The sequence below is a fragment of the Haliotis asinina genome, chromosome 7, assembly GCF_037392515.1.
Source record: "Haliotis asinina isolate JCU_RB_2024 chromosome 7, JCU_Hal_asi_v2, whole genome shotgun sequence".
Lineage (NCBI taxonomy): Eukaryota > Metazoa > Mollusca > Gastropoda > Lepetellida > Haliotidae > Haliotis > Haliotis asinina.
Window position 1 is genome coordinate 7444575 of NC_090286.1, and position 72089 is coordinate 7516663.

The 72089-nt window shown below is 40.8% G+C and overlaps 1 protein-coding gene across 1 annotated transcript; it reads right to left on the bottom strand.

The window, feature by feature from the left end:
* Positions 1 to 1097: 1097 nt before the first annotated feature.
* Positions 1098 to 19738, bottom strand: LOC137290453 (uncharacterized). The gene is made up of 14 exons (XM_067821392.1): positions 19433 to 19738; positions 17223 to 17415; positions 15882 to 15955; positions 14261 to 14350; positions 13258 to 13467; positions 12654 to 12769; positions 12287 to 12407; positions 10925 to 11150; positions 9402 to 9466; positions 8962 to 9096; positions 6187 to 6432; positions 4917 to 5023; positions 4349 to 4487; positions 1098 to 3430 (listed from the first exon to the last, which is right to left on the bottom strand). Exons 1-14 carry the CDS (start codon positions 19503 to 19505, stop codon positions 3282 to 3284), a joined length of 1944 nt encoding a protein of 647 aa, XP_067677493.1. The 5' UTR covers positions 19506 to 19738; the 3' UTR covers positions 1098 to 3281.
* Positions 19739 to 72089: the final 52351 nt, after the last annotated feature.

Genomic DNA, 72089 nt, shown 5'->3' on the forward strand with positions numbered 1-72089 from the left:
TGAACACAGACATATCTCAACTATGAACAGTTGCGCGCCACATACTCGGAAAGTAAGGTATTACGGCAATATTACGACGGACACCGGAAATCGGTGGTGTGTTTTAACGTGGCCTGAAAGAATATTGCGCTTCTATTACAAGAAGTTGCTTGCAGGTGTGCGTGCGTAGCGAGTCAGCGCTGATGCGGGTTTTATATACAGCGCTAGTTACCCCATTCTCATCCCACAGAGTTTACTCCTGTCATATATTCTGATATGACAGGAGTAACCTCTGTGGGAAGAGAATGTAGTTACCCAGCCAGCCGTTGTTCAAGCTTATATGCCCCACCCGACAACCCATTCCGCGTCGACAAGTCCTTGCCTAATTAAAGTTGATCGCCAGACTCTTGGTCTGATATGTCCCGGGATCGACCCACCGACCTGTCATACTCCTGGCAACCACTGCATCTCAGCACCACGCAGGCGGTCGGTACTGCCTGGATCCCATTTCAAAGATTTGAGACGGATTTGAAATTTTGCGACAAAGAGGGCAAGGATTTAAACTGCTCCTCGGTTCCGTGGTTCTCAGATTTCTTAATTCGTTAGCTCCAAATTATCGCAGTAGGCACAACCTTCAGCAACAGCTAAAACCCACGAAAATATCCGGTTTTCAGCAACAGTGTCGAAGCTGCACCGGGAACTAGGCTTGGGTTTCGGTAGCATGTCCACATTATGGCACATATTCTCCGACAAGTGAAGTTGACTGGAGGAAGGGAGATAACCCTCGTATACCCTGGTATATCGTGAAAGCACATTCGTAACTACTCGTGTCATTCCGGCAAGCTTTCATTCCTTTGTCTTCTTCTTCTTCTGTCATGTTGACAGGTGAGTAGTTATGCACGTATAAATGCCATTCACACCATCATTGCATTCAGAATTGGGGGAAAGGAACGTGAATGGAAATGGTAAAAATGTCAAATACACAATAGTATTAAAATAAGCTCACCTCTAATTATTAGAATCAATACAGATAGAACTATGGTAGAATCAAGTGATGCTCAAATGTTTTTCTGTAGATGATAAAATTGTTAAATAAATAAATCACAAAACCAACGAAACATTTCTTTGATTTACATTTTATTACAAATAACTGATTAACTGGCATATATAAAATGTTATTATAGAAAAATACTTCTAAAACAGATCAACATTATCATGATTCCCAGCAGTCCCTTGATACAGTTCTTATGCAGAAAAAGAATATGACTTTAAATAACACTGACATTAAAAGAGCAGAGGCCTATACCTCCTTTCGTATACACAAATATCCTGTCAGCAGCATAAAAAAAACAAGTTTTTTTCAAATCTAAGGACTGATATGGAACTGATTAGCTGAAAAATATTATATATTTCAATTTCCAACATCCCCCAAAATTCTGATTTTTTTTTTTTGCAGAAACACTGGGTAATTTTTTTCTACTTTTCAGTGAAGTGACTGATATCAAACAAGCCAAAGGTACAACACCCTTGGGTGGTACAGCAACAGTACAGACATGTACAAACATTTCAACACATTCGCACAAGCAATCGCAAAATATACTAAAACATCCTTATGCCAGAACATCCATGCCACTATCAATCATTGAAAGAGTCAAATACATGCTATTTGTCCATTACAAAGCCTACAGTACCTGCAAATCTGATGAATGCAGAATTATTACTTGATACACACCAAAGAAAAAATGACTTATTAAATAAATACATTCCTTCTTTGTCTGTTGGATTTGTTTTTTGTTTTCTTGCGATCCGTTGTAAAGGTTTATATGAGTGAGTTTAGTTTATGTTGTTCTAAGCAACATTCAAGCAATATCATGACAGAGGGCTTATATGAGTGTCACAAAATGTCTGATAATGTCAAACATCAATGGTTGTGCTATGATTTCTTACTAAAACAAATTTTAAGTAGGTACAAAATATTGAAAAACACAAAGGAATTGACTAAAAAGTAAAATCATTATGACAAGATTGCTGAATATTTCTGCCAAACCATTGCTATGCCTCAATGACCAATAAGTGTTTTAAAGTAAAAGCTAAGCAATTATCTATGAATTTACAGTTCAGAGAGATCTCATTAAATAAAATCTCCAAACACTTGAGGAATGTTCACTGCTTTCACAGAATATTGTCATCTGGTATCACAATCACTGAAAAAATATTGCAATTATTGCAAAGTAATATTAAAAAGATCATTACTGTAACATTACAATCATTGTATAAAAACATTTTTCAGGAAATGTAATAAACTGGTATAAAAATCAATGTTTTCTGTATTTGATCCATGAAACAATACCATATGTACAATATTTACATGTATTTACAGTTTGAATCAAGAGTATGGCAGACTTGGCCTGAGCTGATTGTTTCCATATGATATATGTACAAATGAACAAGCTACATCATCTGACTTTAACACAAACATAATCAAAACTTTATTGATTGCGATACTCATCAGAACATACCAATCTCTTCCTAAAGTGAACAAATTCTTGAAAATACTTTTGTCAGCAAGACCACAGCCTTGCAGCTTAATGAGCCAAAAATGAACTGACAACACAAAAAGTATACCCAGTATTGAAGGCATTTCTTGGTAATTCAGACTAATTTTTAGAGTATTAGCACTTGTCAAAGATAACAGAAATCATACACTTTCAAGGTTTTGGCTGATTTCATTTGACCTGGGTTGAATCGATCGTCAAAAACATTTTTAAACATTGAATTTATTCCGCAAGGCATCTTGTTACCAAGGTTACTGCATCCCATTCTTATATTTGTCCACACATCATCCAGACTTTATTACATCAACATCTAACAGTCTGTTCCTTTCAGGTGCATGCACCAAACTAAGACACTTTGATATTTTGCAACAGCGCACCATTGTGAAAATACCTCCTTTTATTCAGAAAACCTTTGAAACTTCCTTAAAGATGCTATAGCTCTGTCACTAACTTTAATGTCTGCCATCAACAAGAATATGCCTCTGAGATATCTAAAACAGATACATATGGATGACAACTATTCTTGAGAAAGCTTTTAAGAATACTCAAGACGTATTCTGTTAAAGATTTGTGCCAACATCAAGTAAAGCTTATTAGATCACCCAAATTACATCATTTTGGTACAGGAAGTACACAGCTGCTGTAAACAATGTCTTTTAGTGACATATGAAAGTGAATGACAATTCCTGGACAGAGAGTAATTGCATAGTAATTGTCTGAAAGGACGGAACTGATGCAATCTGATTGCTATGTCCTCTGTAGCAAGGTGAAAGTCAGGGCAGAAATGAAGAGCGAGAATTGAAGTGATGGATAGGTGGCGCTGCTCAACACATATATGACCGTCGGCTTCCTGTAAGGGTCGATGCCAGGGTCAAACCTCTGTGGGCAGTCATCATCTGGGAATAAAAAACGACAGTCGTTGTATTAAATCTAGTGGTTTTGGCTTTTTTATTGTTTAATGCTGCACTTCGTAATATTCCACCTATCTGACATCCGTTTATCTTGCTTTTCTTATTTGACGAAGGTCTGTAAATAATGAAATCTGTCCAGTAATACCAGTGATTGACACCATCGGCACCCATCTAAGCAATTATGATGACAAACATCAAGCACTGGCCTGAGATTTTTGAAGCTCTCTTATCGCAAAGACAGTCGTATGTGCCATACATAAACATTATCATGCGACTATCTTAGGGCTAAGAGAGCTTCGAAAATCTAGACCCTGACTACCTGATCCAGTTTTGTCTCACACAACATGCATAGGTTACTGATGATGAATTTTCACCCTGAACTTTAATGGTCAAAATATGAAATTCACTGTTTCCATTGAATTACAAAGCTTTGATTGATGGATGTTGCATAGAAAAGACAGGCAGTAACATTTATCAGGCTAGAGGAACTGAGTGAGTGAGTTTGGTTTTACGAATCGGCAATATCATGGCATGGGACACCAGAAATGGACTTCACACATTGTACCAAATGGGGAAACAAACCCAGGTTTTCAGCGTGACGGCTTAACCTCATGACTACCCTATTGTCCTTTCTATTGGGTTGCAGAGAATATAAGCTTCCTATACAAACATATACATTACACCATTCTCAAAGCTGACTGGTCATTTGAAGCGATGAGTGTCACATAACCTAATCAAGAAATCTATTGTTTATCCTACCCCAGACTAGAAAGACTAAAGAGCTTTAGTATTAATCTAACCAATGAGTATTAATGTCACTTATCATTGACTTCCAGTTAAAAGGACTAATGACTATTGGGGACTTTGTATCAGTGAGTCACAAAGTGCTATCGCACTACTCACAGAGTCTCTCATTTTCAAATAGCTCCAGACTGAGGCCAGTCCCCTCCAGTTGGTAGCTGTTGGATCTCTGGTCTCTCGGACATCGGGCAGTCTGGGCTCGGGACATCACAATATCTGTCCACCTTAGTCTCTCATATACCTGAAGAGTCAATAAGTTCAGTATAACACATGAAATATGACTCATTTATTGTAGATTTGAACTAACGTAATTCAACCCCAGTCTAAGTAAACTTAGGCCCACTATTATTTGCTACACTGCTTAACTGAGTCTGCCAAACCCTAGTAGATGGTCACTGATGTAGGGCTGGCTGCTTGTTCCCTAGTCATAACAGTTTGCACATGTTAAAGTTCAAGAGCAGAATGGTTAGTTATCATGACTATCATTCACTAGAGAGGTTCAACAAGTTCTATTTCATTTGCAAAGAAACAAATTTATGATCCAATGAAAGTACCACATGAACACATGGTATCATGTGACCCTAACCCTAACCTAACCCTGAGTAGACTGAGCCTGGACACACAGAAATGACACTACACTACACAGAAGTTCATGATGGAGTTTTCTTACCCAGCAACGGAACTCTGAAATGGCATCCTCCTCGTCGTAGGTGATGAGGTAAGACTTCATGTCTTCCATCCAGAAACCCACACAGGTCAGGATGTGGTCAGGCTCATCTGCACAACACAGGAAGCATGCACAACATCAGTTCAACCTGCACAACATCAGTTCAACCTGCACAACATCAGCTGAAACTGTATTACATCAGCTCAACCTTCTTAACATCAGCTCAATCCTAACAACATCACCTCAACCATCACAACATCACCTCAACCATCACAACATCAGCATGAAGCTATACAATACCAAGGGAAGTGTGTCTAGAAGTGAGACACTATGAGGCAATACTGCTCTCTGCAAGTTTCCAGCTATAGCGTGTTTGGCATGGCACTGGCCAGTTCATACAGGTGTGAACAGTATTTTAGTTACCGAGGCATGTCATCTTGTGAGGTGAAAACAGATGGATGACTAACTGCAGTGGATATAACTCCCGCCTGCCTGACTGTCCGGAACGGTGTGTTTTCATCTTGGATGGTCAAATTTCAGGAGTAGCCCTTCCGGTATTTATATTAACCCCTAACAACTCTAAAGGACGTTATTGTGTTTCAGCAGCATCCAACTACATATGATGATGTCCTGTTCCTGCTGCTGAGACAAATGACATTACCATGCTGACTTCGACTATAATTCATTTTTCTCTGACCTTGACTGTGATTCAAAAAGTGCAACAGATTTTCTAGTTTCTAAACCTGGCCATGTATGTTAGCCTTCACGTTACAATACATGAAGTAAAGTATTCAGCAACATGATTAGCTTGTTGTTGTTTATTGCTGAAAACCAGAGAGGTATGTTTGTGTCCGGCTGTCTGGCTTGGAATTTTGAGAGTTTTCAACACTGCTAACTGATGCAGACTATCCACAACTTAGTGTAAATTACAGAAGTCTAGACACATCTGAAAAGCAAATCGAATATTTGCACCAATGATCATAGGATTCTGCCCCACCAAAGCAAACAACCCTGTGCAATAAAATGCAATCATAAGACAACTTGCCCTCCAATGCTGACAGAGGGACTTACAAGCTCACTGTTCTCCTTAAGGATGTTCCCCACTCACAAATTGATTCAACAAATGCAGGAACTTCATGAGAGCTCAACTACCTTATGACAGATGGACTTAACATGCTAACTGTATTCTACACAAGCCATTCCCTCAATGACAGAGTGCAGAATATCCCCAAAAGCTCATCCATCCAATGACACAGCAGATTAACAAGCTCACCGTATTCTCCAATTGGTCGGCCTCGGTAGTCCACTGACTCGCAATACTCCGCATCCACCTCAATCTTGGACTTGTCCTGACTGCAGGACTTGAACTCAGACACGGTGATTCTACAATCGACCTGGACACGGGGTCGGTCCGTCACACCACGGATCCTGGTGGCATACTTTTCCATCCAGTGCATGGCACTCTGGACGAACCGATAGCGTCCAGCAATTGGACAGGCAACAGGGGAGGGTGGGTTCACTGAAACATTACCATCAAGTCAGCTGCTAAGCTATGAAAGTGACAATTGACAAAAGAGTGGAATCTGTCTAAACCGGTACTCAATGGGACTGGAGAAACTGTCGTTTATACAACATGCCATATTACAGAGCTGATGATAAATGTACAATCCATGGACAGGACTGAGATTTATGCCAGTGTTTACAAGTTGCCGGATTGGGCAGATGCTGGTTTTGACAATGTCTACTGCATTTTCATCTCCATTAATCAGTCGTTATTTAATCTACCGTTTAATCTTTCTTCCCTGTAGCAGAGCACTAGAAGCATGTTAGGAGCATGCACTCAGCAATATTCAAGCTGTATGTCTGGACAAGACAATCCAGTAATCAACAGCATGAAGTATGATAGGAACTAAAACGTTATTTCACGTATGATAGGTTTCTTTGTTAAATGATTCACTAGAATACTCCAGCTATATGGTGGCAATTCAGTGATTGGCATCATGAGTGGGTGAGTGAGTGAGTGCATGGAGTGGAGTGGATTGGAGTGGAGTGGAGTGGAGTGGAGCTGAGCTTTACGCCGCACTCGGCAATATTCCAGCTATATGGCGGCGGTCCGTGATAATCGAGTCTGGACCAGACAATCCAGTGATCAACAGCATGAACATCGATCTGCGCAATCAGGAACCGATGATATGTGTCAACCAAGTCAGCGAGCCTGACCACTCGATCCCATTAGTTTCGGTGTAGGTTCTGACACTGTTATCAAGCAAAATAGAATCTACACCGAAACGTCCCTCTTTTAGCAATAAAGAAGTTGTCATCCATATATTGTCATCCTTCCTTACTACTCCACCTTCTAAATGCCTCTAAAAGAAGTTGTTAAGGATTGAACATTTTTTATTAAGATCTTGTTGCTTCTGTATTTGGTTATATTTCCTTTAAAAGCACCTGTATATTCAACTGAACTTACTAATAACAGTTCTCTATGATTAAATGTGTGACAAATTTTCATTTAAATGTAATTTTGTGTTAATGACAAATGTGTAGATAAAAATGAGTTCTCTGTTCATAATTGCTGAGACTAAATTTAACTGTAACTCTCATTCCACACTTTTCAGTCGTTCGTACTTTGTATACACTATAATACAGCTACTGTAAGATGTGTGACAACACTGTATGTTACTCGCTGCATGGAATCCAGTGCTACGACTGCCTTGGGAGACATATCAATTTCTTCCTTGATCATGTTGATGAACATTGCTGATTCATAATGAGCATTTGGGCATTTTTATCTGCATAGAATAATGGTGGGTCATCTGTATTCCCATAAAAACCTTTTTAATAATATTTGCAGGACGTCTTTTGTTGCCATAGAAATTTGACAATTATACAGTCGAACCCCATTTACCCAGACCCCACATATCCGGAAACCACGCCTTCCGCACAATTTTTATATGAAACGAAACTTACGTTCATTAATTGTACTCGCTTAACCGGACCCCGCACTTCCGGACCCGGACGGCGAATTTTCAAACCATTCCCATACATTTCCATTGAAAAATGATCCAGTTATCTGGACGGAGATATCTGTGCAACTTGCATGTGTGTGTCACGTCAATACCATTTACCGCACAACTATGTGATTTCGTAATCTATCAGAAGGCATTTGGTGTGAATTGATTAATTAGCCATCAAAACACTAGTGGTGAGTGTCACTCGGGTTGTTCATTAGGATTTGGCACGTGTGAGAACATCTCATCAGTAAAGAAAACACATGTTAAGTAGGATTAAGGGAAACTATACAGTAATTGTACTGTATATAACTTTGTGTCATCGATTTATGTTTTTCATCTACCTTACCATCTGAAGCTCCACACGCTACACGATTGCGTCTGAGACAACTTGACAAATGGTAACCCACGTTCCGCCTTCCATCTATTATCGCTACACTTATATGTTATGATTGATTCGCTGTTGTTACTACTGACTGTTGATTTATTGATATACGTACGTGAATATTTTTTGCTTTCACTTAATTTTTATGTTTTGGATGTTTGATCCAGTTAACCGGACATCTCGCTATCTGGACAATTTTCGAGTGAAACCAAAACGTCCGGGTAAACGGGGTTCGACTGTACATCAATCCTAAAAAGCAGTCCTGATCACCAGGTGACCTATGTATGTGCCTAGTTTCATAAAGATATATTGTATGGTTTACACTGTAAATGTGCACAATCACACTTCCAGGAAAGTTGTTGCCATCAAAACTTAAAATTATAAACATTCCAAACTATGAAAGAGCACCACTTTACTATTAGACCTAGCTATGAGCAAACGGTGGTGAAAAAATATGGTCTTCAAAATGTGTTGAAATGTCTTGCCCAGAACAAACTGGAAAGACAATAGGGTATAACCACTGACATTACCTCTCTGAGTATGGGTCAAATCTGTTGATGTAAAGACATAACATGAAGCACCTAGAACATGGACAGTAAACAAGTTATTTTAATCAAATTTGTGAAAGAAAGTCAGTGATGATGTTACTCACAGATGAGAACCTCATACTTCCAGTCTGTGTCATCTCGGTTGAAGGTGAAGGACATCCAACTACATGCCTCTCGGAACTTCTGTTCCAAGTAGTTGGGATTTGCCATCTCATCTTTTGTTAACCGGGACGGTTTTCCTGTTTAAGTGGAGGGTGAGTGAGTTTACTTTTACATGGCTTTTAACAATATTCCAGCAATATCACATCGAAGAACACCAGAAATCGGCTTCACACATTGAACATCAATCAGAACAACATGATAACATTTGGAAAAATTTCCCTGCCAAAGGTGTCTGGTTTTACATTTTCTAAACAGACATCAGGATACTGTTTTAACAATAATTGTGCTGATCTGGGGCAAATAAGCATGTTACTATGGTAACTGACATGCACCACAACTGTGTATGCTCATTTCCCACGACTCGCGCATAAGCATGACTTACCCACACGGTAGCGCACGATTCCGTGGTGACGAGGGAGAATGTCGTAACAAACGAAGTCCACCTCACTGAAGGCAAAAGATACAGATGTCAAACAAGCGTTGAATGTGTCTTTTTGAAGCTTTGAAGATACATGGTACACTGCTCAGCTGTGAAAGGTGGGTGTTACTATTAGGACTCGCAGAGGTTCAAAACTTGTCTTGCCCAAAAATGAAAACTGATTTGTCCTGGGCATCAGGCGATGTGATTTTCGAACCCAGAAACCAGAAATTTGGTGAGTGAGAAAATTCAACAGAAATCTAACACTGATCATATTGTACACAGCTTTGTAACCCTATGGTCATAGTGAATGAGTGAGTTAAGTTTTACACCACACTCTGCAACATTCCAGCTATATTGGACCAGACAATCCAGTGATCAACAGTATAAGCATCAATATGCAATATTGGGAACAGATGATATGTGTCAACCAAGTCAGTGATGCTGACCAGCCAATCCTGCCTGTGATTATACTGCACTTTAATTCTGTAGTTCTGTACACAACCCCACAGTTATTCTATACGCAACTCCATGTGCTTACTGTACATATCTCCATAACCCCCTGGTTATACTGCACAAAACCAGTGTAAGACATAAGGCCCGTCTTGACGGCACAAGATATGCTGGATCTCAAACAGACCATCTAAATTTACAGCAAGCCAGTCCAGGTCTGGTAAAAAATGAGGATGGTCAATATCTGAGTACATTCACAACATCTTGGTGCCTGGTCTGGTTAAATCCATTTCGGGCTGGTAACATTTTGACAGCCCTGATGTCTGGCTGAGTTTGGGGATTATTTCGCAGGTACACTGATATAACTCATGTGGTTGGACTGCATGTAACTCCATGGTTGACCATTCATAATAATAATAATCCCCTTATATAGCGCCAGTCCAGGATATCTTGCTCAATGTGCTAAGAAAGAGGAATGTTTGGGCAAATGTTTATCCGAAGAAGTGAGTCTTAAGAGATGTCCAGCGAGAAGAGTAGGTAAGAGAAGTACGAAGAAGTTGCCAATAACTACACAGTTTGTCTTTAGGCACAGTGAATGTCTGTTGAGATACTGAGCAGAGCAATCGGGGGGAATGTAGGGCTGGAGGGGTCTCAGAGATAAGGTGGAGCAATGTGAGAATGACACTGATAAGCTAGACAGCAAAGTTTAATACTGATCTTCTGTTGAACAGGAAGCCAGTGAAGTTCTTTGAAAATTGGTACTGATTTTCGAGAGAGTGAAACAAGTCTGGCTGCTTTGTCCTGGATTGACTGCAATCTTTTGATGACATTTTTTTTTAGAACCAGCTAGGAGGCTTAACTCCTCAATAAAAGTTTATTCAATTCTTATACTAGCTGAATTAGAAAACATTAATCAGCAAAGGTGTCACTGGTTTAACAGCTGACCATCTCCAACGGTGATGATCAGCACGATAAATATGATGTCATGTTCTAAACACTGATTTAACCAACATTGATATTTTTAATGAACTCACCATTTCCCGACAATGACCTTGGTCATGAGGAAGCGGGTTCCAAGCGTCTGTTGGCATGACAGATAAGTCTCCTCAAACTCAAACTCATTCTTTCGGGTCATATAGTAAATGTGGGTGTCGTTGACGGTGACATCAGAGCGGAACTGAAGTCCCTGTGTAAACCACAGACCTGAGATGTTTCTGGGAAGGTTGCACTGTGACGTCATGTACTGCGTCTGAGGCGGGACTGGAATAAAGGGACGTCATATGACACAGGTTAAAAGTGAGTGAGTGAGTAAGTGAGTGAGTGAGTGAGTATAGTTTTACGCCACACTCAGCAACATTCCAGCTATATATGACGTCTGTAAACAAATGAGTCTGAACCAGATCGGTGATCAGATGAGTGAGTGAGTGAGTGAGTGAGTGAGTGAGTGAGTGTTTGGTTGGTTGGTTGATTGATTGGTTGATTGATTGGTTGGTTGGTTGATTGATTGAATCATTGGTTGATTGAATCATTGGTTGATTGGTTGATTGGTTGATTGATTGATTGATTGATTGATTGATTGATTGATTGATTGATTGATTTCTACATTGCACTCAGCAATATTCCAGCCATATGGCGAAGGTCTGAAAATAATGAAGTCTGGACCTGACATTTTATTGATGAACAGCATAAGTGGAACATGTGTCAACTAGGTCAGTGAGTCTGGCCATCCGATTCTGTTAGTCCCCTCTTTTGACAAGCATGGGTTACTGAAGATCAACCCAGAGTTGATGAGTCAGTAAAGTACTGTAAACAATGGTACAAAAATGGTTATCGCCTTGTATTTTCTCATCTAAACTCTCAAATTCATCAGTCGGCTTTTGAGCCAAACGGACTATACACCCGTATACAGTGTGCACTAGATTATTGTGTTATATAGAGCCTGCGCATCTCATACACAAAATAATTGATATACTACATATTTTCGAGACCTTAATAATGCAGACTGATTTCAAGTTATGATTAAAAATAATAATCTATCCTACTGTTCAATTCTGACATGGGTGCAAGGCTAATTGCATAATTAAAGCCTGCTTCTTATTAGTGTTGTTTGGACTTACTAAAAAATAAGAAAGTGGTAGTTTTTCCCATTTTCCCCTCTGTAAACAATGTTGCTGGATCGGTCATATCACTAAAGTTTGAAATCTCAACTAGGTTGCTGTTACCTTAGTTGATATTTTATATCAGCCTTCTGATGAGAGTTGAGATGAGAAAATACAAGGCGATAACCATTTTTGTAGCGTTGTGTACAGTTCTTTAGGTGTCTAACAGAACTGGGAGAATACATGTCTAATACTACTGGTACTGTAGGACACTGATATTCTAAGAAATTCACTCACTTCTCCTGAGCACCAGTCTCACAGGGCCGTCGTAGATGCTGTTGAGCTTGCTGCAGTCAGCAAAACGGGACATGACCCATCTAATGGTATTGTCGGCGGACTTCTGGTTCTTCAAGGTCATCTGAAGGAGACAGAAATGTCATGATTTTTCTGATACTATACTGAGATGACACTATGCCTCATCATCCTTCTTTTGACATAGGACAGTACATTACCAGTCCAAAGTGGTGGCATTGATAACATAAATCGCAAATGTTTACATTTTGGAAACGTTTTTGTCAACCGACGCGGATTTGGGGCTGAACATCCATCTCAGATAATATGTAGATAAATCCCTGTGTTCAAGACAGGTTTGTAAGTTTCTCACCAAGCACTTAAACCTTTCTCTTCGATCCTTCTCAACTGTGTCAGCAATGGCGGCGAAGGTGTAGCCAGTGTTGCCAATCATGGCGAACCAGCTCCCCATACATTGGTACCGGACAGCTGCAACCAATAGGTCACATTCATCAATGCACCCATAGACAATAATCTTGGAGACTGAATTGGTCATAAAGCTGTTTCTACACAAAAACATGACACACAAACAAAATTCTGTCAGTTCTAACAGCCAATGAAGTCGTTACAGGCAATCAGCAACTATCCCCGTCCTCCCAAACAAAAACCCAACAAAAAAGCATAACAAACAAAAAACAACACAACCCCCCCCCCCCCACCCCCTCAAAAGCAAAGAACTCCTCCTCCTCCCCCCCCATCCCTATCCCCTTCCCCAAACAAACAGACTGAATTCAGAGACTCTATTTTTTCCCCCTCTAATGTCTTCAACATAGCTTTTAGAGAGATTAAGACTGACATGTTTTTCCTTGGTTGGGTATATGAGTCCTCGACATAGAACTCAAGACAATCTATCCTTATCTCCACTATCAATAAAATATTACATGCAGAATCAAACAAACGAAAAATGAATGACTCACTCTGTGAGAAGGATGTGGACACCTCTCTACACTTGTCATAATACATGAGGAACACCTCATTGTCTACGTAGGAGGAGCCAGGGTCCTGACAGGCTTGGATGGTGCTGCCGGGTGTGTCACAGATACCGCCACCGCCCCAGTTGACTTCGTATGTGAACTGGAACACACCCTCCCACGTGTCGATACAGTTGACGGTTTGAATAGTCATTCCTGCAGACAAAAAGATATTGCTACAGACAATCTGGCTGTGTGTCCATGTCATTATCCGGTGGGAGAAGGTCATCAAGGGGGATAACCTGGCAGAGTCTGGATTGTGATCGAGGAAGAGATTGGGGGTGAAATTAGGAAACTGTAACTAAAGATTATTGATATGAAAATTGTGTTATCAAATATATTGAAAAGGAACTACTGTGACGGAATTATTTCAAAATTTTCTCTGGAAATACAAATTTAGGTCTTTAATCATGAGCTGCTCCAAAAATATGCTCTGGATGAGTTTTGTAAGCAACCCACTCTCCAGTCATTCTTCCAGAGTTTTAGTCCAATCTGTCTTAAAGTTTCTCCAGTGGGTATCAATAACCAAACAATATTTATTTAACAATGATCGATCTCTATAATTCATATAAATAGCGAGCCTCAGCTAAAATCTGTCACATTCATTTCAATGGTCTGAATGAGTGAATATGGTCAACTCCACTTTTAGTGATATTCCAGTGATACAATGGCGGGGGAGAACAGAAATGGTGATCACATGCTGTACCCTTGAGAGGAATCAAACCCAGGCATCACGAGCGGACGCTATGTGGCGGTGGTTCGTAAATAATCGAGTCAATACCAGGCAATCCAATAATCAACAACATGAGCATGATCTGCACAACTGGGATACAATGTCATATGTCAACCAAGTCAGCAAGACTGACCACCAGATATGGTTAGTACCGTCTTACGACAAGGATGGGTTACGGAAGATAAATTCGGATCTTCACAGGTCAGAAATACTCACTGAACATAGTGATTACTTGGTCCACAGCAGGGAGTCTTTTTATGCCAGTGCACATGTTCTCAAAACCATTGTCACTTGTGAAACAATCACCTGCAAGTAAGAAGTCGTATCATTCTAGTATCATTGCTGTTGTTTCATAGCTGCATTATTCAAATTCAATGCTGTATCATTGCATAATGGCCTTACTATCACTTAGCTCATTATTGTACTACTGTTGTATGATTATTGTTGTACTGACATTGTATTACTGTTGGATCATTGTTAAATCTATGTTGTATCAAAGTGTTATTGTGGTTGTATCACTGCTGCACTGATGTTTGTCATTGTTGTATTGCTGTTATATTATTGTTGCATTGCTGTTATATTATTGTTGTATTGCTGTTGTACTATTACTATGTCATTGTTGTATTGGTGTTGTATCATTGTTGCATTGCTATCATATTGTTCTATTGCTGTTGTATGATTGTTCTAGTGCTGTTGTATGATTGTTGTATTGGTGTTGTATCATTGTTGTATTGCTATATATTACTGTTCTATTACTGTTGTAATATTGTTGTATCATTTTTATATTGCTTTTGCATCATTCTTCCCGAATTACATAATTGGGGGCAAATAACTGGTCTCAAATAAATAAACAAATGAAATAAAAAATAATTTTCAATTACAATCCATGTATGATCTGAGTGAGTGATTGGCTTTGTTGTGTACTACCCTGGGGAGTAGTGCTCATAATTTCCATATCAGAGATGCCAACCCCAAAGTGTTGCAAATAGTAGTTTTAATATTCAAAATTAGTAGTTTGGCCTTAAAATTAGTAGTCAACTAAATAAACAAAATAATGAGGGATTCAGAGAAAAAAATTAATGATATTATGGTCAGGTGGTTAAATTATTTCCGCCGAACTAAACTTGTCAAATCGCAAAGGTATTGAAATCAGCTTCGCTAAAATTAAGTTTGTTACTTCCAGTCATTCCAGTTCAAACACGTCACTACATTTGATGAATGGAAGGCACATGAAGTCCGAAAATGTGTTCCATCGTTGAAAATATATGTTTTTGTCTATATATCCGAAATTTGATGCATTTTATTCAAATTTCATAGGATTTCTAGTGGAATCATATTGGCGTAGTTGGACGTTCAAATTTGTAGTGACTACGATGAAATTGTAGAGATTGGCATCTCTGCAATATGGACATCTTCGTTTACATTTTACAAGAATACAACTACCAGCTTGAACCGAAGCCCAAAATAACATAATTTAGTTCATAAAACTAATGCATATATAGGCTTTCAACATTAAGATTCACAGTCTCAACCTGTCTTGTAATACTACAATAAACCATGGCAAATGAGAGAGCTCTTGTGTCTTCTGTTTGGGTAGAGATGGTTTTGTTGTGTTTTTTTTGGTTTTTTTCATTCTCTTATTCATCTTTTCGTCAGGTTTTATTTAAAAGCAATACACAGTTGACACAGTTTGTACCATTCTGGAAATACTGCAGGTTCAAAGACATACTGTGAAGGCTATTGAAAGTTGAATCCAACATTACATGTCAAAGTAAAAACAGTTGCAACATTAAGTCAGATTCAAAAATATTAAACAGTGCAACTAATCAGTACTTACTCTGCCTGTACTGAAGGATATTCTTTGTTCTGTATAATATATCCACACAGACCAGACATAAGTTGTTCTGATTACTGAAATACAAATAAACCATATTAATTCAGTTAATAATGATTGGTTACTAGCATTGGTGGTTTGATTAACTGAGATAACCATGGCTGCAAAGATTAACCAAAACATTAAACGACCATGAAATCAATTAAAATCAAGCACAAACCATTTTGGAACACTTGTTTGCGTTAACATTAATAATGAAAATAGTTTTCACAAGGTTGTTTTTTTCTGTGTCACAAAATTTACATAAGCACTAAAAGCTCATTAAGTCATGACTGAATTTATCTTGAAGACTCCAGGAAATATATGTTCCTTATATACTAGTTATCCTTTAGAAACGCAAAATGTTCAAATGAATTCTGTGCAATTTGAAATACACGCCCCACCTCCGAGATGTGTAACTATTAAAGAACTACATGTTTTTCGTTTATACTTTGTGCATTAACAAACAAATCTGATACATGATGCTAACCAATCACTACTAATCATTTTTTATTCCTTTTGATCAGCTGTAATAAAACAATCATCTCTTGTGAGATTTTAACCAATTCCTAACAATAGTTACCAGGCCTACAAATTGAGCGAGTGAATTTAGTTTTAGAAATTACATCACTTTTAGCCATATTCAAGCACTATCACGACAGGGGACACCAGAAATGGACTTCACACACGGTACCCATGTTGGGAATTGAACCTGGGGCTTCAGTGTGACGTGCAAATGCTTCTAACCACTAGTCTACATGGGGATTGATTTTTTTTCATGTTACAGAAAGGGGCAAATGGTGATGAATGATGACAGTATCAATCTCTGCGAAGTTACACTTTGTATTACAGTATGCTTCAGATCATGAACCAACTAATTGATCAAAAGGTATTAATTCTAAACCAGAAAAAAGTAAGGTTTTATGTCAGACTTAGCAGTATTCATGCAATATCACTACAGTGAGTGAATTTAGTTTTACACTGCACTCAGCAATATTCCAGCTATATGGCGGCAGTCTGTAAGTAATCGAGTCTGGACCAGACAATCCAGTGATCAACAGCATGAGCATCAATCCACGTAATTGGGAACCGATGACATGTGTCAACCAAGTCAGCGAGCCTGACCATCCGATCCAGTTAGTGGCCTCTTACGACTCTAATACGAGATAGTCGCCTTTTATGGCAAACATGGGTTGCTGATGGCCTAGTCTACCCAAGACCTTCACTGGTTCATCACGACAGAGGGACAACCGATGAAAAGAAGAGAGTATAAGAATGAGCATGCCTGTGGTAGTGACCACATACTTGGTGTTTGGGCGCCTCAGGAGCATGGTGGCGTTGGTGCCTTCGAGTTTGAAGGTGTTGTTGTGGATGTAGAGATCCATGCAGGTCATCTCTCCCCACTTTTGTTCATTGACCACAGTCGTGATATCACGTCCAGCTTCCATGGAGTACCAGTCCCCCTTGAAATCGGATGGGATGACACATTGTGTAGACACTGAAACAGAAACAACATTGACTTGTCAGCAGGTTTGGTCCACAGTTAAACGTGAGTGAGTGAGTGAGTGAGTGAATGAAGTTTAGTTTTACGCTGCACTCAGCAATATTCCAGCTGTATGGCGACAGTCTGTAAATAATCGAGCCTGGAGCAGACAATCCAGTGATCAACAACATGTGCATCGAATTGTGCAACTGGGAACCGATGACATGTGTCAACCAAGTCAGCAAGTCTGACCACCCAATCCTGTTAGTTGCCTCCTACGACAAGTATAGTCGTCTTTTATGGCAAACATGGGTTGCTGAAGGCCTGCTCTACCCAAGGACCGAGTGAGTGAACGAGTGAGAAACTCTTCTTGGCCCAGGGTAAATATGCCTAATCAAGACATTTGACAGATAAGTATCAGACATTTGTGATTGTTCTGTTGGAGATAGAGTATTCAACAAAATAAAATTCATGGGATATTAATACAAATACTGTCATAACTATTGATATAGCACATCCCGATTGTTGACTTATCCAGATCTTCACAGATTAGTTCTGTATTTAGAGATTTCTGAGCTAACCCTTGTATTTCAATTCTGAAATCCCTAAGTATCAATAGTAAACAGTTTGTCTTTTTCAAGGAAGCAAGACTACAAAGACAGATGAAAACAGGAGAGCATTGTATCTTTATGGGGCAAACCTTAGCATAATAATCAACATACAGTCAAGTCTCGTAAATCCAACCTATGTTTATCCGACAACTGGTTTTATCCAACAATTGGTTTTATCCAACACTCTTGTTGGTAACAAATTGAGGAACATAACTTAGTCTCGATTTTTAAGTCCGACATCCTTCTTAATCCAACAACTGGAAAGACTTCCACATGTGCTCCCCCTTATTCTTAATGCTAGGCAAATCATATCATCTGAATATATATTCCTCATCTGGTAAGGATTACTTTTCACATTTTTCTTTACTCATATCTGAACATACTAAAAGACATATCCAACTTTGAAAAAATGCCACTCAAAGGAATATTTTTTTATCGTTAAAATTGAAGGTGGATACGGGTAGAAGTCTTTCCAATTGTCGGATTAAAGAAGACTCAACATGCTGATGATGTGAGTTTATTGAGACTTGACTGTAACAGGTTTTTCATTTCCATGAAAATGTGGCACCAGCCAATCAGTAGCAAAGTAAATAATGAAGTGCTGATCGTTAGCAAAACGAGCAATTATCATTTGTGATTGTGCTAATGGTCCTCTCAACAACTAGTAATAAATGTTATCTAATTAGATTAAACGATAGTCTTGCTAAGCACCATTCTGACAATGAAAGATTGATGTTCAACTTCCTATGTGGTGCTTATTGAAACTGATAGAAACAGAGTGTACAAACTCCCTTCTTTAAGTAATAGGGAGTCATGTTAAGTTAACAGACGGATGTGTCTTTCAAGACAAATGACTCATGAAAGGAGAAATATAGCATCAATATTGGGTGAGGTTCGTGACTTTAGTTTTATATAAATACTGTTACTGTGACATGTGTAAATATCCAGGACCTTGTAGCTTTAGCTTTATCAGTATAACTATAAGGTTGAAAAGAATCTGCACAATCTCACGAATCTGTCTGATGGATTAAGTAGTTCCTTAGGGACCTTGATCCAACAACTAACGGGCGTTTCTCAGGACTCGAAAATGGAGGGTAAACCATATTTCAAACGGTCCCCTCAGCCACGACGTTTTGTCTCGTCGAAACTGACACAATGATCAAATCTGGGAATACGATCAGACAAAACTGGGGCCCAAAACAGACAAGTACTGACTTACGTTTTGCGGCGCTACCTTCGCTAGCGACTTTTCTGGCCGTAAAGATTTTGAGAAAGCAAAACATTTCAGAGAACCAAACCAGAATCAGGAAATGCCTGCACACACGAAATACCTGATAGAATTCAAAACATCAAACGCGATAATATTTAATTCTTATAAAGGTAATAAGTGGTTAACAAAAAGTACCCAAAAGTAAATTTACCTGATTGTATGCAGAACAAGCCAATTAGCACGACTATAAAACAAGAAGTGTCCGACCACTTCGACAGCGCCATTTTGGTCCCTTAATAAAATGGCTGCTGAATGAGGTCAGGTGAAAACGAGGCAGGTGTGTCACAGGTAAATTGTCACCTGTAATCAATCAAGGTTTTCATTGCATAAGAGAATGCTTCGGTTACTTTGATAAATGTGTAAATGTATATTTATATAATAATAAGTATTATTTGCTGATATATTTGAGAATGACAGAGCAACTTGACGTGCATTCCTTGGAGGTGACTCATTTTACGACACAGGGGAGGTAATCAAGGTGAGTCAACCATGAACTGTTTCCATTCACTAACAGGTAAACTCGCTTCGCTCGCATATAAGAAGACTTGTCATATTGCCTATGCTGCGCAACGCCTTTTGCGCTACAGTTTGCCTGTGGTTCACTCTACGAGCACCCATGAGCACCTAACCATTTGGAATCACAACGCGCGTACTTTGACAGTTCGATGCTGACATATAACGACCTCACTTTACAGAATTTCTGTTATAGTGGTAAAGAATATATAATAAAGTCCATATCGTTATTACAAATCATAAACAAGAATAAGTAAACATGTTTAAAGGGCATTCTAGAAGTTGCTGAGTCAAAAATGAAACATACAACTTTATGGATTAAAGTAGTTGTAATCCATTATGTAATAAGTAAACAAAGCAAATCTACATCCTCGATATCTCCAGGGTCTACGTTCCGAAAAGTCTCCACTATAGTGGAGACTTTTCGGAACGTATACCCTATATCCACTATAGTGGAGACTTTTCGGAACGTATACCCTGGAGATATCGAGGATGCACGGGCGAATGCTGAAGGAATATTATGTTGGTCAATATCATAGTGTATTTGTTATTTGATTGTGATTGAAAACAACAACAGGTTTGCATCAGTACTTGTCCAGTGATTCACATGTATACTTCACCAAATGATCGTGCAGCGTGTGGTCCTTCAGTAAATAGCTCTTTATAATCGTCATGCTGGTGTTGGGCGAGAAGAGTTGCTTCCCTTTGACCAGCGACAGCAAACCCAGCACTGCTTCTCAAGACCCCTGTTTTCACACATACGGAAATGTTCTCAGTTCAATACCCTAAATTTTAGTAAATACAGTTCCTGAAAATGTTTTCAGATGATTAGTCAATGCGCACAAGCATGTCAATTTCTTTAATAACACTTTTGTAAACAGTTTTCAAAACTGAAATTTTACCGAACATTTAGCCATTTAGGGACCGTTCTTGATTAATGGCGCGTGGAGTGATGATTATTTATGTGGAGAGGCATGTGCAATGTGAGTGACACCCATGTAATACAAACGACTACTCGTGCAATCCAGATAGTGTCTCGCCCATGTAATACAAACGACTACTCGTGCAATCCAGATAGTGTGTCGCCCATGTAATACAAACGACTACTCGTGCAATCCAGATAGTGTCTCGCCCCGAAATACAGATAACATTATATATCAACAACACGACAGGCTTTCTAATCGGGAAATACAAATCACCAAGTCTCTGTAAAGTGGAGCCATTTATTAATATTTCTGTCGCACGTAAACTGTATCCGCGAGGTGGGATTTGTATTTAAAAATATGTTTGCTGTTAAATATCCACCCAGAGGCATGGCAAACAAAGTTAAATGGCACACCTTCATGCTTATCTGACTATCCACAGATGTTCATGGATTGATTAATTTTTGTTACAAAACACTTGTCGCCAGACGGGGTACCTATCTGTACAATGTAACCCACGATAGAGAATCCTGAAAACGCTGTTGAAATAGCATTTATAAATATTCTATAATGTTTTTCTCTCAAGAGAAAAAGAATGGCGTTTAAATATAATTGTTTAGCCTGGATTACCATTTTTACATTGTCTCAGGTACATGTGTAATATACGTTTCTGTTGAATTAAGAATATCTAGAACATGCAAATACCTTGTTAAAATTCTTCAAATGATGTGAAATAGCTGAAGAAGTAAATTAGGAGCATGTGTTAAAGCTAAACAGCCGATTACTCGAGATTCCTTTGCAATAGAAGCACAGTGAGAGTTATATCGTTTAGCTCTTTTGAGGTTGTAATCTACGTGACTTACATATATCAATATACAAACTTAAATGCAGGAAATAACCGACAAAAGCGAGGCAAGTGCGTCAAGACGATGCGACAGATTGGAGTTATATGTCACAGATGATACACAGAGGCAGTCTGTGATACTCAATACACGTAAATGTAATCTCTGTGGTGTAATATACATTATCTATCAATAATATAATACCTACTATACAAAATCCAGCTAATGCTAAATCAATGCATTTGCTAGGTTATGTTTCTAAGTCGTCTTGACCTTGGTGACGTAATTACTCTAAAGCAAACACTCTTATCATTATCAGTCACCGTCTAATAATGCTATGTCTCATTACTTTTCCATGACATATATTTGTACTGTTTCATCAATACACAGTGTTCATTGTTTTGTAATAATTTATGACAATAGGTATATCGTACGCTACACAGTAACCAGACAATGAGAGGAACATAGATTACCAAAAATGTTGTTTCCCGAAGTTCTGTTTTCTCATCTGGCGCTATTCCCGAGCAAGAATATTAGTGTTCTGTCAACAGTGGATGATGTTATGTAAAAGGCAAAATTTTATTCCAAATTTGTTCATGTTACATTATAATGATTGAAACAAAACGGTGAGGTAGATAACATACGGTGGTAACGTAGATTTTGGGGTAGGGTTTGTTGGGGGTTGGAAGGGCCGTTTGCCTTCATTCTCTAGACAATTGTACATTTGATGAGGCGTTTTGCGAGTTTAAATAACAGAATTACTCTTCAGCAACCATAGTTGTCTAAGGAGGCAACAAACAGATTAGGGTGGTCAGGCTTACTGACATGTTCTAGTGTGTTATCGTATCCTGGGTGCGTCGATCAGTGATCATGCTGTTGATCACCGGAACGTATGGTCCAGATTCTTCTATTTATAGACCACATATAGCTGGAATATTGTCGAGAGCAGCATGAAACAACAACAACAACAACAACAACAACAACAACAACAACAACAACAACAAAAATAAATAAAAAATAAAATAAAGAATGAAAAAAACCGTTTCTCTCGGTAAAATCAACACTTGTAACGAATGTTTCAACCTGCAGAATGTGTCACGGAGAGACTCGTCTCATTAAACGTAAATCATAAATCATAAAAAAGGACAAAGGAGACAGCAGAACAAAAGAAAAAAATGCGAAAAATAGAATGAAATAAAAGCACAAGAAAAAACACCGAAAAAACGAAACAAAGCCAAAAAACGCAATTTGTGCGCATCATCCTAATTGAAAGACATCGTGATTATGCTTTTTATGAGAGGATATTGTTTCTGATCCATGTGATACCTTTCATAATGCGGTTATAAACGTCCATCACTGCACGTGCATGCACATGCACAAACATGCATCGGGGTATTTACCCGGCCAACCTGACCAGATGCTACTTTTCTCGGACATATTTAATGGCTTTGATTAAAACACAACAACGTCATATTCGATTACCAAGCTACACGAACTTGGTAATTGGTAATTAGAGTAATGCGACAACCTCTAATTACCAGCTGTTAGCTGACTGATGATACAGAAAAACGCACGTCCTCAGTGTTCTATGATATGGGGAGCTTTCATGGAATCTTTACGTTATCCAATTCTGTGAAAGATTCATCGTCATGCATTTTCATGTGGTTCGTCATAAACAGAAGCCTGTATGGATTCGTATACATCCAGTATGATTTTATTGCTTTGCGTTTAGGTATATTGCGATCCTGGATCATAAAACAGGATAAAGATGAATATGTCATTATGAAAAATGATAAGAAAATCATGAAATACAAACCAATGGACGAAATACCGTGTCCCTATTATGCTTGGGGTAGTAAAAGAAAACTGAAAAAAGTTAATATGAGCATATATAGTTTATTGGTTCTAACTTATGATTGCAGTTTCCATGACGACCTCTGCCCCCACGGCTGAGGAATCAAACTGTCAATATACAGATGCTATTTGGGGTAAAGGTATCTCCCAGCGTTGAAGCCCAAGGGAGACAATCTACATAGTTTCAAGAATATGGCCTTTTGACAAATGCGGTCTTCATTGCCACCGTTAATAAATATTATCAGAGCTTCATATCTATGACATAAAGAGCATGGGAGGTGGCGATCGGGACAAATGATGCTGTATTTATCACTCACCAGCATCCATAGCCAATCTCAGAGTAATTTTGGGCTGTTAGGAATTCTGTCAGAAAAATAGTTACAACAGCGGAGAGCGGGGACAGCGTGAGTTTTTCAGAATAAAATTCGCGTTTGTTTTCTGTGACTTTTGTTTTATTTATTTTCGGATTGGGAAGTATAATGTACTTCAAGATCAACCTAAAAGAAATATTATAACATCAAACACGGTTCATTCATTAATTTCGTCATCTGGTTGGGGAGAGGATTGGTGGTAGATTATTGAGCGTTCGCTATTCATGTCGAGGTCCCTGGTTCGATTCCTCACTTGGGCACAATATGTGAAGCCCATTTCTGATGTCCCCCGATGTTGCTGGAATATGGATAAAAGCGAAGTAAAACTAAACTCACGCTGGTCAGCGCTAGCATGTAGTGAGCAATATGTAGTGAGCAGCCACGAGACCTATCCTTCTGTAAACGGTTCGTGAACGAAACGTGGACAAAAGCGGTTGTCTTAGGGGAGATAACTCTCTTCGTTGACGGATTACCACTACCGAGTGCCGAGGGAGCGAGCACAGGTATCTACACATCCTGACTGACAAAACATTTACCTCAGCCGTATTGCGCACACTCTCAATTTGAGCGCACAGAAAATGAATACAACGCATAAAATGTCTCGATCATTTACAAACAATGATGAAAATATAATAAATAGAATATTGCACCACTCGTGAACATATCAGCTTTGTCAGATCACTCGATGGAATATACATGTTATCTGACAACATCAACAAAATATCCTCTATATATGTAGAGTGCCAGTAATTCTCAAAGCACTAGAAGCTGTGCTTAATATGTATCCATCAGTTAGATAGTTTGATATCACGTTACAATATCTCGTTTCTCATTTCGTAACGTTAGCACTGACTGACTGATATGATCACGTCGAGTTAAATTCAAATTTCAGCAATTCAGACAAGTGGTCTGTGTAGTCAATTTCACTTTTGACCTGGAAGCAGATTTTCGAAGCTCTCTTGGCACCAAGAGTCGTAAGTTACTGTTAATGTATGTCACTAGGTCCTGGTGCGCAAGATTGGCTTTAAATGAGCAGAGACTAAACTGTCACAACCCACTCTGGGGCAGTACTAACACTAATACTAAAGGCAAAAGTGAGTATGGTTTCATGCCGCTTTTAGAAATATTCAGCAAAATCACGATGGGGGTCATCAGAAATCGGCTTCACAGTTTGTAGCTATGTGGAGATTAAAACCGAGTCTTCAGGTTGACGAGCGAACGCTTTAACCACTAGGCTACTCAATAGTCCCTTATGATTAAAGGTAAGATGTATACCACTTTGCAGCGGTTGTTTAACAACATATAGGGATACGGAGAGCGCGTGCTTTGTTAGACATTACCCTGTTTCTCCAAAATAGATAGGTCCAGACTAGGGTCATGTGGTGTAAGGCGTATGTAGGTCGGTGTTGATACGTTTAAACAAGCTAATTGTTGTTTCAGCCTACAGCAGATGGCGTTAATTGTAAGGAAAAATGACGCTTGCTTCTAAAATGACTTGACACGTGCCACAATGCGTATATGGATGGCCAGTAGCTTGTGAAACTGATGGTGACATTGGCTGTAAATTGGCTGTGACGAATATACAATAACAGGCACGTACGTAACTGACCTACTGTCAAGACAAAGTTCCCTAATGTAACCCTCACTGCCACGACCCTGTGCTGTCAAGATAACATTCCCTATTTTAACACGGTCATGATCCTATACTGTCACGGTCATGATCCTATACTGTCACGGTCATGATCCTATACTGTCACGGTCATGATCCTATACCGTCACGCCCATGATCCTATATTGTCACGGTCATGATCCTATACTGTTACTGTCATGATCCTATACCGTTACGGTCATGATGTCATGCTGTCAAGAGAAAGTTGCCTTTTATTTATCATTATGAGATATGTATACAGCACACATATCCACAGAATTAGTGCTTGCTCAAGGCACAGGTATTTTTGTCTCTCGGCCATTGTATGTCAGTCTCAACGGCACATCGTATTATCAATATCAACTCCGCTGGGAGTATACAACTCTTGCTCCATGTTCTTATATAGTCATGTCAATATTCCCTATTCTAAGCGTCACGGTCATGTTCTTATACAGCATATGCAATGTTTCCTATTGTAAACTCCAAGACCATGGCCCTATACTCTCAAGGCAAAGTTCCCTATTCTAGTTGTCACGGCCATGACCCTATAGTGTCAGGATAACGCTCCTTATTCTAAGCGTCACGGTCATGTTCTTATACAGCAAATGCAATGTTCCTTATTCTGAAGTTCAAGGCCATGATCCTATGTTGTCACGTCAATGTTCGTACTGCTGCTACTACTCGCCACAGCCAAATTCCCTTCACTAATTCTTGCGACCTGTCACAATAATACTCCCTATGCAGGGGAACACGACAAATTCGCTTCTCTAACACACGCATCATTGTTTGCATGATTTTAGAAGCGGACAAGTTGATTGACCTTTCACTCCATCAGTTGTCAAACACTCAGTCCGAGAGGAGAGAGTTACGCAGTGCACGAGTCCCGCAAGATTGTTCCAACAAGTACCGTATGCCACCAAACACGCCCTTGATGGGGAGGTGTGTTGATAACGGTTTGTTTCCTAGTACACACTTATCCCACAAAGAACAGAACTTGTTCCAGATTCTAACGACGCTCATTACAACAGATTGCTCGTGTCTATCTGGGATTGCAGTGGTTGTGGGAAGCACACCAATGTGTACTAATTGCTTGTTCAGTCGCTGAGTAGAAAAGGCTACGAGAAATTCAGATATTTTCGTCAATTATGAGCTAGAATCGCAATTCACGGTTTAAAGGTATTGATTTGACCTCTGCAAGCGAGGACATATACAAATTGTTATGTGTTGGAAGTAGCTGAAAGAGATGCCCAGGCATTTTTTTCATGCTGCTTAGAATCTCATTTAACAACTTAGAAACTTAATTACGATATTTTTTTCAAAAAGGCCTGTCTTCTTGTCTTCACTGATAGTCAACAGTCATTTGCGTAAAGGATTCGATTTTCAAGACCGACAGCAATACGTATATAAATTCGTTAACACTGTCACCCCCAACACTGGGGTAGGTCCAACTCCGAATGCTCACGGGGGACAGTTCCTGCAATTACTAGGATTATTTGCATAAAGGTATTAGCATCAAGTTCAAAGATAAAATCACCACGTTTTTTGTGCGTGTAAAAAACGAAAGTGGCGAATAGAGAACATCAGTTTTTTCTAGTTTATATCTGGAATATATACATGCTGGTGCAACTGTTTGTTAACTGTTGATCATTGTCAGTTGTTGAGTTCAAGATTTACGAACTTGACTTTTTATAGAACGTTCAGTATTCATCCACAGGCTTACTAAGAAAAGCAGATCTGGTTTAATTTGACTGTCGTTTGTATTATATTAGTACATCAATCCTACCTCCTGTCAATATATACATATGTGTACAGCGTTTTCTGCAGGTCCTTATGACCGACAGCTTTTGAACCCAAATAACTGACGTCTTCCTGTCTGAAAAGTCTGTTTGAGGCCTTTCAGAAGAATTGGATCTTGACATGGATGTAGATTTTGTTGGAAATGGAGACTAGTCAGTCACTAGAGTTAATCAAAATCTTTAAATGTGTTGCTTATTGTCACGCGCTTTGGTTGCTGGGAATTAATGATATTATAGCTTAAGTATAGGACGTACACATTCTTATCAGTACCCACAACTTTTTATGGTTCAGGGTCCTTAGGACCTTCAGCTTTTCAGACTTTATGAGTATGGAATTATATGTATCTTGTATGAATTATGTATATCATGTTATTATATCTATTGTTATAGGGTGTCGGTTACCAATTTCACACAATACTCAGAAATAAACAACCTCACTGACCCTGTTGTATGTGTTTATATATGATTGGACGGCAGTATGTAAATAATCAAGTCTGTGACAGACAATCCAGTGACTGATACCACAGAGTATTGATCTACGCCTTGGGAAAAGATTACATACATCAAACGACTTCAGCGAAGCCGACCAAGTGAACTTGTTAACCATAGGATTCTGGCTTGCCAAAGGGACGCAACTCTGAGAAGCAAAGTACACAGGGCAAATCGAACCTAAAGGGGCTGTGTGGGCAGTGTGGTAGCTTAATGGTTAAAGCGCCTGGTTCGAGTCCCCGTGTGTGAAGCCCATTTCAGGTGTCCCCTGTCGTGATATTGCAATATTGCTAAATGCGGCGTAAACGCTCTCAATAAAGGGGTTGTGGAAAGGCTCTGGACCATTTTCCAAGTGTACAAACAGCGTTCCTCTGTCAACAGTTGTCCAGATCTAACTGTTGTCAACCAGGCTATTCGTTCTTCACGAAGCATTAGCTGTTAGCCTTCCCAGATTAAACTGTATAACAAGGGAAGTCTCACTGTAGAACTAAGCACCTGTCTGATGAGACATTGAACAAAGGCCTTCAACGGAAGATTCAAAGATTGGCTTTTTCAACTGGCAGTTCCATTGAGTAGGAATTGATTATGTGCCATTCAAACAAACCTTCTTTCTCGTGTGATTCTCTGAAAGGTGTTTTTGGCTATATCCCCCATGGTGGCTAATTGTGTGCTAGACGATTCTTTGTATACACACAACTTCTTGCAACTTCCTGTTTTGCCGTCATTACAGCGTTACACCTCTTTGATGTGTCGCGCACGCAGTCATCAAGCGGACAGGGATAGCGCCGAGATAAGAAGCAGCCCTACAAACATTCTATTGATTGTCCTCGCGCGTTTCCGTCAAATAACTAATTACTAATCCCCTCGTCCCCCTTTGGAGGACTTATTAAACTATAATGATTCTCTACTAATAATATTTGTCTTATCTCTGGAGACATTTGTACTGAGGTATTCATGTGGAAAGGCAATATATTGATGAATGTTTGACAGATTCAGCGTTCTCAACGATACTGTGACTGTCGGAACAGCCTAGAGACTTATATTGTATGGAGAAGCTTTTCGACCGAGAAGAATACTGCTTGTTATTCACACAAAAGCCTACATGTTAAACTAACGATTATTAGAAATGAAACTTGTCGAAACAGTCTAGGACATATATAATCAGTTCTGGGCCTAAGGCAAACATTACTATTATCTTATCATTGGTGGACATTTGTAAATATTTGATGGCTTCTCCCAGCATGGCCATTAAATGGAGATATTAAACAATTGTTAATGTCAACGTTGATTTGAAGTGTGGGTGAAAGTCGCTTGGCTAGTTATCAGATTAGCGGGCGCCTATTTCCTGCTGGTTCTGAACGCTGCTTGGCACGACCGGGCGATGTCGGAGGGCAAACAGCCTTCCTTTGGTGCCAGGGGCGTAACAGACATAGCCTCAAACAGTTTACAAACAGACTTGATAGAGTAAGAAGTCCCTGTCCAAACACGACTAGAATATCGAACACAGCTATTGTACCACGCTCCCTGTCTCACGCCTATCCAAATGGTGTCCATTAAGTGTTTGAAGCAAAATAAATTGTGAACAAAACTGGTCATGGCGGAAAGAAAGAGGAGCATGAGGCTCAGCTGCCTGTGGCCTCTTGCGTCTGGCAAAAGACAGGGCAAATATTTGCCCAACAGAGGCTAGTTTTGGGCAGCCAAATTACTTGTTTCATAGTAGTCTTCATGACAATGGAAGGCACCAACTGCTGTCATCGTAATAACCAGGATCTGATTAAGTCTAGATGTGTCTGCTGAGTCATTCATGGAGAGGAAGGATCGTGGTTTTGTGGATGATGGATGGAGACTTCTGTTCATGTGTACCCACCAGCTAATCAGGTGAGCCACCTCTACAACGAGGCTTTCAAGTGGCAGGGCATTCCGCCACATCAGCGATCTCCCCTACAATCTCTCTACCCTCCTGCACAACCTGTAGGAATTGTGCTACATCAATAATGGACGGCCTGCCAGCCTTGACTACATATTGATAGCTCTCATCCAAACCAGCCGAGGCAGATTTATGGTCGGCGGGAAGGCCTCGATGATGGATCATACCACAAACTGCTTCAAGACTGTATTGGAGGCAAACGAGAAGCTTATCAGGGCAGGGGCTTCCGCTATGTACAGATCATTTACTCCTTGTGTAGTTTGGTCATTGGGCGGACATGTCAGAGGTTGACGATGCGTCTGTATTTATCACATATATGTCAATTCAGGGGATTTTAACATCGATCCGCCATTGACGCCTTGCACCGCCGTCGTTGCTGCTACGGCACCGGAAGTGAGCATGGAAAAACCTTTTCTTACCACTATCGGGTTCTGGCACCAACGAACTCTCGGATGTGCTGTGTGTCAATAATAATGTCTGCCTTATCTTCTAATAAAGGATTTTTTTAGCTTACGATGATGCATGATCGCTCAATGCAGATGGTAATGAGAGGTGTCAGGCACGCTAGTTCAATGACTTGACGTTCGTATAACCTGATATGCTGGCAGAATTTCAGCACATTCTCCATTTGAACAGATGATCACCAACCCAGGTGATCCCCAATGCACACATGTTCTGTAATTGAGGAGTGATTACCTATTGTAATGTAATGGATGGGTATAGTGGGGTGTTCTGGAGTGACGAGGGGTGATGAGGGGTGACGAGCGGTGACGTGGGGTGAAAGTATCCGTCTGGGAATTTTGGTTCCAGAAGGGAGTTTTGTTTGGTCACTGTTTGAAAATGATCAATTTTTATTTTTCCTCTCAGCTTTATATTTTTACCTAATAGTTGTAAATGTTTGAGCAAGTAGGAACAAAATTAGGATTCGACGATTAATATTTTGTCTCTGTTCTTCTGAATTAGTTCAAGAAAGTATCGTATTGGTATCACAGCGGGCGAGTGATTTAGTATGTGTGTGATTGAATGAGTGAGTGAGTGAATGAGTGAGAGAGTGAATGAGTGAGTGAAGTAGTAAACATGTTTTGTCCTGGAGGAAATGAACCGGGTCTTCTCCATAACGAGCGAGCGCTTCACCCACTAAGCTGCACAAGGCCCATGGAATTACATGGTGTGTTCATCGGGAAGGTCTTAAAATGCGGTTTATCAATTCGAACTATATCGTGGTTCTCATCCCTTTGTCACGGAGAGGGCCCCGAAAAAACAATGACCTGTATAATTAACAATGACATTTTGCAAATGCACGTGCAGCTCGTGACCTTATAGCGATCGGACAAAAGCATTAGCACACCTTTCACTCTGTGTTTAATGATGGCACAGTTCAGTTTACACATTATTGGTGATAGCCGCAACTGCAAATATTCCTTGGTGTTCGCCTGTTCACGTTGGGGGATTGTTGATAGCTGGATGCAGCCACAATTCAGTCTGATGAAGCTCCAGCACGCCCTTCAGTGCCATACCCCGAATGTGCATACATCTATGTATTTGAGCTTAACTGTGATTGAACAATTCAACAGTCCGCGAAAAAAGACACTAATTTTTTTCGACTCGTGTACATTTTGCGTGTCAGGTGCGTGGAGTGTGGACTGTTGAATGTGTCTTGAGAGTGCCTGTGCCTCCGCGCCGCTAATAAGGAGATTGACGGCAACGCGCTGCTCTAATGGGGGCAGTAATGGGTTTGCTTACATACGTCGCGTGGTGGCGCTGAGGGACAGAGAGGCCAATACTGGGGGTGAGGAGAGATGCAGGGTGAGGAGAGGTGTGAAGAGGGATAGTTAGGGAAGGAGGAACAGAGATTGATTTGATACTGGATGAGGGAAAATTGTTTTGCTGGCAGGTGTTACGAGTCGACCATTGAGATGGTGGTCGAACTTTGTTGGCGGATTGTGTGTGTGTGTGTGTGTGTGTGTGTGTGTGTGTGTGTGTGTGTGTGTGTGTGTGTGTGTGAGGGAGAGAAAGAGAGAGAGATGTGTGTGTGAGGTGTGTGGGTTGTACATGGTGTGAATGAGGTGTGTGAGGTGTGTATGGTGTGTAGTGAATGGATTGTGTATGGCGTGAGTGAGGTGTGTGGATAGTGTATGGTATGAGTGAGGTGTATAGGTTGTGTACGGTGTGTAGTGTGTGTGGTGTGTGGATTGTGTATGGTGTGAGTGAGGTGTATGGGTGTTGTATGGTGTTTAGTGTGTTTAGAGAGAAAGAGTTTTTCTTCCAAACGGGATATTGTCAGCATTTCAAGGCAACTGTTGTTTGAAGGGAAATGCCAAGCAATTGTTTTCACCTCACAATATACTGAACTTTCATTAGACCAGTCATTCAAAGGTATTTTGGGTACATCAACTTTGCACAGATGATATTTTCAACATATTTAATTATCATGAGATAGTATCATTATCTACCCATTCTTGCTTATGATATATATTTTTGCCGTTTGCGGATATAGATTATTCATATCTCCACAACAGCATGAACCGGAACAAGAAATGGAGACTTACTTTGAACCTGTAAGGAGGATCGAACACGGACTTGTAGCATGGAGGATCGAACACTTTAACCATTAGCCTTCTCCGTCAATTTGTCTTATATCATCCTCGACATACATTCGGTCATGATTGGAGAATCTTTTGGATTGTTTACAGTTTATCCTCGATAGTCGAAACCCTGTTTATCAGGACGAACCGGAAATAACAATGTTGTGATCGTCAATACTACAAGGTCATGATTCATAAAAAATAGAGAATTACATACATACAGGTGTGACATAGGCTTTTTGTTCAAGGTGAACCGCTGTCCCTATAATATTTTAAGGTAAGAGTTTTTAGGTTAAAACGATATTGACTAACTTGAAATATTGCCCACAGCAGCATTTATGCGGGTGGAATATTTTGATGTAATTCTGTCTGTGTATTATAAACAGATAGTTCTTTTCAATTGCGATGAGGCGACTGGATACGTTCTAAATGAACGCTGGTAGCCTCATTTCTGGTACAGGTACCTCATCCCAGCGGTCGTAATATGTCTGGTATAGTGCCAAAAAACCGGCGTAAAATGCTACTCGCTGACCACTGTACTATCAAGGGATGAAATGAATTGTCAAGATGTTTCCGATATCTTTGACAACACTTACATATTTCTAAACCTAAAGTGACAACACCTTTGATGTTATCTGTATGATATAATAATTATTTAATTTCATCACGTATTTATTTCATTCAACTTTTAAGCATTAGAAAAATGTCTTTCCCCCGGAGTCGGATAAATTGTTAGGGAGGTTTTAGAGAGCCTTGAGATGAGCAGCCTAGCAATATGGTGTATGTGCACAAGGCACCATTTTCATCTCTTGAGAGCCCCGTGATTGAACCGATTTACCTTTGGTTCGTGGACAAAGAGACTTTAGAACCACGTTCGCGATCTTAGATTATTTGAACAGCAGGGTTAATTTCAAAAATTTCAAACAGCAGTTTTATGCTTCCATGAAACACTTCGAATGAAATCCATGGCAACGTTTTAGCTGAGAGGCGCGCAGACCGTAATGGTGAATCATACGGTCGGAATCGAATGTTTTGATTTCAAAGTTATACATTAACGTTTCCTGTAGCTGTTCGTCTTGAGAGATATTGGATAATCTTCACAGCGTATTTGACCAGCTGTTTTATTTCTAGACACTTTTATTTTCTATCGTTTTTCACGACAAAACATATATTTAGAATATGTATGAGATTGATTTATGACTTGAAAGCCATTCGTGGATAGTTTTAATGACTTGAATAATACAAATTATAAATAAGTTTGAATTTAGAATAAAATTGAGAGAGAATTACTGTTCTGAATAACCGGTGCTGTATTTGGACAAGAAGTTGTTAAGTGCTTGTACCTATTGTCACGCTGGGGGGATTAGGGACGCTGGAGGGGGTAGGGACGGCCCTTTTAGTGGGTTATACTAGTTCTCTCTACCCATAATTACCTTCTCAGCTCGCAGGACGCGAGAATGTTATCAGTTCGATGGAGGTAAAACAATTAGACGTAGCCTGAAAGCTTTTAAACAATGTTTCTGTCACATTATTGACAATTTTCATACAGTTATGACATTAAGCGAGAAGATCCCTGAGAGCTTAAGACGAGATGGTTGGATTAAGATACATTCGGTGTGGAGAGGGGGTGGGTGGAGGGGAGGGGGGGGGGGGGGAGTGACGTGAAGTAACGTCTTCATAGTCAGCTTGAGAGTTGCCACTTCAGTAACGCTCCTGAACATTTTGTTACACCGTGTTTCGATGGTGAAATATTATTACATCAGCACGTGTACATCCTTACATCGTCATGCGAGGGGAGTCATCACTGGTTCATCGCGCGAGTTATATTTTCTTGGGACATCACGTGTAGGTCAAATACCACTTGCATATCCCATGTCGGATAAACAATATGGGGACATAACATGTCGTTAAAGACAATAGGACCAATAGGACCATCACAAGTAAGAGATTCAGTTAATGTCATAAACAATATGAGGACACCACGTGCAGGTTAATAAGCAAAAATTACAACGTGTACGTTAAACGATATGAGGACATCACGTTTAGGTTAACGAACATATGAACATCGCGCCATATGTTAAACCGCTAGAACGAAATGACGAATTGTCTTTATAGCATGATGTGTTTCCTGTCTAAATCCGACACCAATAAAATACGTCCGTAACCAATAAGCAAACGACTGTCAGGATTAAGGTAAGGCGGGGTTCGATGCTACACAGTCAGTAACCGTAGAAACTGTCCACCCGATCCATGTTTATATCGGTGCTGGAACAAGCATGAAATACGTGGGAAATTGACCGCACTTCCTACCAGAGTCACTTGTGGAATCATTATGGCGCCCACTTGGGTGAGTTTGGTGTATGGTTTTTACAACAGTGTATTTGATGTATCGAGGCGTGTTTCTTTCATGCGAGAGGTAGCCCCCCAAACCGTTGTGGCTCTCACAAATACATGGTTTTAGCGGGCACAGAGACATCAACATCCCAGACTCGAACTTACGTGCACACATTTCTGCCTACTTACACAATGGGCACATGATGGAATCCCAGCACCTTATGCAGTACCGGATGTGATGCGGTGATGGTGGTTGTGTGTGTGTGTGTGTGTGAGCGAGAGAGAGAGAGGGGGAACGAGAGGTAGGTGTGTGTGTGTGAGAGAGAGAGAGAGAGAGAGAGAGAGGTAGGTGTGTGTGTGAGAGAGAGAGGTGGGGGGAACGAGAGGCAGGTGTGTTTGAGAGAGAGAGAGGGAACGAGAGGTAGGTGTGTGTGAGAGAGAGAGAGGGAACGAGAGGTAGGTGTGTGTGTGTGAGAGAGAGAGAGGAAACGAGAGGGTAGGTGTGTGTGTGTGAGCGAGAGAGAGAGGGAACGAGAGGTAGGTATGTGTGTGTGAGCGAGAGAGAGGGGGAACGAGAGGTAGGTGTGTGTGAGAGAGAGAGAGGGAACGAGAGGTAGGTGTGTGTGTGTGTGAGAGAGAGACAGAGAAAGAGAAAGAGAGAGATATGTGGGTTGTGTATGGTGTGAATGAGGTGTGTGTAGTGCGTGGATTGTATAGTGAGCGGATGATGTATGGCATGAGTGAGGTGTGTGTAGTGTGTATGGTGTAGGGATTGTGTATGGTTTGTTGTGAGTGGATTATGTATGGTGTGAGTGAGGTGTATGGGTTGTGTATGTTGTTTAGTGTGTGGTTTGTGTGTAGTGTGTAGATTGTGTTTGTTGTGTAGTGAGGATTGTGTATAGTGTGAGGTGTGTGAATTGTATATGGTGTGTGGATTGCATATGGTGTGAGTGAGGTATGTGTATTGTGTGATGTCATTGAGGTGTGTAGTGTGTTTCTGGAGTGTGGTTTGTAGTGTGTTTCCGGAGTGTGGTGTGTGGTGTGTGGTGTGTGGTGTGTGGTGTGTGGTGTATTGTTCTGGAAGTTTGGTGCATGGTGGACTGTATATATGAGAGGACACACTCCATGCATAATCGACCCTGTCATTTTTATCTCCATAATCAGTCCTCGCATCGTCGTCCGATAACTGCTAGTCGATCCGTCCGATAACTGCTGGTCGATCCGTAATTACAACAGTATCGGCATTTATTATGTTTTATGACACTCAAAATAAAATGTCAATATTGCATGAGTAGCTGTAGGAACAACGATTTCCGGGTTGCACTGCCACGCTCAATCAGCTCGAAGACCAACACAGGTCCTGTCACTCCAGGCGGGGACCTGTCAGGCAGCACCATCTCACATCAACGATACAGAGCCTTTCGGCAAATATTGGTCTTGAAAATCATTTCAGATTAAAGGGTGAATCCAGTGATTAAATAATTATCGTCATCTGAAAGACTGAATGGGACTCAAGCGTAAGGTCATCTCTAGCGGGCTCTGTAATACATGGCTGATTGGTCGCTTGTGGGAACGCTATTGATGGTCACCATGTTAAGATGTGTAAGTTATTTAAGTTAAATCCCGTCGTAAGGTGTAGAATGAACGTTCAGCCACTGAGAATCATTTACAACCTGTAAGAGTGATTGCGATACAGAGTGTTCGGAGAGGATCCTCGTGTTTGCTGAACTTGAGAAGTATTCCAGCAATATCACGACGTGGAACACGGGAAATGGGCTTAACACATTGTACTCATGTAGGGAATCAAACCTAGGTCTTTCGGGTGACGAGCAAATGCTTTAACCACTAGACTACCCCTCTGTCCTTTTTTTCTGAATGTACCGCCATGGCGCACTCACAGAGGGGAGTGCGATTACCATCTCAATTAAATTGAAATTTTATTTGACACCCAGTGTATCGGTATATCTGATCTCAAATTTCCTGGCTTGCGACTGAACGCACAATGTATTATCACAATGCATATTGCTTAGATTTTCTTGACTATCACAGCCAAAGAAAGATCAACCATAAGTTCGACTATCTCAATAGTCAATGATTCATTCAGAACGCACTGACTGTCACAACCGGAAGAAGAACAAGCAGAGACACACCTATCTCCCTATTCAGGAGATCATTCAGAATGTTTTGACAGTCACAACCAAAGAATGACGAAACAAAGGCTCGACTATCTGATTAAGTAGTTGATCATTCAGAATGTATGGACTATCAGAACCAAATGAAGATCAAATGTAGGCTCAACTATCTCACTAGGTTGAAGATCTCTCCGATTGCTTGGAATCTTAGAACCAATGGAAGATCAAACACAAGTTCAACTGTCTCATTAGGCAGTTGTCACTCTGAATGTCAAAATGTCAAATGTTGCAGTAGGAATGTTTTACAAAGAAATGACGGTTGCGATCTGTATAGCTGGATGTGTATTCAGCAACGTTCTTTCAGAGATTCACACCCTCTCCCTCTTCAACAAAAATTACGGACGAAACATAGATTGCAGAAGGAAGAAGGGGCTGACACCCTCCTCTCCAAAATAGATTGCAGAAGGAAGAAAGGGTTGACATCCCTCCTCTGCAATGTAGATTGCAGAAAGAAGAGGGGGTCGACATCCCTCCTCTGCAATGTAGATTGCAGAAGGAAGAAGGGGTTGACATCCCTCCTCTGCAATGTAGATTGCAGAAGGAAGAAGGGGTTGACATCCCCCCTCTGCAATGTAGATTGCAGAAGAAAGAAGGGTTTGACACCCTCCTCTGTAATGTAGATTGCAGAAGAAAGAAGGGTTGACATCCCTCCTCTGCAATGTAGATTGCAGAAGAAAGAAGGGTTGACATCCCTCCTCTGCAATGTAGATTGCAGAAGGAAGAAGGGGTTGACATCCCTCCTCTGCAATGTAGATTGCAGAAAGAAGAGGGGGTTGACATCCCTCCTCTGCAATGTAGATTGCAGAAAGAAGAAGGGGTTGACATCCTCCTCTGCAATATATATTGCAGAAAGAAGAGGGGGTTGGCACCTTCCTCTGCAATGTAGATTGCAGAAAGAAGAAGGGTTGACATCCTCCTCTGCAATATATATTGCAGAAAGAAGAGGGGGTTGGCACCCTCCTCTGCAATGTAGATTGCAGAAAGAAGAGGGGGTTGACATCCCTCCTCTGCAATATAGATTGCAGAAAGAAGAGGGGGTTGACATCCCTCCTCTGCAATGTAGATTGCAGAAAGAAGAGGGGAATGACATCCCTCCTCTGCAATATAAATTGCAGAAAGAAGAGGGGGTTGACATCCCTCCTCTGCAATGTAGATTGCAGAAAGAAGAGGGGGTTGACATCCCTCCTCTGCAATGTAGATTGCAGAAAGATGAAGGGGTTGACATCCTCCTCTGCAATGTAGATTGCAGAAGGAAGAAGGGTTTGACACCCTCCTCTGCAATGTAGATTGCAGAAGAAAGAAGGGTTTGACATCCTCCTCTGCAATGTAGATTGCAGAAGAAAGAAGGGTTTGACACCCTCCTCTGCAATGTAGATTGCAGAAGAAAGAAAGGTTTGACACCCTCCTCTGCAATGTAGATTGCAGAAGAAAGAAGGGTTTGACACCCTCCTCTGTAATGTAGATTGCAGAAGAAAGAAAGGTTTGACACCCTCGTCTGCAATGTAGATTGCAGAAGGAAGAAGGGGTTGACATCCCCCCTCTGCAATGTAGACTGCAGAAGAAAGAAGGGTTTGACACCCTCCTCTGCAATGTAGATTGCAGAAGAAAGAAGGGTTTGACACCCTCCTCTGTAATGTAGATTGCAGAAGAAAGAAGGGTTGACATCCCTCCTCTGCAATGTAGATTGCAGAAGGAAGAAGGGGTTGACATCCCTCCTCTGCAATGTAGATTGCAGAAGGAAGAAGGGGTTGACATCCCCCCTCTGCAATGTAGATTGCAGAAGAAAGAAGGGTTTGACACCCTCCTCTGTAATGTAGATTGCAGAAGAAAGAAGGGTTGACATCCCTCCTCTGCAATGTAGATTGCAGAAGGAAGAAGGGGTTGACATCCCTCCTCTGCAATGTAGATTGCAGAAGGAAGAAGGGGTTTGACGTATATCCCTCTTCCTCCTCTAAAAGGAAAAGACTCAGAGGAATTATGGATTTGGCAACGATTAGGAACGTTTTTTGAATATCTTTACGACAGGATTCAGAAAATGATCACCCGAATTTGCCGATTACCGTTTGCCACGCATGCTTTTGCAGGATTCGGAGAATGGTGTTTCAGTACTTGTGTCTCAGTGAGTAATTTGTGTGGGAAGGAATTAGCCCCTTACCACACAATGTAATTTGGCACCATCATCTCAATTCAGAGTTGACTAGAAAAATAGGTATTTTCAGCCACAGTAAGTAAAGACGTGTTATTAACACATATTGCTGGGGATGTAGCGCGACATCCGGGAAACTTGTTATTATCTTGCTCGACAATGAAAGTGACCATGAGAAGGCGTATATATATAGACTTGAGACATGGTGGGTCCGACAACGCTAACAGTTTGTCTGATGACTTAATGTCCCCCTAGTAGCCATGTCGTCTCCTCTTTGAGCAAACCATCATGACACAGGATATTAATCAATGCTTGTCGTTCCAGACGTCGTCACAAGACTGTCATTACAACGCAAAATGAACAATTACATTCTCAGATTGGCCGTCAGACGAACTTGGGGGTCTTTTCATGTAGTTCTTATATATTCATAACAGGATTCGTTCTTTAAAAGCGGCTTGTTTCGTGAACATAAACTTCCGAGTTCATTTTGAGATGGTCCCTGGAGTCGTGTTAAACGTCTCCTTTTCGCACCAGTCGTGCATTAACTTCTGAGACATCCTGCAATCGTAACTACTCGCCTCTTTCCGTAACCTGGCTTTCCGGAATGACCCGAGTAGTTACGAATGAGACATCCTGATAACCGATATATCGCGTGATAGATGATTTGTCGTCGGGGATATTGTGTATGAGGAAAAATAATGATCATTTTTATACATTAAATGACAAGTGTTTGTTGGAGTTGTATGGACATTTTAGCAAAAACACATTTGACGGGCAAATACGGGTATGCAGATGGGAAGGAATTTCCGCTAAACGATTCATGTTTTATGTAGAATAATTCAAATTTACGGCGACGTTGTGAAGGATTTTGAATCAGATTACAGGGATAATTAAAGAATGCATGGAGGTTCATTCCTGCGTGGTACAATTTATCACTTCTCTCTCGGACAGAGGCAGATTGTTCAGCGCCTTCTCGTGTGATTTGAGCATTTAAAGACGCCTTATTTCATCAATACGCAACAAGAATTATGTCCTGTTTGGCCTTTCATATTTTGTTCTGATTTGGTTGTATGGCTTCGTTTAGATGTCTTTGACCGTCACCGTGAGTTGCATTCAAAGCAATAGTCGATATTTTCAATTACGTGGCGTAGAAATTAAGTTTTGACATGCAACACAGATTCAAAGACCGGGGAGAAAGGACGTTATTTAAAAAAACGAGTTCAAAACGAGGGAGAAGTGAGGCCCGAAAAAGGACTGTGTTATCGCTTGCATGGATGGTGTCTTAAGTCGGGATTAAGGGAAAAACACTTTGAAGGCTTGAGCTCCTATCAGTTAGACTTTCATCCTGTGAGATCGGGCGAGGATGCGGCTTGGTAGATTAATTAGAATATGTTGACGGGGATGCAAGGGTGAAGAAAGATGACACTGGTAGGCTTCTAACGTCGAACATCACCAGGTGCTTCAGAGACCATGCCTCAAAGCCTCCATCTGCTGGAAGAATTAGAGGTCAATTGCGTTATTTACGAGCTCGATATCAGATTTTCTGGCTTGTGAACAGATGTCAAAATCGGTTGAGCCCCTTTGGAGATGACAAAATAATTAGCATGTACTCCCAAACGTCTGCTGAAGTCGAATCCCAGCCATCACAGAACTCAACACTTCCTCTGTATCAAAAGACGGTCACCGTCGCTGATCCACGTCTGCAATTATTTGATGCGTTTGATGAATTCTGACGGCGGATGACATACGGCTGATGCAGGTGACTAGGACCAGCCACTGCAGGATATAGGACGAGCCGACCAAATAGTCGACTTCCTCCGCTGAGAAAGAACTTCTCGAAAAGACGCACTCTTCAGATCGGAGCTCCGTGTTTTGAGAAGGATAACCCGGAACTTCTTCCGCTATTCTTCCACTGACGCGGAGTGCAAGACAGTTTTTACCACTTACAATGCCATTCACAGGCCAAAATAATTCATAATTACCAGATAGAATGTCCGACAAACCCTGGCTAATTTCATGGGCAAAGTACTACGGAAATGACAGGGGGTTTTGTTGATGAGAGAAACAGTGGTCTCTCTCTCAGACAAGGGAATCAATACCCTTACAATCAGCCCCAAAGAAAGCTCATCTTTCAGGAAAACAACGAATTTATTTGTTCTCGTAGCTCATCCTCTGTTCTTCCACCCTTCATCCCCCCACCCCGCACCCCCCACCCCCCAACAACTCTAAACGGTGCCCGCCCCTCTCAAACATTGGGAAGGCGATTACAGGATTCTTAATGTGACTTTGATTTGTGTTTTGTCCATTATGCCTTTTCTCTCTGTGCTGTATGATATTAATCCATCTTATAATCGACGGCACTGAAATTACACAAAAATGATATTAACCTGTGTTTTGTAATGAATGTTTTTGTTTTTCTATTTCATATAAAATCCATGTTGAATAAATCTATGTTTCATTAGCTAATACGTGCGGTTTCCATGGCAAGTTAATATTTTGTCTTGTCAAAATTGGTTCGTAATTATGAATTTCTTTGAATACAACAGTTCAAATGATGAACACGTTTTTTGTAAACCCATTGACGTCATTCGATTGTGAAAAAGTGTTACTCTTTGTGTATTTTTTACGTTGTTTTTGCGTGTTTACAGATTTCTAAAACAACTGTTTACGTGGATTCAGCTCTTGAGCCAGTTCATCTCAACATGTCATCCCTAAATGTAGTCCGATTTAGCGGATCTCGTATTTAGATAAAGTAAATAAGTCGAACATATGTCGTCATAGCAACATGGTTCGTCTTGTCGTTAGTCATTTCAAAAGTTAATTCTACTGATTTCACAAACAGACCCAAGGTCGGACAATGTAGGTTTGAATTGCTTGAAACAGAGGACGTGATATTTATGGAGCTTATATATCACTGCAAATACAGTTTTTTTGTGAAGTAATTACTGTAAAATGTTGCCCCGACCTACATGTGGAGTAAGGGAAAGGTTTAAAGCTATCCTGTAGGACTGACGTACGATCACAATGCATGTTGGGTAATCGTACGTCATCGTCCTAAGACGAAGCCATCTGACGTAGTCTTCCTCTATTATGTAACTACAATGGTGAATGCTCGACCCTAAACCTAACTTGGAATATATTCTCCTGCTATTTTCCACTTACAATCACCCTAAATACATTACTTTGCCACATCGTGTGACAAACCTGGGGAGAATACGCTTTGACAGGATGACAAATCCCTAACAACACGAAATCCCGGGATAATTCATGGCGTCGAACGTTTCTGCTTCCCAACGCAACATGTCAGAGCCTAACAGAAGCTTTTTGTGGTAAATGCAAATTTCAGAAAACCGGACACCCTAAGACAGCATAAAAGCTTCGGGTTATCAGTCACCATGGAATATAAGATTTGGACAGCAAGGTTTGGATGAAACTGTCATAAATGAAGCCTCAACGTTAACGTTGTGAAGTGAGAGTACACGCATTTGATGGAACAGCCTAATGGTCGAAAGTATAGGGATATGTTTGTTTTAAACTCCGGTATTAAAATCGGCAAAGCGAGATAGTGGAATTTGATGATGAGATTTAAGCCTTCTTTTTCTGAAAGGATGTAAACTATTCAGTCCTATGTAGGCTCTTGTCTTTTTCAGGTATCAAAGAATTAAATAGCAGTTGTTTACGAAAGAGAAACGAATTTGGGTGTTAAATTGTCATGTTGTATACCGGAAAGTTAAGCCATGGGAGAATCTTCACTTGTAATCATTTATTCAAACTGTTATAAAATTGCGGTTTTTTTTGCAGATTATGTCTCTAAGTCTTGTACATGTCTATTTTGTACAGTTAATAAAATTGAATTTTTTTTTATGAAATCAAGTTTATGTACAACTTGATATAAACTACAGCAAACGCAATCGGGAATTGGGAATTCTAGTGCTAGTACAAAGGCATAAGTGAGTGAGTTTAGTTTTACGCCGCACTCGGCAATATTCAAACAGGCATAAGGTTGTTATCCATTATGAAAAAAAGTTGTTCACGAGCTGCTGATAATGTGAAACAGACATGCGTTTGAACATTGTTACATGAAAAAAGCTTCAAGAATTTCCTTAATAAACTATATTAATCTGTGATGTTCTGGAAGATTCCAGAACACCTCTGACCATCACAGCTCCAAACGTCGTGACCTGAATAACACTGTAATATAACTCAAGCATTGTTTTACCAAAACTCTCGCTGTCATAAAACAATATAATATAGACCTGTTTTAGAATATCAAACTGAACTAAACTCATAAACTGTTGTTCTTTTTCTTTAACAATCAATGACGATAGTGACAGATTGAATGCGTAATCGTTTATGGAACACACTTTAAGCCTTTCGCCGGACTAGATGACGCCTGTGGAACAAAAGTAGTTTGAGTATTTTGGAGTTAAACTGTCGATTAATATACAACGGAAATGAGCCCCGAGAGTCTCTTCATGTTCAGATAGCGACTAGACAAACTGCTAGGGAGTGTTCGTTTCAGAGTCTACATGGTGCATGTTGTTTGACGCCGCACTCACCAACATAGCTTACGCATCTCTGAATGTAAGCATGAGCCAGAAAACAGCAATAGTGATCGATAGTAAGAACAAAATCCTACATCATTTGATGCAAGCAGGTAAGCCACGCAGCTGACCATCTTATCCATTATGTCTGCCTACGTATTTGGGATACGATATGTGCCAACAAGCCTGACCACCCGAACTACACAAGACAGGTTTCGCCATGAACTTAAGGAAACGGAATACAATAAAAGCACTTCGATATCCACTCACTTTAATTTAGGCATGTCTTTGTTGAAGAAGGATCGTGGCCAACTGCAAAAAAGAATCACTTTTTTTCAGACTAGATGTATTTATTTAAGAAGGATCGTTAGCCACTGCGAAAAGGAATCACTTAATTTCAGGACCACAGAAGGATCCTTTCCCACTGGAAAAAAGGAATCACTTAATTTCAGAACAACAGAAGGATCGTCCACTGGGAAAGAAATTACTTAATTTCAACCAGAGAAGGATTCACACAGAAGCACCTTATCACAAATCGAATATCTTTGTGAAAGTCAAATCATTACCCACACTGAAAACGAATCACTTTATTTCAGACGCATTATATTTATGAAAAAGACCGTTCCCTATTGTTAAAAACATCCCATTATCACAGATCTAATTACCTTCGAGGAAAATGAACATTACCCACGACGAAAAGATATCACCTTACGTTAGACGTAATGCCACTCTAAGAGGAAGATCGCTACCTAATAAAGAACAACCAACGTCAACGTCATTGTCTAACGTCAACGGATCACGTGTATCTAAATCTATAAGCACCAGTTAGTTCGAAACATACTGGTAAAAACAAACCAAAATATCGACAACCCGCAAGGAACCAGATGCTTCCAGACTGCCAATTACGGTCTTCATGTCTCCAAACCACCCTAGGTGCCAACTGTTGGTTCTGGTAGTCCCGGAACGCTACAGTACCTCTATTGCGTCTTCTGTCCAAAGCAGTAGGTCCTGACCCCCTCTAGCGCCTGTAGTGTTACATTGATTTGCTGTCAAAGTCCGCCACATCTGTCCCAGCATCGATTGCCTCCTCCCAATGCTGTCCCTGGGGATGTCTAATTGTGTAACCCGCGTCGAGATCTCTAAGTGCCCACATTTTCTTCACAAATCTGGCAGAAAAGGCCTCAATTAGTTGTAGTGGTTTTCATGTGTATACAGGAGGACCATTTGGCGTCAGTTATTTACTAAATCGCCTGACAATTTACACACGGCATCAAGACGTTCTGTGACGACCTCTGCAGAGGCAGCGTCAACATGTCCAACAAGGGGCTACATTGTCAAAGGTTCACATTGTATGTTTTTTTCCAGAAAATATCTGACAATCGTACAACGGGGAGCATTTGTTATATAATTTTTGTTTCTCATGTCGTAATTTGGATGTGATGGTGCTATATACCCATTCTAATGGCTCAAACCCTTTTATCTCAATCAAATACTAATAATTTAAACATGCAACAAAAATCATCTCTTACTGAGAGTATAGAGAACAGACTCTCAGCTATCCGTTTATGTATTAACCGTTTTATTTATCACAAAATATTGTTAAAACAATCAAAGATTTACTGTCTGTTGTGAGAGATTTTATTATTGAAGATCAAAGCCTTGAGCACAATGGAAGAGATAATTTAAAACAACACCCATTTAAGCTTTCAGGAATTATCAACGTGGCATATATCATATTCCTTTGAATTATCGTTATGATTTATTCATATCATATTTCGCTTCCATTAAGTGCACTTAAATCATCACACTAAGTTGTGGCAAGACGTGGAGACAGGGGCAAGGTGAGGACACTGCGGGAGAGGGGATTGCCTCTGTTGGGAGGGTAACGCCCGACAATGACGTAATCGAGACATACAGCCTTGACTATACAGAGTGACCAAACACTGACCTATCGTGATGGTTAGTGTAAATGACATGTCCGTTTCAATTGGTCAGCTGAGACCAAACTGCAACGCCGTTAACTGATGCTAGGGAGCCGAGGTGAGAGACGGTCTTCGTAAATGGATGTAATCTGATCAAAGATGCTTTTTCCCAGCATGACTCATGCTCAAATTCGTCAAAATTGCCAATCTTGGGATCAGAAGGCATGTTCCATTGGTTTCACACGTAATCAACCGTTAGACGCCAGTGTCCAACAGTCCATCAACCAGTGTCGGAGGCGACACGCGGCCCCTGACGGTGCTCGGAAATAAGGTCAACGTCACCGCCACTTTCACTAAATCATACTGCGGGATAAAATCTCAGATGAGATAACTCATAAGATTGGTTGTATTACTTGAAAAAGACCTTATTTGAATTATTCTGCAATAAAGTCTTCAGCTGGTGAATCTATCACCGGGGTATTATCATAAAGAAAATTTCCCGGTGGGATACTGAAGGGATTTGCGAATGCGTGTGCACAATGGTTGTTCAATACACATTTGGCTACAAGCGATCAATGCCAGTAGAGGCATCACAACAATCACATTTTTTCGCTGCATGGCGCGTTTTGCGGATTCCCTGTCAGAAATATAAAGGGGTCAAATTAGGATGCCGTGTAGAGCATCTTATTGATATAAGAAGGTCCTTTTATCATTGTCTCTTACTATCTGTATCAGGTTGCGTCGATGGCGCTGAGATGTTATCAAAGAAAGATGAAAGGCAAGCATTAAAAGCACTTTTCATCGACTATTTCCATTAGCCTTGATGAATAATACGCCGTGTATTGCATGTAAGACCGTTCCAGTAGTCAATTCCGCAAACGCTTCAATTAGTTTTCAAATAGTGAACTTTAGGTTTCAAAAAACCTATTCAATCTGAAACTAGATGATTAAATGTAGCGATAAAGTATCAGATTCTCTTTCATGCTGTCAGACTAGATATGGACAATCTTAATTTGACCGAACGTTTAACATGTACACGCGAGTCTGATGTGGCGGGGTGAAAGAGTATAAGGGTTCTGGAATGCGTTTATCATTTATTCCTCGGAACGTCATGTTACATAGGGAGCTAAGGTAAATACGAATACAAAAGGATGAAATGATATGTACTAGCCTCAAAAGGCCATAAACGTTTTTAACTTCTCTATCAACAAACTATGTACCCGAAACTATAAACCCTTTTAATCGGCTATAAACTTTCTTTTTCATTTCTTTATCACCGAAGTATTACCCGAAAACATAAACCCGTTTGATCCTGACAGAACCTCTAAAACGAACCGTACGGATTAACAGGTTGACGGATTAACGAGTGCTTGCTATTTGTAGCTGTGTCCCTCCAGAATGCAGACAGGTCTTCTTCAGTTTTCGTCCAGGACACGTGGTTTCCTTTTTAACGGGGTCTGAATAATAGGCTCTGCCCGTGGATATTTAGTTTTTGAATATTTGGACGTCTAAAATTTACCTCAGCGGGTTTATACCTTACCAAAGAAGCATATTACGATAGGCTTTAACTCTAAGGAACGACATTGTGAAACGTGTGCCTCTCAAGCATAATTTTCACGTAAAAGGCTCATAGTCCCTGTTGACAAATTTGCATTTCACGAAATTCAGGTAAAGACCTGGCCTTAACAAGGTTTGTTAAGTCCTACTTGAATTGCTAAATTTTAGAGTTAGGGGAAGATTGTTCCATAACAGCACCTAAAGTACCCTCTTATTCATGCACGTTGAGCCTCACATCTCTACTTAATGTTGTTTTAAGTCAAAACTTGCATGTCTTAAAAGAAAGAAATCTGACTGTTAATTTACATGAATATTTTTTCAGTTTTATTATTTTGTTTTCCGAAAGTTTGGCAATTCATCTGAGCCCAGATGTTTGATTTACACATAAGGGCGCGTACTTCAGGGACATTAGTTTCTTCTTGTTTCAATGAGAAATGATATTTTTCTTTACGCTTGTCAGTTAAGAGAAGACCAAATTGCCTTTGCTAACACGTGGGCATTCTTTGCTCTATGACCTTGAACATCTTGTGTCATAACAATGCACTTCGGCGCGATGTGCCGTCAGTTTCCATGGTGTCGCAATCATTTGCTGCAACGACCGTGAGACTTGTTGCTATACCGTGAGATATGTTGCTATACGACCGTGAGACATGTTGCTATACGACCGTGAGACATGTTGCTATACGACCGTGAGACTTGTTGCTATACGACCGTGAGACATGTTGCCATACGACCGTGAGACATGTTGCTATACGACCGTGAGACATGTTGCTATACGACCGTGAGACATGCTGCTATACGACCATGAGACATGTTGCTATACGACCGTGAAATATGTTGCTATACGACCGTGAGACTTGTTGCTATACGACCGTGAGACATGTTGCCATACGACCGTGAGACATGTTGCCATACGACCGTGAGACTTGTTGCTATACGACCATGAGACATGTTGCTATACGACCGTGAAATAAGTTGCTACATGACCGTGAGATAAGTGACAGCATGGCCGTGAGATATGTTACTATATAGCCTTGAGATAGGTCATTTTATGATGGTGAGGTAAGTTACTTTGATTACATGATGCCATTTAGAAAGTGGTCAAATGCTACATATGTCATATTTGGGATTTCACTTTCTTAGTAAAGTACAAAGTGGAATTCGCTGTGGCTGAGTGGGCTAGGCGGCTGACTTTGTGTGCTGGCGATTAGGTGCCTGACTCTGAGGGTGCGGGTTCGAATCCCGGATGGGACTCAACCAAAAAAGTACTAGAATTTGTACTTTACTGAGAAAGTGAAATCCCAAATATGACATATGTTGCATAAGTTACTTTAATATAACTACGATATGGCCTCGAGATTAGTTACCGTATGACCATGAGATATGTGACTATATATGATCGTGAGCTAGTTTAACATATAATTATCATGGAAGTTACTATATGACACTGAGCTGTGTTACCATCTGTCCGTGAGAAAAGTTACTATGTGGTTGCTACACGGCCGAAGGACAAGCTACTTTATATGACCATGAGATAAGCTGATATCTCACCGTGAGCTAGGTTACTGTATTATGTTGAGACAGGTTGCTGCGCGACAGTTGGACAACTTGTCATATGACCCGAGACAGATTTCTGTATGACCTTGAGATAAGTTTTTACACGACTGTGACAGATATTGTTGTATGACCGTAAGACGGGATTCTGTATGACCATGAGATAAGTAAGTTATTACATGAACACACATGTGTGATTACATCATAGCGGGACCACTTGTTACATGACAGTGAAATTACAAACGATCTTCTTCAGCAGACCGGTCGAGAAAGGAGAAAGAGACTTTTATTACTGAGAATATTCAAACGTTTATAATTAACAAATCGCTTGTTTACTCGCTTAACGTCCATTGTTACAATGACATTTCAGAACTGCAACCATATTGATTACTGACTTTCGTCGAGTAAACTAGTAAAACTAAATCCACTGTGGATTATCTGTTTGATGTATTGACAGCGACAAATACGATGCATCGATGTTTTAATCAATGGTCACACCCCAAGGTATACAGAGCTGTGAGTGAGTGAGTGAGTGAGAGTGAGTATAGTTTTACGCCACTTTTACCAATATTCCATCACTATCAAGGCTGGCACACCATAAATGGGCTTCACAAGTTGTAACAATTTTGGGAATCGAACCCGGACTTTAGCCACTAGGCTACCCCACTACCCCTACAGAACCATGGCGAAATTACTATGCGACAGCGAACGAATATATAACCGTATCATAACGTGTTACATGACTTCCAGATGATGTAAAACTGTTTACACCGTCTTTATGTAATATTCATCTAAATACCAAGATTGTGGTAAACGACAAGTTGCAAACACAGTTAACACCCTTTTGTTTTTAGCCGTGTTCCTGGTCAAAGAGCAATCTCAGCTATCGGGAAAGGCGCCGCTGAGTCATGGTGTTGTAATACCACCGAGCCCCCATAATGTCCATGTTCTTTGGAAACGTCGCCGACAATTTGTATTTCACTCATCGCAGGATTCATAATTAATTTTTCTGTAGAATATTCAATTATGAAATGATATGGACATCATTTGAAGTCTGAGATTTGCATGGTGCCACTAATACGATCAGCGATTTGTGCTATTCCGCGCTACTGGTCGGGTAATCGGACGTCGGAGGAATGTTGCCTAGAATCAGCCTCAACTGTTGACGGCGTCAGCTGCAGAACAACTTTATTACATGCTCTAATTTTCAATAACTGTCACATCTCATTTTCATACAACGAACTAGGGTTTAAGCTGGTTGGAGAAGGATATCCCAATATTTGCGGACCACGGTCCCTCTGTCCTCGTTGTGTACTTTATCGGAACTTGACTTTTCAAAAACATCGACGGATAAACTGTCAGAAACGATGAAGCGGAAGAAAAAGAGAAGATAACCAGAATGACATGGATGAATAAAACTGAAATGGAAAGCGGACGTGAATAATATAATAAATATGTTTCTTTCAAAGTATATTTACCGTAGTGAACGTAAACGTGATTTAGACTGAATTATTGCCTGATTCTTTTCCAATTTCCATGTTACTGTGATTTTGAAAATAATGATCTGCAGTTTGAATGATAACTGAAGACATGTATGTCCATTACTTGCGTCTGAAATCAACAACTAATAGCAAAACAAACTGTAATTACGGTTATAGAGTGTAAGCCAGAACAGTGCTAATTTGATTGAAAAAAACTCGCATGATCTACACCATGTGTTTGTGGGACACGTAATTGAAGAGTATTGCATGTTTGCTTAACGGATTTGTATTTGTTGCAGAGAGAACTGTTTGATCTTGGGTGTCAATGTCGACCCCCACACGGCCCCCGCTTCCCAACTCCGTCACTTTTGCTAGGCCCACTGCCCAATTCTGTTGCCTTCTCTAAACAATTGAGTCAAACGTCCTACATGTTTCAATTTAGGTCCTGATTGTACACGGAAAGACATCAATCTTAGGCCCGAAACTCTATCAAATCGCATGATATAGCTGTTTTACTTGTTAATTTAATCACCTCCCGCACACATAACGAATTAGGAGGAGATATTTTTTCTTGGCGTATTGATTTTGTTGAGTGAAGTTGCCAAGTATCCTTCCGCAAATCCGGGACCTTATGTAATGTTGAAATACACGCCACAACGGTCCGTCGTCGACATGAAAAAAATGGAAAAATACCAATTCTTGAAAGAATGTTGATTTTACTGAAATGATTGTGTCGTCGGTAAAATAAATCTTTGTTTTTAATCATTTAGCGCAGCTACTGGAATGCGGGTTTCACGCGAGGATACCTTGCCTTTACAGAGTGAAATTAAGCGGGTTAAGAGAGTGAGTTGTAATGGACTTGTTCGAAGACTGGGGCTATGTGTCCGTGAGTTCACGTGGAGTGGTGAGTAAGAATGGTTTCACGCCGAGTTTAGTATTATTCCAGCAATAACACCGCAATGGACATCATAAATGGGCTTCATACATTGTACCCATTGGGGATTCGAAGCCGAGTCTTCGACTTGACGAGCGAACACTTTTACCACTAGGCTACCCCACCGCTTCCAACAATAAGTAAGCAGTTGACGTTAAACATGTTGATATTTCGTGTTCTCAGATGCTCAAGTTTCTAGAGGGTAGTCCGCCCATCGCCTCATTCCGTTCAATGAGATGTCCTAGGCGTATATAAGACATATCTTTTGGCAGGAAACGGGACCGAGTGAGTATTGTTTTACGACTCATTTGTCCATATTGTAACCATATCAGTGACCTAACACCAAACAACGCCGACCTGGCGAAAAGATGGTTGACTACTTTGAGAGTCAAAGCACGCTAATTGAACACGCACATCTTGTTCCTCTAATCACGACAAGCAGTGAGCACTTGGAACCTATTCTGGCCATAATCGGATCAATTTTGTGTGAAGTACGGGTTGGGGTTGGGCGTGCGGATCTATTTCATCCATGGGCGTGTCTGCTGTGTGTTGACTGTACCAAATAAACCCATTTAAATTGATAAGGATCCCAAGGGAGAACAGCGATTCAGAGGAACCTGTGGAAATCTACACTTGCTTCATTTAAGCCTTTTGCATTTCAGGGAGGACTAGGCAGGTGGGAAAATGATGTGGTTCAGGGACTGTAAGACAAACTATGCTCCAGGGCCGGTTTGCATTCCAAGTAAAACCGTTTTGATCCCCAGTAACCGATGCTTGCCGTACAAGGTGAACAGATCAGGTGCAGGTGCTCCACCATTCCCAATTCATAAAATTGCTTTCCCAGAGAGAAATATATCTCTACAATGGTGTGATAGGTAAGTTTTTGATCGGGATGTCGTATGGACAGGATCGCTTCCGGATCGTGATGGGTGAGGCGATTGTCACGCAAGCTAATGAAGCCAGATGTCCAGTGGATTCCACAAAATAGCCACCGGAGTGAGCTGACGGATCAAGATGAACCGAGTGTCACGACCTATTAATCCAGTAATATGCTTATAGTGAAGATTACTCTGGCAACTGTACAGCTCAGATTAAGGGATCCCCGTCGTATTTCCTACATGGTATCTGTATGAGAGCCAGTATGTATATATGTATGAGTCTCAGCTTGGAACAGCGTATCTTAGACTACTGTTTTTGCGCATAGTGACGGAATTTTGACCTTATTTCACAGCTATTACCGGTCACGTTTCTTGTATGGCTATGACAATTTTCTACATTAAGGTTGTGTTCAGAGTTGACATGCTAGAGGATATAGTGTAGTTTTGTTAGCACTTCCCGGGAGGTGCCTCTTGTAACTTCATAATAAGAGATATTACATTACATGTAATAACTAATAGTGAAGGAAGGTGGCGTCTTTCACTACCCAAAATGTCAAGGACATCCCTCGGGGTACGTGCACGAAGTAATGGCTTGTAAATTTAGTCGTCTTTGTGAAACAAACAGCTCTCTCGTCGTTTGGAATCATGGATTATCTCCCCTTAGGAAGTAATGCGACGCAACTACCGTAGCTGGTAAGTCATTGTTAACATTTACGTGTGGAGCGTGCAACCGTGATTACAATTTTACAGCTGTCTGTTTATGTATGAACCCATAGTCTGGCGATAAAGGCGTTTATTCGTCACTTTGGTGAGTTGGCTCGGTTTTACGCCGATTTGAATAGGAGTCAGGGCATATCATGCCGTTTCTGCTGAAGATGGTAAGAAAGCCCTGCTTGATACAAGTCTCTGACATTTACCATCCTCGTGAAACAAACAAGAGACATTGTACTGCCAAACAATTACCGTAATGGGCCGGGAATCAAACCAACGATCATAGGTTTCTGGCACGTAAAGGGACACAACTCTGCACAAGGCATTGAGGTGTCGTTGGTCGGGCCATTGAAGGACGGCTTCTATCCACCGTGTAGATTTACATTACCGATGCGGTTGTGGGAGCTGCAGTCTTACCAATGAGGATGGAACGTAATTCTACAGAATTTGATTTTGCTTAAGACACGCACTTGATCAGAACTCTGTTACACCGCTTTTGGGGGGGATAGCTGTCTCGAAAATGTATACGTGTATATGAACAAAAAAGTAACTGGATACACCCTCCGTGTGGATCGGGATGAGAATGTGTTTTCAGCGACCAATGCTCGTCGCAAGAGGCTTGTTTGACACATATCATCGTATCCCAGTTGCGTAGATCAATGCTCATTGTTGATCACTGGATTGTCTGGTCCAGACTCGGTTATTTACAGACCGATGTCTGGAAAAAGGGGACTGTGGCGTTAAACAACAAAGATAACTACACTGTGAAGATTCGTCTTCAAAAGTCGGTGATTTTCGTAAGGGGTGACTGAAAGGATAGAATGTCCATGCATACTAAATTAAGTCAAGCACGTCATGGTATCCAAATTTGTATGGTTAATGGGTTGTACTTCCCCGTAGAGGTTCGAACATTTCTAGTTATGTGCCTAGACACTTATAGAGCGTTGTACAATAGCAAACGTCAAACAAACATGCACACATAATCCGTATACTTGTTAATCCAGGGTCCACCGTCAACAATGCTAACGTCTAGATTAACGGGATTTTTACACAAATCCATTATCGTGTATGCCTACGTACGATTGCAAACAACACCAAACACATCCCCTGAAGGTTATCTTGTGACCACTACCAAACTCCAAACCTCTCCCCCCCTTACCAACCCCCACAATGTAACAACCAGTTACAACCGGTTCCCATCCTCCAACCTGTTATCATATTACTTGCTTAACGTGCATATCGCCAAACCTGTGTGAATATTACGCGATGATGGCCTCAAAATAACATTTGATATTTACATTTAGGATAAATTTGTTGACTTCAATCGTGTTTGGAGAAGCCCTCAAATTGCACTTAAGCCACATCATAAGAGGGTTGATGGTAACACTGAAGAAGCTGTTGCTGCGAACTCGAACCAAACTGCCCCATTTCAATCCGCTGAGATGACGCCACTGTCCCGAGGCGGTGTTACTGCTTCGTTGAAGCCCATGCTTATTAGATCCGGGACCAAATTACTCGAGGCTAGGACCTAATCAATCGGCTGATCAGGCTTCTCGCACTGCGTGCGTCATAACCAGAAAGGGATATTGCACTTTTAATTGTCTTTTTTTCATAACTTCATGCAGTGCCAAGATGGCGAAAGGGCAAAATATGTGATGTTGAAAGGACGGTGTAATTCATATTTTTAAACCCATTTTAACGAGCAGGAGCAACCCACAGCCCAACACCGACACGTTGATATTGTAAAACTTTGTCTGTACACTTTAAAAAATCAGTTTTCCATCCTGACGTGAAGTTATGTCGATGTTAATTTAATAATTGTATTTCACTACATATTCCGGACACTTTTCAAAGAGGGCAGACATTTCACCGGGTTACGCGACTTTACGATAAGTTCCACACTTCATTGATATACAGGGTCAAAAGAGAGCTTTGTGTCTAATACTGAGATGTTTTTGGACTCTGCTCGCATTATGCAAATAACAAATAATAAATCCACAGCATTATTTATCTTCAAAGACAGCGTAGTCTCTACGGACTGGAATAATTTGCAGTTTCAAAAGCCCAAGTCTGTTTTGAACTTGAAAACGACACTACATCACAGTAACAGCAGCTCTGTAGAATTCATCCGAACTGAATGTTTCAAAAATTTGAATTCAGTGGACTTAATTTACATGCAATCAAGATAAGTACCCCCGACCCTCGTCGGACTTCACCTGACAAGGAGATGGCTATGGCTCATCAACTGCATCAGGAGAGGATGAACATTCTCCCACAAACATAGGTAACCGATACAAACTCCTCAAAGAAAATTACCAACACAGCAGAATAATATTGTCAAGGACAGGATAGGCCCTACCAACTGATTTTGTCTCACAAAATGCAAATTAAGTTTGCACTCAAGTCGCAATAAAATACTTTACGCGTGATGGAAGACGTTGCAAATCAAATGCTGGGGAGAGGAGTGCATTATGCGGAAGAAATGATGTCTGGGTTGTTTTGTCAGTGAAGTGATTTGTTGCAGGCAAATGGGGTTTGTAAATGGCAAGTGGAGAAGAGAGAGTGCGCACTAGATGGGAGATTTCTAGTTCATTTCGGCTTTTGAGTGAGAGAGGCTGTTGATAGGGGATAGGAAGGATAGCGTCTTTCGTCTCACAACCAGAGGGCTTTCTACTACTTCAACAAACGTGATTTACACAGCTACAAATTCTATTTAGCGGAATAGCCGCCCCACTCTCTCCTTACCAGAAACAATCGCCATAATTTGCCAAGCTTCGCTGCGCCTAAGACACTAACAAACCCTCATTCGCCCCGAGGCGAGTCAGAAAACAGAGGCTTACTGAAACATTCTATCTTTTTGCATGTTTTTGCCTCCTAATTGGAGCAAAAAACTATAAGTCATTTGTGTTATACACGGCTTCGCTTGGTTATTAGACGCGACACTTCACCTGCGCTATGAGGGATCCACGTAATTTGCGGGCTGTTTAAAAGGAAGTGCATATCCGTTCCCCCATAATTCCTCAGTACCTGAACTGCGCATGTGCCTCGGGGCACACTCGATGGTACTCGGGCTCAATCTCATTCGACCGGAGACGTCCCAGCATGCAATTGGCCAATCTAGTTACAAAGCCGATCTTTTACAAGTCACGCAGAAAATCGCTGCCGTTGATGTCAAAAACTGATTTGACTGCCTCAAGATTTATCAGTGATACGTGGTCCCCGGTCAGATCGTCGCTTTTGTTATCGGAACAGTTGTAGTGCAGTTTCACGCAATCCATATTTGCAAATCCGAACAAAAGAATATAAAAAAATCAAAACCTTGGCAGCGCAATGCAGGCCCACAATGAAAGCTGTCAAAGATATTATTTCCTAACCCAGGCCATAAATATCACTGCATTAAGAGACGGTTTGTACAAGTGATATATCTTTCAGTGTTAATATTGACTGTTAATATTGCCTGGGCGAATATATATTGCTCCAGCAGTCTGTCTTGTGCATTATCGAGTCATATCAGGTTCTGGGAAACAAATACATGGCGAGCAAACTGTCGTATAATCCTTTAGAAAGCGGGATTAAGTGCTTTAGAAGAGTGAGAAGTATGTTTGTTGATAGAAACAGCTGTCATTTCTACGCTGTGGGTTGTTGTTACCTGCTTTAGTTTTGAGTGACGTGATACAAATGTCGAATATTTCACCAGTTATTTTTTTCGGAAAATACCATGCTTAATTGTACAGTCAGTGCTGTGAAGACATGGAACAGCGGGCTTTAGGAATCAGATGGCGTCTTGAAATGGAACCTTAGAATGTATCTCTGGATGAAATCCTGGGATAACATGAAGACTTAAAAATATATTGGCAATGGGACGAACCTTTGAAGGAAACCCTAAAGGGTTCATATCATACGTAACGAAACCTTGGTGTGGCACGAAATCTATGAATATTTGGATAGGGTGAAATCAGGATGAAGACCTGGACTAGGATGAAATCATGATATGAAAGTTTTGGATTGGATTAAATCATGATATGAAAGTTTGGGATAGGATTAAATCATGATATGAAAGTTTGGGAGGGGATGAAATCTTATGGTGGGAATGAAATCTATGGTTCGGACAGGATTTTGGTACGAGAGGGAATCGTTGGATGACCCTTGGGGACAAGATAAATACACGGGATCAGATTTTGGAATTTAGAATGACACCTTTGGGATCTGTTCCTTTCTTGGGGTAGGATGGCACTTTGATAATCCTTTGGTTGGGATGAAACCTTGTGATTAGTATAAGGGACTCTTGTCAATCCTTAGGTTGAAATAAACCTTACGAAGTTTTGGGCCGGAATGAAACCTTGAGAATCCTTGGGATGGGTGTGAAACTTTAATTATTAGTAGCATAGGATAGATAGAATCTTAGGGATAGGAGAAAACGTTATGATGGGATTGTGATGGAATCTGCAGATGTGAAGAAACGTTGGGCTAGGAGGTAACCTTGTGAATAAGCTTTATGAGCACGCATCAGGAACAGTTTGAACGTAGTTAGATAATGGTTAGAGATGTTTATGCAGTTTGGGAGAATCGCAAAACGATGAGTAGTACCGTTGTGACAGCGGCGTTGGAACTGCATATGAAATACGACATTTGTGAGTTTTTTTTCGGTGAGTGAGTAAGCATAATTTTATGCCGCTTTAAGTAACATTCCAGCAATATTACAGCTAGGGACACCTGGAATGGACTTCAACATTGTACGAACTGATGTTTAATGTCTGCGTCATGTCGCTTGGGCCACAAGCACTTATATAAAGATGTTATGGATCTGACAACCATATATTGCAATAATGTACTGGTAAGAATACCCTTTTACAGACGCACTACTATAATTTAATCTAAAGTTCGTAACAATTCTACAATGGTCTTAAGCAAAGAGCCACCCGATGGTCGATGGGTATTTAAAAGGTGGAAGGCAACATATCAACGAATGGTACAATTTCTTCTTGTCCCTTCTTGACACTAAGTGAGTGAGGTGTCGCCGTTACCTAGCAGTCTGGATCAGTGGGCGGCTATCCTTGTGGCCTGGGTTTGATTCTATACACAGGTACAATATCTAAATCCCTGTGTCCTCGGTCTTAATGTTGATGATATGTAACCAACATTTGTTCAAGATAATGCTCGCCCTCATGAAAAACAGTAACGGAAAGGAATAAAGACTTGTCATTCAACGAGCAGACCAAGAAACATTTAATAAGTTCGATCTCGCCTTGTGTGACATACTGGACAACGAGAAGACGAGGCTTCAGCTTCCGAAACATAATACCAATCCCCCTGGTATCTGGATCTGATTAGAAGGGTAATCACCCGCCATATTGTTTGATCCGAAGAGGACGAGGGAGGGGATGGGAAGTAGGGGGGCTCTCGCAGCGTCCTCTCACTCGCGTAATTCCCACCTTGGGGTAATATGGAAATGAGAATATTCCGAGCCTCTGAGAGGCACTTGACTCCAATCTCTTCACGGTAAAGTCCCTTCAACATGCTACAAGTGCTAATAATAAGCCTTTACAAACACCTTCTAGCTACCATCGTCTCGTGCGAAGTCATCTAAATTCCTAAAAAATAGTCTTCGATTTTTCAAAGAGCCTCTGTAAACACACTGTACCAGGAAGCGAAAAAAAACTGTTCTCAATCTGGGAATCGTTCTTCAGCGTCTTGAAAGTACCACATGGGGAAATGTGGAGACAATGCAGGGCTCTTGATATGTCTTGTGTTATGACATTTGTGAGTGTGTCTCTTGTTTTGGTTAGATGATGTTTAGGAAAGAAGGAAGTGAAAGAGACAGTCGTTGTTTGGTAATTGTGATTGAAGTCGGCAGGGTGTGTTCCCTTTATCTACATTGTGGGCGGTAGGGTAGCCTCGTGGTTAAAGCGTTCGATCGTCACACCGAAGACCCAGTTCGATTTCCCTCATGGGTACAGCGTGCGAAGCGCTTTTCTGGGGTCCTTAATATTGTCGGAATATTGTTAAAAGCTGTATAAAACCATATTCTCTCACTGACAAAATATCCCGCGAATTACACGAATTCATATCCAACGCAAACGACGCTGTCACATAGGTAGTATTCATCTGTCTTTGCCCAAACTCCATAAAATAGCAAACCATTATCCAGCTTCGTCCTAACTCTTCCGGCTGCGGTCTCACAATGCTCAGTTCCAAGGTTACTCCTTGTCAGCATAAAGTGTCGTAAAACCATACTCACTTAGGCCGTATCTGCATGGATTGTCTCGTGGTATGTGCACTCGGTGCAGCCTTTCGATATTGTCGAATAAGTGGGTGAGTGAGTGAATACATGTATGCGGCGTATAGAGCAAGGGATCCGGAATTTCACTCCTTCACCAAAGCAAACTCAATAACCCCTCTCAACATACCGAAAACAAAACTTAACACAAATGAGACATTTCCGGGATATTTGTGGTTCACTAACTATTCAAATAAAAAGGAAAAACTATAAAAAAAATGATATTAATGATACTTTAACCAGCCATAGCTTGTTCAAACATGATATTTTCTCATTAATTTGACGAAACTATGGATTAAACCTATCAAAGAATTTAATTATAATATTTTGTGGGCGCTTTCGTCCCGAGAACTGAATTGAATTCATAACTTTGAATTAAATTAACAGAATGTGCATGATCCTTAACTATTGCTTCGAAGCTTTTCTTTCTTCTCTCGTGTCGAGATTAATTGATTACGGAATCCATATTCGACGTGAAGGCAAATGCTGTATAATTGTTCATGATTATAGCACGTGACTTGGCCATAACTTACGCTTGGAAGGTCCAGCCGTGTTTGAGATATTGTCTTTGACAGACTGGACAGTCATTACAAAGCCTGTCGACCACTGGGCAGCTAATGGTCGTACATGGAGTCTCCCGGCGCGGCTCACTACAGGATGATGTCGGACTCTGTTGCAGGGTATTGACAGATATGTCACCTTTGATGACCAGGATTACAGGAACGCGTCACTTTCGCTGTCAGAGCGATGGGCACGTTAATGGGGTGGCATTGGAATTGGAGAGCAGGCTGAATTGGCTTGTTGCTTGGAAGAACTCAAGGATGGCTTTGGGGTGGGAATCGAGGGTGAGGAGAAACCATTCACCCTTGATGACAATAACAAGCTAACAACACCCACTAAAGAACAATAAAAAACAAACAAACAAAAAATGATTACTGCTGGTTGATGAGCAGTTAATACCAACACCCCTTCCCATCTGCACCCACTCTTGGTATTTTCAACATTAAGACTATTTTCAGTACTTTTGCTAGGGGGATTGTCAGATCGTCGGATGGATATGAGATAGCATGGTGCCTGTAGGGTGGAACTCGAGACAGGGCTAAACACCGGCACGGGATGATATTATGGAAAGGTGTCAATACACGGAATACGATGACACACTGGAAAAGGATGAAACAGTGGGATAGGATGAAACACCGGGATAGCATGAAACAATCGGATAGAATGAAACACTGGGAAAGGATGAAACACTGGGATAGAATGAAACACTGGTATAGAATGAAACACTGGGATAGAATGAAACACCGGGATAGGATGAAAGACTGGGATAGAATGAAACACTGGGATAGAATGAAAGACTGGGATAGGATGAAACACTGGGATAGAATGAAACAATGGGATAGAATGAAACAATGGGATCGGATGAAACACTGGGATAGAATGAAGCACTGGGATAGGATGAAACACTGGGATAGGATGAAACACTGGGATAGAATGAAGCACTGGGATAGGATGAAACACTCTGATAGGATAAAACACTGGGATAGGATGAAACACTAGGATAGAATGAAACACTGGGATAGGATGAAACACTGGGATAGAATGAAACACTGGGATAGAATGAAACACAGTTATAGAATGAAACACTGGGATGGAATGAAACAATGGGATAGAATGAAACACTGGGATAGAATGAAACACTGGGATAGAATGAAACTCTGGGATAGAATGAAACACTGGGATGGAATGAAACTGGGATAAAATGAAAGAATGGGATAGAATGAAACACTGGGATAGAATGAAACACTGGGATAGGATGAAACAATGGGATAGAATGAAACACTGGGATAGAATGAAACAATGGGATAGAATGAAACAATGGGATGGAATAAAACACTGAGATAGGATTAAACACTGGGATAGAATAAAACACTGACTTAGGATGAAACACTGGATAGAATGAAATACTGGGATGGAGTCAAACACCGAGATAAGATGAAACACTGGGTAGGATGAAACACTGCAAATGATGAAACACTTGGGTGGAATAAAACACTGGGGCAGTATGAAGCACTGGGATGGAATAAAACACCGAGATAAGATGAAACACTGGGTAGGATGAAACACTGCAAGTGATGAAACACTGGGATGCAATGAAACACTGGGGCAGGATGAAACACTGGGATGGAATAAAACACTGAGAAAGGATGAAACACTGGAAAGGATAAAACATTGAGATAGGATGAAACATTGAAAAGCATGAAACACTGAGATAGGATGACACGTTGAAAAGGATAAAACACTGAGATAGGATGACACGTTGAAAAGGATAAAACACTGAGATAGGATGAAACACTGAGATAGGATGACACGTTGAAAAGGATAAAACACTGAGATAGGATGAAACACTGAGATAGGATGACACGATGAAAAGGATAAAACATTGAGAAAGGACGAAACACTGAAAAGGATGAGACACTGAGATGGGATGAAACACTGGGATAGGATGAAGCACTGAAAAGGATGAAACACAGATAGGATGAAGCACTGAAAAGGATAAAACACTGAGATGGGATGAAATACTGGAAAGGATGAAATACCAAAAAGGACGAAACACTGAGATAACATGTAACACAGATAGGATGAAACACTGGGATAGGATGAAACACAGATAGGATGAAACACTGGGATAGGATGGAACACTGAAAAGGATGAAGCACTGAGGATGAAACACTGGAAAGAATGAAAAACTGAAAAGGATGAGACACTGGGATAGGATGAAACACAGATAGGATGAAACACTGGAAAGAATGAAACACTGGGATAGGATGAAACACCGATAGGATGAAACACTGGGATAAAATGAAACACAGATGGGATGAAACACTGAAAAGGATGGAACACTGGAACACTGAGATGGGATGAAACACTGGAGAGGATGAATCACTAAAAGGAACGAAACACTGAGATAGGATGAAACACAGATAGGATGAAGCACTGGGATAGGATGAAACACAGATAGGATGAGACACTGGGATAGGATGAAACACTGGGAAGGATGAAACACTGGGATCGTTGGGTCAGGACGGAAAATGATGAGGCAATCACAATTAAGTCACCTGGTACAATAAGATTTATACCTCGAGGATTTTGTGATGGCCAGTGTTCGATTCCCACAAAAGTTGCAATGCCTGATACCCATTTCTGGTGACCCTCGCCTTCCTCGTAAAACTAAACTCACTTATTCACACACTCATCTCTCACGGCAAGGAAATCAAAACCACCAGTTAAATATTTTCGAAGATGAACTCCACAGGACACCTACTGCACCACAAACAGTGTCTTGTGTAAGACCCGCGATGTATTGACTTTACACACTCTAAAGCATCGTTCAATCTCTACTTGTGATAACTTATTCGCATTACAACACAAATACTGCACGCCACGTTTGGTGTTCATATGCAATATGCAGGGAAAGACACAGGTGCTGAAATCAATGTTTCGCCTCAACAATGTCACGTCGTACGTGACAAGGAAAGTGCCAGATTGCAAAATTGGATAAATAGCTGTATTTGATAAGCGTGTGCTTGTTTTGTCTTATTTTTTTTCGATACAGTAGATGAAGTCCAAATAAATATGCACTTTGTATGCTTGATAGTTCTGTCAAGTTTCGAGTTTCTTGTGCGCGAGACGAGACTGATGTATACTGTGTCTGAATGGGAACGGGACGTCTATGAACTTAGACAAAAAAACGAAAACACATCTGTAAAAGTAATTTGTGAGCGAGCAAGGTTTTACGTCGCTTTTGGTAAGATTCCGGCGGGAGTCATCGGACATGAACACATACCCATATGTGGAAACGAACCCGGGACTTCAGCAGGACGAGCGAACGCTTGAACCATTATACTACCTCAGCGCCACTCCTATCATTAAAAATGTTTAATAGTGCTTTATATTGGGATGTTGTACGGGTGCAACAGTGAGAAGTTTACACTCGATTATTAATCAATTTGCCTCTATTGGGAGATACCAGGACATACATAAACCCAACACAGTATACAATCTGGCACAATGCCAAAGGCCAATAGGAACTGCATCTTTATATATGTAATACAATCTCAATGCAAATCAAAACAAACTTAAACAAACTTCATCAGATACCAAACAATGAAGAATAGTAGGGGTTTCATATTTGTGAAACTTCGTTTTAACAGATATAAAGCAAACGCAGTCTACGGTCATTCACCCTTCCAAAAGATAAAAGTAATCGCGTCTAGCACGGTTTCACTTCCATTCAAAGTAAACAAATCTAAACAAAATACATCAAAATTGCATGCCAGACTGTAAACGTTATGCACTAAACGTAAATTACAGTAGGTACCAAACCATGTAGAATAAAGGGCGGTTAATTTGTAAACCCTCGTTTGGATAGGCATGAGATCAGACTGAAGAAAACATCCTTGTAGAGGAAAATCGTTCAAGATGCCAAATGAAAATCTGTCTCGATTGTCTGCCCTTTGATCTAAATTCTATTCGTCGTCGCTTCGCATGACGTCTACTGTGTCCACTTGTTTGAACGTTGACCAATGAGGGACATCTCTGCTAACACGGCTTACATGTAAGTGACAGGTAATTATCAGGTTGGCAGGAATTGTAAGTCTGTCTGTGTCCGAACGACTGTAGCCAAGTCTCAGAATGTCCGTTAGGTGTCGCAACCACTTGTAATCCGGACTAAGACTGGTCACTTCCTGTCCAGTTCCCGTCATCTTCAGGTGTGACTTTGTCCCTGAGATTGTCCAGTGTCAGTCGCGGCGTTCCGCCACAAAGGCCACCCACAGTTTGACGGACAGATTGTAATACCGCTTGACAAAAGGTGTAGGCGCGGGTTTGACTTGGCGATTGGAAACAATGCATATTAATCCCTAATTTTCCTCTTGGTTTAGCCGGTATGCCCGCTTGTCACACTTTCAATTAACTGCCAATCACTGACCATTATTTCCCAGTGAGTCAGCTAGCTGGTCTGATACGGTTTATTTAGTCGAAACAGGTCCCAAGGGGACCAGCATCAGTGGTAATAGGGGCCAAGAAATGTGAAATAGCGGGTATTTAACACGGAGGTCGAGGAAATTGTTCGCTAAAACACACTGAAACGGAAGACAAACAGACTTTGTGATATCTTGTCCCAGTATGTGTGCTATATCGTAGAACATCGGCAGTCAGGCGGACAACGCATGTAATTTAGACATCAATAGCGTGTCTATTGGAATTGCAGTGGTGGTCGACTCATTCCGCCTACAGCAGACCACAGAACCACAGTTCTTGTCAAGAGGACATTTTTTTCTCATGACTTCATCCCGATTGTGAGCAGTACTTGACAACACCCCACGGAAGAGGCACACATGATCAGATCCTATTTTCCCCGCAGCAACCCTCTGATCAATATCGACTATCTCCTATTTTCGTAGACCTTGAAAAATAATTGTCAATTCTTTAAATTGGCAAAACCTATCCAGGATCTGCGGCAGTGTTCCAATAAATAGCCAACGTTCTTGTAAACATATTGTTGAAAGAAGAACGTAAATGTTCCGTTTTGCATCTCGTTACGACCCAGAGAAGCTCTAGGAAAGTTACGTACGAACCCGTTTATGCCTCTTCGCATTGTAGCTTGTAACACGACCGTTGTTAAAGCAACGAGAATATTGACTTTGAAGTTGAAAGAACAAGTGAACATTTGTGACTGGCCTCTGTCGTATATCACTATTCTCGCGCACTTCCCGAAATGCCACGTGCAAGATGGCGCCAGACTCATTATCCGAGCTTAGGCTCTTTGAGCTACTCTCAGAACAGGCAACGTAAATCTCCCTGACGGGCCGTTTCCGTCGAGATCGCTAGTCCCCTCGAATCCATCATGTCACAGATTGTCAGGAAAAGCTGAAACTCGTTGTTAAAAAGGAAACAATTATTCAAAATAACGCATTCGAGTCGATGTCTATGTTTTTAATGTTTGTTTATGCATGTAATTAGTTGTGGGATTCTTCATAAACAAAGCATTCGAGAATCAATGGCAGTCTTGTCAACGGGATATTTGTTCTCTGTCCTAACGATCCCATTACTACCATCTACAGCATCAGATTCAACAAAGCCTGCATGTTGGAACTCTGACAGACAGTGGTTCGGTTAATAAAATTCTTTTTAAAAAACAACGGCTGGAAAGATGGGTCTTAGACATTAATTAAAGACGGTATGAGGGGGAACAGTTCTTTGAGACATTCAAACAGCCTGAGAATTCCCTTTGAAAGGAGCACTGAACGTCTCTCTCAAATCACTAATTTTGTTTCATATTTTGAATTATCATTTCCAAATAGCTCGTCACTGCTTGCGTACTAATTAGACATTTTCTTCGAATTAACTGTTACGCTATCTTCTTTTTTTGGTTTGAATTCGTTTTTTTGATATCATTATCCTCATTCCCCCTTTTCGTTCAGCCAACATGGCGCGAGGTCACGTGTCATTGACATGCCCACTCCATCACGTCCCTGACACCCTGATCATCCAGACATTGATACCGGCTTCATCATGTAATCAAATGACTTGATCTGTGTCGGGCCGTTATAAAGCCTGAGCATTACATAATGTCTTTCTGGAACGTCTTCCCGTAGGAATACGTGTCGAAGGAGTTGGCATATTAGTGTCTGAGATTCACGCACTAATCTAACAACGCGTTAAATTTTACAGGTGTAATTAAAGCGCTTAATGGCACGAGAGTTAGTTTAGAAATTCTGTGAAGCAAAAACGGGTGCACTCTGGTGAGAATTTAGTTGGGAATTCGGTTGGAGTTGGGGCGTGGCTTTGGATGAGAGCGATGAGGCCGGGGGACATTAAATCTCTACAATCGGGAGTGAAACAAAACGGAAGTTAATCGAACATTCTCACGGATTTTTCCAATATTTTAAAAACAAATATTATATCTCAAAATTTGTTTTGTGTCTTGTTTTGACGCCTCGGTCGGCAATATTATAGCTTTTCCCCGGCAATATTAAATACGTGAGTCTGGACTAGACACACCAGCGGACCAGTTCCATGATAGATATCACCCTCTTAGTCACGTCACAAGGCATAGCAAGAAACCAATAATTCTGCTCCTACGACGAAGCTGAGATTCAAGGGATGACTGCAAGAACTTTCATATCAAACGATACTTGTTTGATCCTGAGATAAGGAAACAGGTCCACGGTGTACAGTTGTTATTTACTGTATACGTAGCATTAAAAAATCGAAGATGGGGACAGTAGGTAACATTGTGGTTAAAGCGTCACACTGAAGACTCGTGTTCTATTCCACATATGGGACAATGTGTGAAGTCCGTTTTTGGTGTCTCTCGACGTGATATTGCTGGAATATTGCTGAAATCGGCATGAAACCATACTTTGGAAATAACGTTTCCGTCAATAAATGGAGTCTCATATGCCTTTCCGTGCAGTCCTCATCGGAAGGAGTTTTGAGTTATTCGCAACACTGGTCACCATCCTTGAGCATTGTGTGTGAGGTTAGTTTTACACCACACTGAGCAATATCTCAGCATCGATCTATGCAACTGGGATATGATGCCATGTGTCAACCATATCAGGGAGCCTGACCATCCGACCCCCTTACTCGCCTCTCCCAACAGGCATGCTGAAGGCTACTGAAGACCAATTCTAGCCGGGATCTTCATGTACCCCTTGGGAGTTGTATGCAATTTTTCTTCAATTGATCAGGCTACCTAAGATCAGGAATATAGAAAATAAACTTTAACAATTGAAAGAAAGGTTACAAGGTTAAAATTATATTTTCATTTCGACCACTGAAAAAAGTCCTAAACTAAGCGAAAGGATTCTATTCACCACATTAGTACAATGTGTGAAGCCCATTTCTGGTTTCCTCTCCAGCGATCTTGCTGAAATATTGCTGAAATCGGTGTAAAACCACACTCACTCATTTATGACGGTCTCTGTGTCCTGACAGACAAGGACTGCTCGGTTTGACAGGCATTCCAGAAGATGGCAAGTTACAATAAAGGTAATGTATAGATACCAACACCATAAGGATAGTTACAACAACCTATAACGAGAAGACACAACATCAATATCCCCCGCATTACCTCCAATTTCAGTCGAAGTCAAACTTGTTGCCAAGGAAACGCCTATTTGTTTTATTCAGAATTCCAAAACTATCAAAAGGCACCACTATACCACTCTACCAATCTATGTGTTAAGTTTGGTGGAGAAATATTGAACGGTTTTAGAGTTCTGCTCCGGAAAATATAAATGTGCACAGATGGACGGGGTGCATTTTAGTACACCCCCCAACGCGTTGCGGGGGATAATAATGAGTGAGTGTAGTTTTACGCCGCATTCAGCAACATTCCATATATATGGCTTCGGTCTGTAAATAATCGAGTCTGGATCAGACAACCCCGCGATCAAAAGTATGAGCATCAATTTACACAGTTTTGACAGAATGGTCCGTGTCAGAGTGTCTGTTCACCCGATCCCGTTAGTCGCCTCTTACGACAAGCATGGGTCACTGAAGACCGAGGCGATACGGTAACCCAGTGGTTAAAGCGTTCTTTCGTCATGTCTAAGACCCGGGTTCCATGCCCCACATGGGTACAATGTGTGAAGCCCATTTCTGGTGTCCCTCCCCCAAACTCACTGCTGAAGACCAATTCCAACCCGAATGTCGACGGGGGTCGAAATATCATTGATAATGGTGTGGAAACACATGTGCATCATCTCCGTACCAAACTGTCAATGTCTTGCTGAAGTCACTCAAGGCTTCTCTCCGACATTAAGCTGACATGCCGAGATATGGCTAAGATGCAAAAGTTGTGTCCAAATCCAAATTATAATCCCCACACAGATCATAAAAAAGCTGACCAGGTATTTGGCCCAGACAGACTTATTGAAGGCTCGTGATGTCTGGATTTTCCCATCGGCTCATGCTAGAAATAGCCTATGTTTATTTATCATAGCTCTTGGGTTATAAATCGATATCAAGCAGTCAACAATAGTATTGGGTTTTCTCAGCAGTCAGTAACTAGACAGAAACAGTTGGAGTGGGTCTTTAGGCTCCTTGTTATATAATTTTGATATACATATTGAGGAGGATTGCTTTAAGATGGACTTTAAAATAATGTATAATGTATTTGTTTTTATTTGGACATTTCAGGGAAGTTCATGAAAAGATAAGGACAAGAGAGGGATGGTAGTGTAGGACAACCTAAAATATGACAAGCGGTCGGGGGTGGATATTTTCAAAACATTAGCGCATCGAAAACCTCCGGACACCAATTCTTCCAAGAAACCCACCCCCAAACCCAACCGAACTTCTCATAAATCACCGTACCCTCAACTACCGACAAAACCGTAACCTAATTCCAGCGTCATAGTCTATTACGTAGCATCCAAGCAATCATTATATGCCTTGAAGACTGTTATATGTCCACGGGAATTGATTAGTTGCTGAATATCCATTCCTGACTTCATCTACTGGAGATTGGAACACAATGGAAGAAATCGGTGATGCAAAAGTTAAAAATGAGGCCAGACAATGCAGCTGTTTGATTGGGAAATCAGTGACATTTATAAAACGAATATATATTTGAATTATTTCTGTAATGGACATTTACGAGACAAAGCAAGGAGCATGAGACTGACCCGCAAGTAATTGCTTTTTGCCCACAATACCGAGTGTGATTTGTTGCAATTCCACACCATTATGAGAGTGTCGTCATGGAGAGGAGAGTGTAATGGAAACAAGATGCTGAAGCTGTTGTAAGATTTCTGAGACAGAGCCAGATCATGACATGTTGCATGTTTCATTAAATTAATACCGTGTGCGATTACTAATGCGGAATTGTGTTCCTCATCAAGAGATGGTGCTCGCGTCTCCATCACGGCTATAGGCTGGGGACACTTGATGAGGGATGGCGAGCTTTGCTTGGAAATGACGTGGTGTTCAATTTGAATTTAGATTCTGTGTAAAATGAAGCATTCTCGGCGAGGCAAGATGACCGGTATCGAATCTGATTAATGAGTCAGCTTGAAGACTGTTGTGCGCTAATTGTGAGAGAATCACCGTCTTAGATGGAATGAGCCCAGCTTCTGTTCATCAAGTGGTAACGCAGGGCTACACCACACTCTCAGCCGTTCCTTCCCCCGTAGCGCAGACGCAAAAATTGGAATGGTACGCTTGGGAGAAGGAGCGGGTCGTTCGTCACAACTTTCATAGGGGATAATCTTTTCATGCCATATAAAAACGATTGAGTTCTTTATCTTGAGCAATCTGCTTCGATCTGAGGCTATACAATGAAGCAAATTAGGAGATCTTTGCATGGTAATCTGGGTTGACCCCGTCCAGAGCGAAATAAAAGGCGCAGTTTTTACGAAAGACGAGAACTCGTTTGAATGACAGACTTACACTGCGGTAAAATGGCTAGTAAAGGCGTGGATGAAAATTGGGCGCTCTGACAAAGAGGTATAAAAACCCGGCTTCAAACACCGAGTTTGCAGATATAATGACCTGCTTCTATTGACGAAAGAGCTAGTTACTTTCGTTTCCCGTCCAGTGGTCCTGTTTCATTGTAGGTTCAATCTCTCCTCGCATCACGTAAACCCGTCTTTAAGAATAGAGTCTTGCCACGAAGCAAATCATTTTACTAGGAATATTACAAGTTTGCTCTCAAGTTCCCCCATATTACCATGTCGTAGCGATACAGATTGACGCAGGATTGCCGATCAAAAGTGCTCCTTAACATAGTGGATCCAGCCACGGATCTAGCCATGAGATGTCGGACTGGGGTTGCCATAATTACTTGCGTTTAGCCTGTTATCAATATTTCTCCTTTCAAGGCAAGGAATTTGAACCAGTGTTAGAAAAGATAGTTCAGAAAGACTAGCAGCAGGCTGATATGCGCCATCGCGCTAACCGCCCTGAGCATTTGCGCCTTGTACTGACTCATGGAGATTGCTTGTCGAGGATTAAATGGGTTCGGAACAGTCACGCTTTTGAAAGGATCTTCTTCACAAGAACAATATTCATTTGCCCGCAGTGTCATGTTCGTGTTCTGTATCATATCGGGTTATTGTAACAAAAATATGAAACGTAGGATCTTTTTAAAAAATCGAAATCAATAGCAATTTTTCAATGTTACAAATGGTCTAATGATATTTAACGACTGTATTGCGAATCTGTTTGATGTCATAACATTATACTGTTAAACAATGCATGTGAAACATAACATTCGCTTCGATAAATGTTTTAATTCAATATTTTGATCTCGCATTAAATATTTAGATTTCTCTTATGACTCAATCATTTCGTACAAAGAATTATTTAAATATTCATAATTAAATAGCAAGGGATTTGGAAAGTATTCCGTTTGGGAGTTTTGGTCTCCAAAGGATCAAATCATACCTAGTGAAATTTTATGAAGTACCTCTGTGTTATCTCAAAAAATGTATGTTCAGGATAGGGTGGGGACACATTGGAGCCATTGAAATTGTGTCTTTTACTTAATAATAGGAATATATTTTACAAACGGTTGAACTTGGAACGTTTATGTTCTTGTGGGCATGATTGAAGTACATTGCCAAAATGAGTGAAAAGGCTGATTTTCCAAATTTGAAAGATATGAGCCTGTCGACAGTTTAATACTTCTGAAACAAATACATACACATGATATAGTCACAACTGTATGATCGATTCTGCGCTTAGCAGAGATCTCTTAATATGGATGTGGAAAGGGTTTTGTCGCTTCTGTTTGAACCAAGAGAATCATACCATTGATTGTTCTTCTTATAAGATAATCTCGAGTTCAATAATGAGAGTGTGTGAGTGCGTTCAGTTTTACGCCGCACTCAGTATTATTACAGCTGTATGGCGTCTGTAAATAATCGAGTCTGGACCAAACAATCCAGTGATCAACAGCATGAGCATCGATCTGCGCAATTGGGAACCGATGACATGTGTCAACCAAGTCAGCGAACCTGACCACCCGATCCCGTTAGTCGCCTCTTTCGGCAAAATCAATAGTCAGAGATTTGTTTCCTGAAAACCTCCGATGTCAATAGTGTTTATGACGACGACGACAACGACGACGACGACGACGACGACGACGACGACGACGATGATGATGATGATGATGATGACCATTTACAGTGCACCAAATACCTTGCACCAAGCGAATATTTATGTCCCACATTATTGTTTCGATCAGTCATTCATCAGTGTACACCCGATTTTCATTCTCAACTCCTTGGGGAGAACACACTATATAATCGCGTCCAACAAAATTAAACAATACCATCACCCTTGATTCGTATTGAAGCACAGTACACATTATATTAACACGGCACACGTGTAATAAACATCAATTCCGATGTATTCCAATCCCCGATCCGCGAAAGAATGAAGCAATAGGAAAATGAATTTGTGTTTAACCCAAAATGAAAAATTTTATCCCAATTTAGTATCGTGGATGACAATATAGTTTGGTATTCAACAATCACACTCTGTGTGACCTCTTGAAACACAGTTCGGTATTCGTTCCTGGTACCGACTATTCATTACTGACAGCTGTGGTTGTCTCCAGCTCTGTCCACTGGTATCAGTATGCTGGACACACTGGTCAGTGATAGTCTGCACAGTGATATGTTGCTGATTGCGGGAAAGAAACTGGGAAGGGTGACCTTTATCAACATGTTGCTCCAGCTAACGAATGTTTGCTACCTCTGTTAATTACAAGCGGTAGGGTCGTATTCCAGCACGACATGAGTTGACGACAGCGCACATGTCGTAATCTGTTGAGACCGGGAGTGGATTAGTGCACGTGGGTGATGATTTCAAGGGGTTTGATGTTGAGAGTTGGGATTTGGCCGTTGTTGTGAGGTTGAGAGCAGAGGATGAAGCTGTGTGGCTTGATCATGCAGTCTTGCTCCAAGGCTGTACTGAATGCTAAGCATGTGGATGTATAGTAATTCCTTCCTTTAAAGAGGCAAGTCTAGATACCTGGCAAAAAATGTTGAAACCCATATCAAAATTGTTTAAGAGGGAACAGGGGCAGATAACTCCAAGTCAAAGTGAACGGTACTTCGTGTATTTTGCGCGGCGCTTTTATCAACGGAAGTCAATTACTAAACTATCGATAGTTACACATACTATAGATGCATCGATGGTTTTTCGCTTCTACCATCGATTAATTGGTATCGGAGACTCAACAATTGCAATGCATCGATAGTCCGAAGCATCGTTGCAGTCTTACCAACGACTCTGTCGTAACGTGACGGAA

Bases quoted from the DNA above. Each gene is read 5' to 3' on its own strand.
- LOC137290453 (XM_067821392.1), bottom strand. From the start codon at position 19,505: ATGGCGCTGTCGAAGTGGTCGGACACTTCTTGTTTTATAGTCGTGCTA. The intron at 5,024-6,186 runs GTGAGCTTGTTA...TGTGTTGTGCAG, and splicing joins CCGACCAATTGGAGAATACG to ATGAGCCTGACCACATCCTG. The intron at 3,431-4,348 runs GTGAGTAGTGCG...TTTTATTCCCAG, and splicing joins ATTTGAAAATGAGAGACTCT to ATGATGACTGCCCACAGAGG.